The 57,756-nt window shown below is 41.0% G+C and overlaps 3 protein-coding genes, 2 long non-coding RNA genes and 2 other non-coding genes across 9 annotated transcripts; 2 read left to right on the top strand and 5 right to left on the bottom strand.

The window, feature by feature from the left end:
- Window positions 1–5,074: 5,074 nt before the first annotated feature.
- Window positions 5,075–9,792, bottom strand: LOC124312623 (protein transport protein Sec24C-like). Of its 2 annotated transcripts, none has more exons than XM_046777104.1 (9): window positions 9,682–9,792; window positions 8,885–9,406; window positions 8,356–8,818; window positions 7,681–8,275; window positions 7,163–7,612; window positions 6,836–7,078; window positions 6,593–6,771; window positions 5,971–6,490; window positions 5,075–5,897 (listed from the first exon to the last, which is right to left on the bottom strand). In XM_046777104.1, exons 2-9 carry the CDS (start codon window positions 9,396–9,398, stop codon window positions 5,706–5,708), a joined length of 3,156 nt encoding a protein of 1,051 aa, XP_046633060.1. In that variant the 5' UTR covers window positions 9,399–9,406; window positions 9,682–9,792; the 3' UTR covers window positions 5,075–5,705. The 2 variants fall into 2 exon arrangements, with proteins under 2 accessions (XP_046633060.1, XP_046633059.1); XM_046777103.1 differs by having other exon boundaries at window positions 9,551–9,692.
- Window positions 9,793–10,434: 642 nt separating this feature from the next.
- Trnaw-cca lies at window positions 10,435–10,506 on the top strand. The gene has a single exon. It is a non-coding gene; the product is annotated as a tRNA-Trp (tRNA).
- A 395-nt stretch (window positions 10,507–10,901) lies between these two features.
- Window positions 10,902–10,973, bottom strand: Trnaw-cca. The gene has a single exon. It is a non-coding gene; the product is annotated as a tRNA-Trp (tRNA).
- A 6,068-nt stretch (window positions 10,974–17,041) lies between these two features.
- Window positions 17,042–17,565, bottom strand: LOC124310713. Its single transcript, XR_006909708.1, has 3 exons — window positions 17,541–17,565; window positions 17,234–17,453; window positions 17,042–17,148 (listed from the first exon to the last, which is right to left on the bottom strand). It is a non-coding gene; the product is annotated as an uncharacterized LOC124310713 (long non-coding RNA).
- Window positions 17,566–17,592: 27 nt separating this feature from the next.
- LOC124352568 lies at window positions 17,593–19,770 on the bottom strand. 2 transcript variants are annotated; one of them, XR_006921495.1, is made up of 3 exons: window positions 19,650–19,770; window positions 17,665–17,754; window positions 17,593–17,610 (listed from the first exon to the last, which is right to left on the bottom strand). It is a non-coding gene; the product is annotated as an uncharacterized LOC124352568 (long non-coding RNA). The 2 variants fall into 2 exon arrangements; XR_006921496.1 differs by having other exon boundaries at window positions 17,593–17,605.
- Window positions 19,771–28,720: 8,950 nt separating this feature from the next.
- On the bottom strand, window positions 28,721–29,375 carry LOC124312632. Its single transcript, XM_046777117.1, has 2 exons — window positions 29,071–29,375; window positions 28,721–29,003 (listed from the first exon to the last, which is right to left on the bottom strand). Exons 1-2 carry the CDS (start codon window positions 29,168–29,170, stop codon window positions 28,777–28,779), a joined length of 327 nt encoding a protein of 108 aa, XP_046633073.1. The 5' UTR covers window positions 29,171–29,375; the 3' UTR covers window positions 28,721–28,776.
- A 931-nt stretch (window positions 29,376–30,306) lies between these two features.
- LOC124311886 lies at window positions 30,307–32,624 on the top strand. Its single transcript, XM_046776254.1, has 4 exons — window positions 30,307–31,065; window positions 31,142–31,228; window positions 31,293–32,046; window positions 32,602–32,624. Exons 1-4 carry the CDS (start codon window positions 30,808–30,810, stop codon window positions 32,622–32,624), a joined length of 1,122 nt encoding a protein of 373 aa, XP_046632210.1. The 5' UTR covers window positions 30,307–30,807.
- The last annotated feature ends 25,132 nt before the right edge of the window (window positions 32,625–57,756 follow it).

Genomic DNA, 57,756 nt, shown 5'->3' with positions numbered 1-57,756 from the left:
ACGCCATGTTGCTGCTGTTATATGCTATATGCTATATAGACTCCATACATCAGCAGAGACAAAATCAAAGTTGGGCGACTGCTGCTGGGATGCTGATGGGATATGCTTCTATTTGATATACCCCCCCCCCCCCACCCCACCCCCTTTTACTCCTCCTCCTCCTCCTCTCGGCACCCGATGAAAATCGATTAGAGCACATATGCACGGCGCATATCAGAGTGCTGCATTGACATTTGCATAAATTCACCGTCGTTGATGACGTTTGCATCTGGCAAAGTTGACTTTATATATGCATACGTACACAGACCCGGCCCAGCCCGGCCCGTCTTCTTCTTCTTCGTTCTTCTCGTCGTTGTCTGAGCTGATGCTGCTATACTGTATAGCCTGGTAATAGGAGAGAAATGAGATGTCTGCTGATGGGGCCGGGCTGACTATGAGCTGGCTGGCTGGCTGGCTAGCACTGCTGGGCCTGACTCTTGATTCTCTCTCTGTGTGTGTGTGTCTGTCGTCTGTGTATTATCCGCACAGGGGCTTTGATCATGGGAACAAACAAAAGGAGAAGACAAACTCAAAACTCAAAACTTAAAGGGAAGAGCAACGAAAAGAGCCGAGCTGGGAATTTATTGATAGAAGCGAACGAATCCAAGCAAGAAAATCTCAACTCTAAAGAAAATAGGAAATTGTTGCTGCTGCTCTGCTCTTCAATTTCGTTTTTTCTCTTTGGCATAGGAATATAGATGAATAGATGGAAAGGAATAAATCAAGGCGGGACGAGACCAGCAGGACATCAAATCCAATCTATAAATAAATTCGACTTAAACATTCAGCAACTCGTACGTCTCTGAGGGGAAAAAGTTCCAAAAGAAAAAGAAAAGAAAAGAAAGTGACGGACAAGTCCGGATAGGAATCGATGGATGTATAATCACAGCCGTCGATCCAGCAGGATCCGGAAGAGAAAAAAAAGGGAAGGAGGGGTGGGGGGAAACGATCCGTCAGATAGGAGTTTGGAGCGTGAAGATGGCGCCCATCTTTTGGCCGATATCCGTACGTGTACGTATAGCTACACATTTCCCAGGAAAAATGCAAAACCCGAAAAACCGGCCCAGCATCTTGTATAAATAACTAAATATGTAGCTAGCTACTACATCAAATCTAATTCCTTCAAAGATAAAATAAAAAATAGACTATATATCAGCAGCCGGGCCGGGCCGGGCCGGCTGGATCATTATATATACGTAGTAACATTGGAAGAGCCGGAATGCAATGTTCGCTCGGTCGCTTTTTTCCTTGACGCGGAAAATCGACCAGCTCAGCTCAGCTCTTCTTCTTCCTCTTCTAGCTAGCTTCTTTTTTTTTGACTTTTGATTTTTCTTGCTGGAACAGCGAAAAAATTCCCTTTTTTATTTTTTTGGGACGGGCGGGGAGAGACTTGAGGGCGTGAAAGATCAATGGAACTGGGCAACTTGTGCGGATGTCTTGAAAGCGCCAATGTTTCATTCATTGACCGGAATGGAATCGATCCGGGTTTTCTCGGAAATGTTTCATTGCTGCTGAGGGGCTTTCACCGCTGCGGGCCCAACAGCCGCACGTTGCATTAGCACCAGGCGCGGCTGGCCAGCTCTTGCAGCAGCAGCAGCAGCAGCGCCATCAGAATAAATAGCCACACATGCAGCAAAGGACAGGACGGACAATCGAGCGACATTAAAACTTTGATATATATTTTCCTGTCACGGAAGTCGAAGGGAAAAGTTAGTCCACTCTCTCGTTCCGCCCTTTCGGTTTTCGGCCAAGTGTCCAGCCGAGTTTGTCTAATATCAAAAGTTTTCCAGCGGCAGCGGCAGCACAACACACGGACGACGACGACGACACAAAGAAGAAAAAAAGAAAATAAAAACTTGGGTGTTCTCTCACACGCAAGGCAACGGCAAAAAGACTTAAAGAGACGGACTAGAATTTCTTTTCTTTTCCAGCTGTTTGTTCTTGTCAATTCTTAATTGCCCGTCTCTGCCAGAGAGTTTCGCTTTTAAGTCTGGCACTTTTGTCCGCACGTCTCTCTCTCTTTCTGTGTGTGTGATCCGCTTTTTTTATCACAACTTTCAGTCGGATGACGTTCAAATTTCCCGCCATTTTGGTTGTATTTCAAAAAAAGAAAAAAGAAAGAAGAAAGAAGGAAGAAAAAAGAAGCTAGACTATCTCAATTACATTGGACTTTTCAATCATCCGTGTGTAAGGGTCTACTCTGGCCGGCACTCGTGGCCGCCAAGTGGAACACAAGAAGGCAGCAGCTCCCCATACATGCACGATGCAGACCGAGCATTTCAACCCTACCATCAAAAAGGCAAAAAGGAGGGAAATAGGAAAATAGGCAAAAGAAGGAGATTAAATACAAATGTTTTCTAACTCGTTGAGCCGATCTTTTCTACCACGCATAGTACATGTCTAGCTGTCCGGCCGCCATTGAATCGGTTGGGCCGGCACATCCAGCCCGGAATAGTAATACCTGCTCTCCGCCCGACTCTCTGCAATATGCATGTTGCTGCTGCATGTACTCTATGTGCCGTGTGTAACATGTCTGGGGCCGTTGTGTTGCAAGTCGCAAGACGAGTGCAGTCACTTGAACCGACGGGCCGACTGCACTTGACTGACAAGGGCCTCTGGGCCTTTGGGCAACCCAGCAGCAGGCAGTTGCAACTCCATGGCGACGGCGTCCAATATAATATTAGATGATGTCGAATAAAGACGCGCTGCGAAAAGGGGGGCGGGGCCACAACTAACACCTACACTAAACGCCGAGCTCTTCTCTTATTTCTTGTTTTGCCCGGCGTGTAGACGTCCAAGAAGATAAGAGCCGCCGGCCACTTTTGGCTGGCTAATCATTACCCTCCCACTGCTCAGCATCCCTCAGGGTATAGGAGAATTGACTTGAAATGGCCCATTCATTTTGACATTTTCTTTTGCTTTCGATACGAACTCAACAAATTGCGTTGGAGGAGGCCTTGAGGGCGGGTGGGCGAAATTCCCCTTTTCCCTTTTCCCGGGGTGTCGGCATTCGATGCAAATTTCTGCTCCAACATGTTTCCATTCTTTTTCCATTGATTTGAGTTGTTTTGTTATAAATCAGCTATAAATCAGCAGGAATTTATGGTTTACAACTACGGGCAAGGACGTCGATTGAGGCTTTGTTTGTTGTGTCTGCTGTAGGGGGGACTGGGGGGAAAGGGGGAGAGACTGGGGGGTAAGGGGGAAATCTGGTGGCCCGGGTCGTGATCGTCAGTCGTCACGCAATCAATATGCTAATGAACGACACGTACGTGTAGGATAACCATCTTCCTCTCTTCTTTCTCTCTGTGTGTGTTTGTCGACTCTTGTTCTCTTCTCTCAACATGCGCGCAGCTTTTATGTGTAGCGCGGGGTAAGGAAGAGAAAGAAAGAAAGATTGAAGAATATCAAATCAGACAAATTTGGGACTTGGGATCGTCTTATTCGACGTCGTTGTTATTGTGCAGAGAGAGACCAGAGCAGCGCTCGCTCCCCTTTTAAATCCCGCCCACTTTCCCGCTCATTTCTTCTATCCCCCCTTCTATCCTCCACTTTAGTGACACACGACGGTCGGGAAGGGGGGCAGGAATTTCGGCAAGTAACCCGACGCTTTGATATTGGCAAATGGAATGAATCTCGTCGAGTCGAGAAAAATCAAAAGAAATCCAATCGACAGTCTCTCTCCTCTTCTTCTCTTTTTCTTCTTCTCTCGAATAAAATGTCGAGCTGACTGGGGGTGTAGACGTGGTGGTGGCGTGGCGGTGGGTGGGATGTCTGGATGAGGCGAAAATCAATAGTCGCCGGAGAGAGAAACTGCTCCCGAACTCCGTGACTCCCGCCTGACGCCTTATTCCCAAACAAACCGACCGATCAAAAAAAAAAGAAAACAAAAAAAAAAAATCTGCCCCCCCCCAACTCTTTTTCTCTTTTTTTTTTTTTTTTTTTTTTTTAATTTTGATTTTTTGATTTTTTCTGGGCTGTTGTGTAGGAATCAATTCCGGGAGATCGGCAATATCTATCTATCTATCTATCTATCTATATAATCTTCAATAGGCCTAAGTCTAAACACAACAATAGCCGAGATTTGTGCCGCAGGGCAATTCAAAATGAATTTCTCCCTCCCTCCCTCCCTGCTTGGCATGGATAAATAAAAAGCAATCGGCTTTATTCCACTGCCACATTTGAAGAGAAATCAAATTTTTCAGCGGAGGGGTAGTTCGTAGGCTAGTTGTTTCTTCGTCGTCGCCATGGCGACCCGAGTCGAATGGAAATCGTAGAGCAGCAGCTACCCAGCTTAGTAGGAGAAAAAAATGACAATCAAAATAGTGACGACCCACTTTGCTCGTCTGCAGTTCAGCGCCTCCAAATAAATATATCAACAAAGAAAAGAAGCAAAGAAAGAAGAAGCCAGAAGAGATGGCAATAATAAGAGTTCGCCCACTTCCTTCCGGCACCAGGCAAAAGAAAATCCCAAAATCAAAATAAATAAATAAATAATATTTTTCTATTTTTTTTTTCACGTTCATTTATGTTTTTTTGTTGTTGTGTCGGGAGGTCAATTTACGATTGCGGTCGAGCGGAAGATTTGCGCCGACCCAACAGGAGGAACGCCAGAGCCAACAATAACAACAACAACACTAGGCGGGCCGGGATTGTGTGGATAGGACGACCCAGCCAGGCCGCAGTCGGGATCGATAACAAGCCAAGAAGACGGGCGCACAAAGAAACGGCAATATCCCCAGTCAAAATACTTTTTCTTTCTTATTTGAGCTTTATTATGAGCTGCTGGAATTCAATCAACTCTCCGATTAACTCGTTTTCTGGTCTTTGATTTCAAAAGAGATGGATATTATATTTTATATTTGCCGTACTTTTTTTTTTATTTCATATTTGTACAGTTGGAAAATTGGAACTTGTTTTTTTCTTTTCTTTTTTCGTTTAGAACATAATCAACCCACCCATTCGTTTAAAGAGAAAAAAAAAAGCCTAAAGAAAAAGAAAATGGTAATTTGTTTTCCAAGCAATTATGATTAACTCTAGTACAAGAAAAAAAAAGGGGAAAATTGGTTCGAATCAATTGGCCGTCGTTTGGATCTCCAAAAGAGTTTACAAAAAAGAGACTGGGCTAAATATATATATGAAGATAACAACTCTATTATACCGTTTTTTCTTTCTTCCCTTCTTCTTTCTCTCTCCCTTCCCTATCCTTCAATTTCCTCCGTCCACTTAGCGTTTGATAATAAGGCAATCTCGGCCCGGCTTGTCTTTTTCTTTCTTCTATCGATGGCGGACGTCGACGACATGAATGGAATTTTGTTATTTTTGTTTTTTTTCTCTTTTTCAAACGCTCATTTATTTTTCTCTAAAGTATTTTTTAGAAGATGGGATTATTTCCTCGTTTCCTTTTTTTTTTTAGCTCTCTCCTCATTTTATGGGGGGGGGGGATAATAAACAAAATCAAAGAAAAACAACATTAGCAAATTATTCTCTTATTTTCGATGCAGATTTTTGCTCTTCCGTGTTTTTTTTTCTCTTTCTCCCTAAATCGTTCCGCGTCATCCTACTTTTTTTTCCGAAAGAAGAAAAAAAAAATACGAGAATTGTTGTGGTCGCCTGTCCCGTTACATTTTGGTTATTGTTGTTGTAGTTTTCATTAGTCTGCGTTTTCAGTTGAGAAGGTTGCGGATTTCCTTGTGCAAGTGGCACAGAAAATCGACATAACTCGAACTGGCGTCGCCGTGCTTGTCCTCCACCAGGAATTTCCTAAAGACAAATTCCAGCTTGTCTCGAGGACGGACCAGAGTCAGGCGCATGTGACGCTGTCGGGTCGAGCGCAGCTGGCCAATCACCGACCTCACCTGAGAAGAGAAACGACCAATCGATTTTTTCATTACACTTTTCCAAGGTTGGCTTTTTGGGGGGGTTGGTTACCTCCTGGGAACGTTGGTTGTCCAGCTCGAGCAATTTGGTGCGGTCAATGTCGATCTGGGCCGCCGAATTCGTGTTAAAGACGCCGTGGATCCATTCGGGGCTGACGGACAATCCGATCCAGAGGAACATATGGATTCCGTTGTCCAGGCAATAGACGCCGTCGTCTCTCAGCTTGTCCACCGTGCAGCGGACGGGCGAAGGCAACAGCAGGAGCTGCTGGTCCTCCTGCTCGGGTGCACCGGCCGCCGTGGCAGCGTCCACAATGGGCACCAATCTCGGGTAGAGGTAGGCCAAACTGGCGCCGACGTGCATCGTCTGGACGGCGAACATGTTGAACGTCCGGTCGTCGATCGACATGTCCGACCCGCCAGACAGAGCGTCGCAGTTCAACAGGCAATTGATGTAGAGCGGCAGGAGCTTCATGCACTCGGGCAGGATCAGCTGGCCGGGCGACGAAGGCGAGGCGCAATTTTTGCGATAGCAAGCCAAAATCTGGGCGCTCCGATTAATCAGTCCGTCCCTGTTTTTAAAAGGGGGGTTGAGTTTCAAATAAATGATTCAATGAAATCAATGGCCGTCTAGAAACGAGTGAATAATTGAGTAGAGTCGCGTTCATCAATACTTGATCTGCTTGGGCGACGATTCCGTCAGTTTGGTGACCGATTGTTTCATGAGCAAATTCATGACCGTGTCCAAGTCGCAGCTGCGGTACAAGTCCGCCATTTGGTTGCAGACGCTCAACGCCAAATTGTGAATCCTCAGCCGACGCTGGCCGCCCGGAGATGTGAACAACACCGCCACCTGACGTCCAAAAAATTCATCAACATTTGTCAAACCAAAATAAATCAAATTGAATTCTTCCGACCTGGATGTAAACGCCGTCCTCGTCGGTGAGTTTATCGTCGTGTTTGATTTCGATGGTCATGGCCTGGTCAGAGTCGATGCCGGCCGTCTCAACGTCCGTCGTGTTCGACATGAAAAAGTGGCCGTAAAAGTCGACGGGCCGCACACCCGTCGACGTTCGCACGCGCATGATCGAGTCAAAGGCCACCGTCTGCTCCACGTTGCGGCGCACGTCTTCCACCAGTCGCTCGCCGTCCAGGTCCGCCTGCAATCATATAAATCATTCAGCAAATCAAAACTCCCAAGAAAATGGAATGATTGAAAAGGCTCCTTATTTAACTGGACTGACCTGGAAATACGTGTACTTGTACACTTGGCCGCCAGTGAGACGGGCCACCTGGCCGATGGTGGCCAGGTCGACGAAGGCGTTGTTGGCTACGAACAAATCGACCCGGCACCCGAATCCGGCGCACTCCTGGCCCAGCTGGTTGTAAAAAGTCGTTTGCGGCGACAGAACCGTCTTCTCCTTCTCCGTGCCCAGCAGTTTACGCTCGTCTCGGCTCTTCAGACGGCCAGGCGCTTCGGCGATGGGCAGAGACGAGTGGAACACCAGCAATTTACCGACGCACTCGGCCGCCTTGAGGGCTTCCAGGCCGGCCTTGATGGCCGGGCCGAGGATCGTCTCAGTTTCTCTGGAATCGGCAAACATGGCCGGAATTTGCACCATCAGCTGGTCGATGATGTTCTCCGACTCGACGGGATCGCAAAGGAATCCGTCCAGCAACGGCATAAACATGTCCTAAATCCCACCAAATTAACAGTTGAATTACAAAATCTTTCAAACACACAAAATACAATTAAATTTACATCGACGTCACCGACGACCATCATCTGCGGCTGGGCCAGCGACGATTTGATGTTGTAGAAATGAACTTCCTTGCTGTAGGTGATAAAACCGACTCGGGCCCCGCCCTTCTGCCCGCCCACCGACTCTCTGGGCAAGTTCTGCAATATACTTTTGATGTTCTGACAGAGGAGGTGGACCAGGCCGGACTTGACGTTGTTGTACGACACGTCCAGGACGAAAATATAGGCCGGCGGTTTTGGGAAGACGTTGTTCCGGCAATAATCTTTGGTCCCGACGAATTCGTACGAGCCGAGGCAGAGCTCCGGCCGCTGGTACTTGTCCATTCTCATTCCGGTGTGGTCCAAATGCTGGAAATATTCAGACGGCACCTCGCTGGTCGCCTTGCAAAACGGACACTGGAATCGGCGGCCGCCGTCGATGAATTGCATAAACGGGCACATGTAGGCCTTGCAGCGGCCGCAGCGGACCGGACCCAGCTCGCCCATGTCCACCACGGGAGGCGGCTGCTCTCCTTCCTCCAGCTGGGCAAACGGGCTGATCACCAGGCCGAAAGGCACGGCCGTTTGCTTCATCATATCGGGTAAAGCGGGGACACTGCAAACAAACAAAAGGAAATTGGATTTACAACAATCGATTCAAACAATTAGTGAAAAAAACCATTATCCAGTTCATACCTGTACATGGATGAGCGGACAAAGCGGGGACCGGAATTGCCCTGATCCTGAGTTACGAACGGGGTAGTCACCAGAGGCGGGACGAGGCCCTTCTGGCTGGTGGCGAAAGGTCCAGATCTCGACCGTTTGTCGTCCTCCATCACTTGAATGGCGCTGGGCATTTGATCGGGGTCCAGACGTCGGGCCTGTTGTTGCGGTGGCATAGGTTGAGAATTGGGTCCAGGGATTGGGCCAGACATTCCAGGGGGATAACTAGGACTGGAAGGATAGCGGCTGCCCATACTGTCGTATCCGCCTTGCTGCTGTTGTGGTGGTTGCTGCTGCTGCATTGGAGGCTGCTGGAATGGCATCGGCGGATGGCCAGGAAATCCACCTGGTTGCCCGGCCGGGAAACCCCCGCCCATTGGAGGTCTGGGGCTGGTAAACTGCTGACCGTTTACTGCATGTCCCATGTTCTCCATACCTGCAAAACAACAAGTAAACTTTGGTTAACGGGGAAGGAAAACAATTAGGTTGAACCAGCACTGACCAGGTCCATTCTGATACTGTTGCTGTGGGGACGCAAGTCCCATCTGCTGCATAGGAGGCATCAAGCCAGGCCTTGGCAGTGCCATTCCTGGAGTTAGTGTCTGTGGAGGCATCGGGCTGGCCTGAAGGTTGGATGCCATGGGAGGCCTGGGAGGAAAGCTTCCTGGTGCTGGGGAAACATTTCCATTCATGGGAGGGTACATTGTGGGAATTGGAGATTTCAGGCTGTTGTCTGCCAAACTCATGCCACCCATTTGCTGGGCCAGTTGATGTGGGTTGGCTCCCTGCGGTGGCAGAGGAGAATGACCGTATGACTGGTCCATGGGCGGTCTGGGTGAAGGCTGCCCGTAAGGATTCATGTTGTGTGGTCCATTTGCTGGAGGAAACTGTTGAGGCTGGTTTGGCATCACAGGTGTCCTCGCTGGAGGAGCCATCATGCCTCCATAGTTTTGTCCAAGTGGAGGAGCACCATAGCCAGGCTGTTGCTGTTGGAAGTACTGATCATTGGGATTCATCTTCCCACCTATCAAGCGCAAAAGAGAAATCAAATCAAAGTTACAAATCAAAAGCCTAACAACTAGACGACGACGAACGAACGGACGACGTGTCAAACTCCACCAGTTATGTACACACAGAGATAGTACACACCGAGCCAATCAAAACTGACCCAAATAACAGATCTGCCAAGTACGGAGAATCCGATGGTTTGGCGAATCAAGAGAATTGCAAAGAATGTCGGCCGCAGAAAATGTGTGAGAAAAGAGACGCATTTAGCAGAGAGCTGCTCAATACAATTACCTAAATTTTCGTTTAAACTAGAAGCACTTCCACGTCTGCCGGGTTCTTCAGGTCGGCAATTGACAGACTACAAATCCGAATGGCCCAAAGGCACTCTGCCACGTAATCAGTTGTGCGCCTGCGCAAGAACATGGGAACAAACGAAGCCTCTTCTCGGCGAACAAACAACTCTTTCGGAAAAGAATAAAAATACAGTTTTCCTGGTTTTCTACTTTTCTGTATCCGCAGCCAGCTAACCTACAATGGAATCGGTGTCGCTGGAACGATCTGTTCTACATCCAAAACAAGTTGCGAAAACTGGTGAATGCACACGCAACGTGAACGTAATTGATACACTGTCATTTGGTGAATCTCAATCTAACTTGGGAAGATGGTAATTTGATACAGTTCATAATAACCCGACCGTACGACTACGACACATCGATGTCGAGCACTAACTTTGAAAATATCAACTCATTCCGTAAACCGCGTCGAATAATTGAAATCGCGATCGAGACTCCAAAATTTAAGTGATAATTGCAAGTTTGAGTTAAAAACTACGTCAGGAAACTGAACAATTATATGAGGGAGAAATACTGCCAAATGACAACACAGAGTTCAACAATACATTATATTGATATTGATAAAATTGAATAAAAAAAAGTGCTTGATGAGCAATGATAGAAAGCAGAATAAAACAATCGTTTATGCAGAAGTCTTAGTAAGATTTATTCTTCCACACATGTTTATATTTTTCTTGTTGAAATATTATACGACTGCGTGGCGCAACGGTAGCGCGTCTGACTCCAGATCAGAAGGTTGCGTGTTCAAATCACGTCGTGGTCATGTTCTTTTTCGATAATATTTCAGAACTAATCACATTTGTCATGAGTATTTTTATTTTGTACTGACTACTAACATATCATATTTTGGGTTTCTTATAAAAAAGGAAAGAATATTCATATTTCATACATTTATTATTTGCACTCGGAATCTGATTCTGATCCATCATTAGACATCTTCTGGAAAGTCATACACCTACAATCCTACATTTCCCATTCTACGATTGGATAAAAAAATAACGACAAGTAAAAAAAACAAAACAAAAAAAACAAAACAAAAAAAAAAACAATTCGACTACAGACAATTCACGATAAAAGCTATTTCGGAAAGTTAATAGTTCACCAGATTTGTAAGCCCTTCCAGCGTTGTAAATGTCGGTTTCTGAGAAATAAAATATGTGACCACGACGTGATTTGAACACGCAACCTTCTGATCTGGAGTCAGACGCGCTACCGTTGCGCCACGCAGTCTTATTTTTAATCAATTGACATTAATAAATTTTAAAACTTCTTGAATAAATATTTATTTTAAACATAACATAACTTGAATGATTTCATACTATTTTTAAGGGATTCTATGTTGTTTCGATAACAGACGACCAACAAAATTTGAAATGCACATTCGTTAAGATGGCACTGTTCCTTCGGGACACGATGATGGATAGCAACGTCATAGTTTTAGTTTTTTTTCTTTTTTGTTGACACCTTCTATTGAAAAATTTACAAAAAATAATACAGGAAAAAAATGTGGTTCAAACGTAAGAGGTGGAGCTACTCCGGGGACATCCTCGCTATTGTGTTTGGTGATGATGGAAAAAAAAATTGGCGTACGTTTCTGGAACCAGTTGAGCCAAATAAAATCTCAACGATCTAAGTTACACAAAGGTGCAAGCGAGACTGCCGTTCCCCAGCCTTGCAGCGACACCGACCACCGAGTGGGGAGAAACGGGGACAGAACACCTCTATTGGACCTAAACATTAAAAAAACGAAGGCCTAACCAGTTTTTCACTTCGGATTCGCCTGTTTTTGCAGAGTTTAAATATTGAATGCCATTTGGGATATATTTCACTTTAAAGCAGGGTTAAAGTTGCTTAGTATATTGGTTATAGAGTGGTTCGAGGTTGCCATCTTGGATTCTTATTAGTACCAGGTTGGTGCAACCACAACCCAAAAGCATTGACATTGTTCATAAGAAAAGGGTACGAAAAATTGGATCGTTATCCGGAAAAGAACTTTAAAAATAAGGAATACGTCTGTTCTGTTCAGAATCGCAAAGAGGATTCCAACGGAACAACGTCCGATTTTTAGTTCTTTTATTTCCCGAGATAATCGGGATTGATATTCGTGAAATAACTTTTCATCTCTCTTCCAGAATCCTAAAAAGGATTTTTTAAAAATTCGTTCAGATACCCGAGATATCACTATTTTAGTGATACCCCCATTTCGAACCTTTTTTATGCATTTTAAGCGGTGTTGCCGATTGCTGTATATGTGACTTTCGTCCTATTTCCGGTCCAATCCTTCGCTTTTCTCTGTTTCCTATAGAGTTGGCTAACGTCCGAAGTTGCCATTTGTGAAAAATCGATTGGACACGAAATAGTAAAATTTCTTACATGGCGGCTTACGGAGTTTGGCCCGTTTTAGTTTTAGTTTTTAATTTTCTCATTTAAGTCGTCTTCAGTTGCTATTCTTAATTAGATAACTACATTCCTTAGTTATCAGGTAATCTTTTAAGATTTATTTCCTCTCGATAGTCATTGTAGTTTATTTATTATGAATTTTTAAGTAAACGTCCCTACCGTGTTTACGAAAAAATATCGCCATTTCCTGCCCCAAGGGAAGAATGGAAAGAAGAGACGAAGGAAGAAACTAAGAGGGGGCAAAGGGGTGGCGCGGGGTTCTCTTTCCTCGGGGCAGGATATTGTCCTTGAAAACCAAATGCCTTTTACTTAAAAATTCATAATAAATCAACTACAATGACTGACAACGACGACTTAAATGAGAAAATTAAAAACTAAAACTAAAACGGGCCAAACTCCGTAAGCCGCCATGTAAGAAATTTTACTATTTCGTGTCCAATCGATTTTTCACAAATGGCAACTTCGGACGTTAGCCAACTCTATATGTATCGAATCATTTTTGTATCGATATACAATCCCTTGATACATACAGTAGCTACACAAAGTTTCCGCACAGCTGAGAGAAGCTTATGGGAAAACGGGTATTTTGAAAATTCGCCAAAAATCGAGTTTTCGTCGGACGAAAACGATTTTTGGACAGGGGGTTCTTAGACTTAAGGTTTATAGCATATATTTTTTGGGTATTTTTTCGTTCACGCGAACGTCCCTTTTAAATTGGAAGTAAACGTTTCCGCACAGTCGAGAGGGCCAATAGTAAATCGTACTACTTTGGCTCTCTTGTACTGGACGGAAAATAGGGCTAGGAGAGTTCTTTAGGGCTTAAAAAAAAGAGCATCGTTAGCTCTATAACCTCATCTGCAATGTTGACCCCCATGCCATTTGAGAAATCACTTTAATTTCGATGTGAAAATGAAAAGTTTTCATTTCTCAGTTATTTTCCCTTTGTTCCCCCCTCCCGTAGTTGCCGGTTTTCCAAAAACCAAGTCTAAAAAAAAGGTCCTAGAGATGGCCTGTCTTTTTTCTCCCCCTGCCCCTAATATTTAAAATCTCGGTATTTGGAAAAAGGCGCTCTTCAAGGCGGACTTCATCCGGACATCCAGCTCGGCGCTCCCCTTTGGCTCCCTCTAGAATGGAGATTTCTGCCGGCCATCTCGTACCAGCCGGAAACTTCTGCCAGCCAACTCGTACCAACCGGAAGATTATGCCAGCCACCTCGTACCAGCCGGTACTGTTCTCTACCGCCAGATGCCACCTCGTACCACCATCTCGTACTGGTACGAGATGGTTGAAAAAATGAGTACGAGAATTTTTGGGTACGAGATGTCCGGAACCCGGCTGCTACTCCTACACCTGGGAAACTAACCCTGTAACAGGTATGAAACAGAGTCTGTAGGTCACATGGGTGATTATTATGGGGATGACCCGATGACCGTCGTTTATGAAATCATCTATGAACTGAAAAAATAAATTGTGTTATGTATTAATACCGTGATGAAGGGATAAATGTTTGAAGGGAAACACAATTGATGACGCCTGGATTTTATCTGTTCTACAGGGCTTTCGGTAAAAGTATGTGATCCGATATGTTTCATCTCATAACAGAAACAGAATTCTGGTTTCAACCAGGTTCTGGTTTGAATCCAGATCTGTTTTCACCCTGTTAAATTGAACACTGAACTTGCTCTGTAATAGCCCGGCTTTAATTGTCACAAGTCGGTTTTCAACCTGAAAAAATTAATCTGTTTTGTCTCTGTTTCCAAACCTAGGTACAGTTCTGTTTCCCTCCAGTAAAACTGAATGCTAGTTTGGCTCTGTATTTGGCACAGATTTGTTTTCCCTTTTCCTCATTATGTCTTCGTTTTTAAAGAGTAAAACAGATCTGGAGCAGGTTTGAGACCAGTCTAAGCCATTTCTCACAAGTTAAATTCTTCTAATTGCGCACGATACCAATCCCTCCGACTCCCATTCGACGTCACCCTCGTGCATTCCGCTACTTAAGATGAGCACGTCGAAGAGGTGCGAGATTTATTTTCCTAGACAGATCCCCACAATGCAGCCACACGAGCGTATCCCAGCAATTATGCCATGGTATAGGATGATTATGCTTGTAATTATTCACCCTTCAATAAACTTTTTAAGAATTTTTTTATTATGTTAGCAGTGTATTTCTTATTTTTCCTCAAACTTCTTTTAATGCAGGAATTATGGTTGCTAGATGGGTTAGGTAATCGTTACGGCTTAAAGAAATCGGTTCCAACAAAGGATGGGGTATTTACCTGGCTATGCACTAGACGAGGAAGAAAAAATGAAGTTTCATGTGCCGCCTACGTAAAGCAATTAGGGGACATTTTCACAGAAGGTGCCACAGCTCATTGCCATGAACCAAATCCCAGGGTTGTAAATTGATAGTCTCCGCAATATCACCGGTTGCGATAGCGCTACTTAGTTTACCCTGTATCGCCGATACCGCTACCGATACTATCGCGAGAAAATACCGCCGCTTGCGATAGCGATATTTAAAGCGATATTGAAAAAATTCGTGTGCTTGAAAAAATTATATTAGCTTGGGAAAAAAATTTAAACAAACTTTGGTGTGAGAATCTTTCGATTAGATCACAAAACTTAAGGGATTCAAAACGAAAATTTTAAAGTCTTCAATAAGATTATAAAAATCAATAATTTGATTCTGCAATTTGATGGTGAAACTCTAAATTTAGGCAATTTCTTACAATAAAATGACGAAAAGTTTTCTGATTTTATCGCTATCGCAAAAACTATCGGCGATATCAACGCTAGTGTTTCCGATAGGCTAATTTAGAATTAACCGGCGATTTTTGAGCGCTACATTTAAGTTTATCGCCTCTAATATCGCTATCGGAAGCGCTAGCGATACTCACAAGCCTGCCAAATCCTGAACTAAATCTGAAGGTTCCCTTAGTCAAGCAAATTAAGGATGTTGCTCTTAAAAATCTCTTTGAATCAGCAGATGCTCTTGCGGAAGATCTTATTTTCCCGGTTGTAAAAGAAAACCCTTCAGCTATAATTCCACCCATAGAAAATCTTGCGCGTGCAGCAGACAGAAAAAGGGAACACGAAAGGCCCTTGCACCCAACGGATCTCTTTTTTGAATTGAAACCGGAACATCTACCAAAAGATTTTTATCGTGGTGAGGTAGTTGTGAGAGGGAAACGTCATCTTCTTTTTGCCACTGACGACCAGATCAAAGATCTTCAAAAAATGAGAAGGTGGTACGTTGATGGCACTTTTCATGTAGCTCAGCTACCTTTTTCCCAGCTTTACAGTATCCACGGTTTTATAACAAAAGACGGTAAATCAAAGCAGATTCCCCTTCTTTATATAATGATGTCCGGCAAAGAGCTGAGTGATTACGACGCCGTTTAAAAAAAATCAAAACTTTTTTCGATCCAGATTTCCCCATAGCATTAGAAGAAGTAGTTCTTGATTTTGAAACCGCAGTAAAGAGTGCATTTCTGCACAATTTTGAAGGCGTAAAAGCATTCGGTTGTTCTTTTCACTGGGTTCAAACCGTTTACCGGCACCTAAAGAGTCTTGGGCTTTCTTCCGCTTATAAACCTGATCCTAAAATCCAGGAAATAGTAAGGGAGGTTTTAAGTTTACCCCTCATCCCATGGCAACAAATTTCAAACAATTAGAAACCTGCTTCAACGATTTAAAACAGCGATCGGAAGAGTTGCGTGCTAGCCTCGTGAAGCTCAACGACAAACGGGCCGAAGAAAATAAAGCGCCATTGACCGTCATGGATTTCAGACCATTCATGGATTACGTGGAAAAGACTTGGATAAAGAACAGAACCTGGCCACCCAAAACATGGAGCGTCTACTTCCAAGAGGTCCGCACAAACAACGACGTTGAGGGGTGGCACCGGCGCCTCAATTCAAAAGCACCAAGGAAAGGTGACCTCAATTTTTATAATTTGGTGGGGCTTCTAATGAAAGAAGCGGAAAATAACCTTTTTCAACAAACAACTCATACTTCAAGGAAAGACACTAGAGGCAGAGAACAAAAGTTACAAAAGAACCAGCGAGAGAATCAAGAAAATCTGGGAGAAATATAGAGCCGAGGAACTTACGGTGCATGAAATGTTGAAGTATTGCTCCAATACTTACAAGATGCCTAATGAGTATGAATTGCAGAAATAGTAAAGTCTAAATTTTTCTTATTATATTGTTGCGATTGATTTGGTTCAAATCTAATATGTCGTAAACTGTTTTTCTCTTACCCAGAGGTGTATTTTCAGAATCTGTAACATGAACAAACATGTGTTAAACCAATAAATGTGTTTGCCTTTATATCGCAATAGTAAATTCTTTCTTAATCCATCACATGTTCCAGGCCGTGGTGAGTTACTACAAGTGTTTCACACAGACGAATGCGACACCTGAAGCTCTAACTCGTCAGTGAAGTATGACTTATGCGGTAAACTCTCGAGTTCAGGGACGTAACAAATGGAGTGCTGTATAAAACGAATTAGAAATTTAAAAGAAGCTTAAACACCAATAAGAATTTTTCGTCTTACTTGAAGATTCGTCCTAATTCTTGATCTAACTGAAATCCAGACTGATTTTCTTGCCGACAAAGTCGACTTGAAAAGGAGTAATCTGTCAATCAACAAGATAACGATGAATTATGACCAGCGCTTTAAAAAAAGGGAAATATGACATGGTTACAAACTGATCACGAAGGATAAGGAGATGGGTGTGGAATAAATGTGCGTCTAGGCTTGATTTGTTTGTCATAATCTGGCATCATTTGCCAGTGCCACACATTTCCTTTTAGCCTGCAAAGAAAATGTAAGAGTAAATCCAAAAATTACTCGATCACTTAAATTTTCAACTTTACCTGTCCCGAAAAAAGACCTTGGAATGTCGAACGATCAACAGAACTGTAACATTTGCAAAAGCACAGCAAGGCTCTCGATCTCCAAAAAGGGATTACCACATTTCGTGCAAATCGGCCGGCGAATCTGAATAGAACCAAAAGAGTAAATCATAATGAGAATCTATCTGTCAAAGTTATGCCTTAAAAAAAAAATATTTGTGGCGTCTCACTTGAATATTTTGGATCAACCTCCTCCAACAGATCACTATAGAATGGCTTCTGGCAGGAAAGTATGGTGCCAAAACTAAATTGGCAACGAGACCAAATTTTTAGACTGGAGGCAGCCAACGAGTTAATTAATGAAAACAAACAATCCAAGAAAGAGCATGTAGTACAATCGAGGGCAATAATGCCTTTTCTGCTTCTGGCTAGCATTTTCTCAGTCTTTATCTAAACAAAGTAAAAATAAAATGTTAAGAATGCCATAATAAGCTGAAAAATGAGCTTACGTACAATGATTATGTATTGGATGAATACCTCCTGGTCTGGTATATACAAGCTTTGAGACCGTATGACATGAAGCTGATGAATTGGGATGTTGCCTGCTCTGTGAAAAATGTATTGCATTAATGAAAATATTCAAATTAAGACCAATCTTTACCTGTTCTATGCAGCACACGAAATGTTTACAAAGGAAACGATCTTTTTTAGTCTGCTATCGTGTGGTTCACCAATACAGCAACCATAATTCCTTAGGCTGTTTCATTTTTTACTTTTTTTTCAAATTTTAGGGGGGACGCTCGGATTATCACCTCAGCCGTATTTCCCGGATGAAGAGATTTCTGTCGAAACATGCCCTGGCTCAACTGCTCCATGCATTCGTTCTCTCTACTCTTGACTGCAACAACTCTCTTCTGGTCGGATGTCCTGAATCAAAGCTATGTGTGCTTCAAAAGGTCCAAAATTGGGCTGCTCGACTCGCGACTGGCTGCAATAGACGTGACCACATCACTCCGTGTCTTAAATCCCTTCATTGGCTTCCCGTCCGCCAACGCATTGATTTCAAGATATCGTTGCTTATGTTTAATTGCCTAAATGGTACTGCACCAAGCTATTTGACTTCCCTTGTCGCGCGCTACGAGCCACCCAGTTCTCTTCGTCGTTTGTCCTCCCGTCCTGAGCTTGTTGTACCAAGAATCAAAACAAAGAAGTATGGCTCCACCTCCTTCTCATATGCTGGCCCAGCAATCTGGAACGCATTACCCTTTTCCGTGAGATCTTCTACAACGTTGGCACAGTTCCGCTCCTCCTTGAAAACCCATCTCTTTCGTGTTGCTTTTGAAAACTGAAATTTATATGCTTCCTCTTCCCCAAGTCATTACCGTGCCTTTGTCCATATTATTTGTAAAAGTGCACGTTAAATATGTATTACATTATTATTATTATTATTATATGTTCTTATGATATAATGAGACTATCCACCAAGTTTGAGCTAAAAAAAATAAAATTTGATATGCGCGCCTGTCGATTTTCTCCAAAAATTGGCATTTTTTCGCATTTTTTTTCGAATAACTTTTTTTCACGACGCTTGCACATAAGTTTCTAATCTTGTTATAGACCTGCACACCGAATTTCATCAAGATCAGAACAAATTATATATGCGCGCCGAGCCAAAACTCTATATTTCCTTGTTACATTTGAATAGGTAGGCAAAAAACGTTAACAGACAGATAAGCCAGATTTTTTAGTAACATAAATTTTTTTTCTGTAGTCTTCAACTACCTGCAACAGAAATTCCTGTTCTTCAACAGAAAACTTTTATCTTACACCCGTCCACGAACCTTCCCACCCGGAAAACCAAAATTCCCTGTGATTTATCTTAATACCATTGATTACCCCAAGCAATTACTTGATTTCATCGGACCAAAGAGTTGGCTTCTTTTCAATTTATTGAATTTAAAAGAGGAACGTCTCGATTGGTTACAAGCTCCAGTTTCTTTTTGGGAAAACATGTTTGGGTACCGAAGGGTAAAAATAATTGTTCGATCACTATAGAAGTAGTGAATGATTGCGCGGAAAGAGCTATAAAATTGATAACTGACTTTAAGGAAGCTACGGCTTCTGTTGAAGAACAGGAAACAGAAGAGTAGTTGAAGACTACAGAAAAAAAATTGATGTTACTAAAAAGTCTGGCTTATCTGTCTGTTAACGTTTTTTGCCTACCTATTCAAATGTAACAAGGAAATATAGAGTTTTGGCTCGGCGCGCATATATAATTTGTTCTGATCTTGATGAAATTCGGTGTGCAGGTCTATAACAAGATTAGAAACTTATGTGCAAGCGTCGTGAAAAAAATAACTAGTGGAAAAAAAGTTATTCGAAAAAAATGCGAAAAAATGCCAATTTTTGGAGAAAATCGACAGGCGCGCATATCAAATTTTATTTTTTTTAGCTCAAACTTGGTGGATAGTCTCATTTTATCATAAGAACATATAATCCGAGCGTCCACCCAAAATTTAAAAAAAAAGTCAAAAATGAAACAGCCTAATAATTCCTGCATTAAAGGAAGTTTGAGGAAAAATATGAAATACACTGCTAACATAATAAAAAAATTCTTAAAAAGTTTATTGAAGGGTGAATAATTACAAGCATAATCATCCTATACCATGGCATAATTGCTGGGATACTTAGCCGGTTGCCTTTCTATCGGCCATCTCGTACTGCCATCTCGTACTGACCACAAGGTGGCGCATGCTCGAGCCGCAGTATATAAGGTCGCCGTGGCCGTACTAAGTTATCAGTCACCGGCTAGGCGCTCTTCAAGGCGGACTTCATCCGGACATCCAGCTCGGCGCTCCCCTTTGGCTCCCTCTAGAATGGAGATTTCTGCCGGCCATCTCGTACCAGCCGGAAACTTCTGCCAGCCAACTCGTACCAGCCGAAAGATTATGCCAGCCACTTCGTACCAGCCGGTACTGTTCTCTACCGCCAGATGCCACCTCGTACCACCATCTCGTACTGGTACGAGATGGTTGAAAAAATGAGTACGAGAATTTTTGGGTACGAGATGTCCGGAACCCGTAGCAGCCATGTAACACAGAATATATTTAACATATTGGTAACATACATGCAAAACATTGTGGGTATAAACTCTGTTATAGCCTAGTTTTAAATATCTGGGAACTATATTTAATACAGAGTCTGTATTTTCATACCTGTTACAGCTGATTTAGTTTTGAAATTTTACAGTCCAGAAACAGCCTAGTTTCAGGAACCAATCCTGGATGAGTTTTCAAACAGTTTAGCATGTGGAGTGCAGACAAACTGGAGTCGAAAGATTGTTCACTCGCGAATTCTTAAAAAAAAACAGTGAACAAGGGGTCCAAAAGTGGCAAAATGGTCTGTTCAATACTTATCTGACAAAAAAAATCGCAGCTGTTACAAAAACGGACAAAAATAAGGCACGGGATGAAATCTACAAAAGTATAACAATAGAATGCCCAACTGGTGGGAGAAGTGGTGGACAAATAAAGAAGAAATGCGAAAATATGGTGAAGATGCGGAAGTGGAAATTGCAAAGTAATTTAAGTAAGTCAATGAAGGGAACAGGTAATTATGGTATAAATTGAATTTATCGGGTTTATAATCATGTTTTTGAACATAGAGGTGCTGGACCAAGTTATGTTTGAAAGAATTTAGTTTTCAAACAAATATATGAGCAAGCAATGGACATGACAACCCGTCAGTGCCTAGTCGACAGATACTTGTTAATTTAACTTCATTAATTAAGTACACTTATTCCAAGTTCACAAAAATTCCTAATGCATTTAATTTCAACACGGATGAGTCAAGTCAGAAACGAGTGAAATAGTGTTTTTAAACCCTACGACTGCCTTTGTTTCATGTAAATATCGCGCGGATGATGAGGATATACTACTGCAGATTTTGAAGATTTAGACATACGCTTGATTCAGTTAAATGAGAAATGAATCACAATTGAAAATGACTAAATTATTGTCCGAAAAGCCATAGCCAATTCTTGAATTTTGTTCCGGACAGAGCTGATGTCGCTACGCATATGCGAATTGCAGTCATAGGCCTACTACAGCCTTCAGCAAGTAGTACCTCAAAGTCCCCAGCGGAAACGTTGAAGGGGAAAACGATTCGTCAAATTATCAGTCCCACGAAGAAAACAATGTGCATGCACGCATCTTAAGTTGCGGGAAAAGAGTTTTAAAGGATCGACTGGAACTGGAACTGATGTCTGTCATTATGCAAGCATAGCGTAATTTAGGCAAACCAATGGAATCCATGGTCGATCTTTTTGAAGCAGCCAACAATGACAAGGACTACTGTTAATTATCCGCCAGTTCTTAAAATTCATAAAATACACTGAAATCAATAATAATGAGTTATCGTGTATTTTAATTTCTCATCAACGGAAGAAATGAGCATTGGTGATGTTATAATTGGAGTTTTTCTGATTAGCTAATTCGATTTTTCGAAGTTGGAACTCCAATGATCACTTTGCTGATGTGGACATAACGATTTGGAACATGTCACCTTCCAATATAATTTGCCATGCCACCTTCACATATAATGTCACACCCCATCATCTTAAAATTCAGGTTAGTACCTAGCTTTGGCGATGTTATGTAGGAAAAAACAGGCCATGATGATCTTGATTCATAAAAAAGATTAAGTTTTAACGTAATAAATATCCATATACAACACAATACGATACCTCCAGACTTTTCCCGGTTGATATCGTATCTCGTCATGGAAGCAATGGATCGACGCTTTATAACGTGCCAAATGCTCGCTCAACACTGGATCTTGTTGCCTTTTGAGCTCTGTTGAATTGTTCCAATTACAATTTGGAATTATATTTAAATATAAAATATATTTTAAAACTACACAACTAGCCTATTGATTACTTCGTCCTTGTTTGTTGGATCGTTATATGGAGTTAGTAGGAAAGGTTTGCAACTGTAGCCATTGTTGCCTAGCAGTTAGCTTTCTCCAAATTGCCAAGCAACCAATCATTTTTCGATTGCCCTGTTTTTTTTTAAACATGGTGGATTCATGAACACTTCCTAGTTTCCTGATGATATTTACGGTGAGAAACCATTTGCATCGCAAACAGCCTGTGCATTGACAGAAATGGTACGACATGCAATTTTTCATAAGTGGTTTCGTTTAGATAAGGCCAAGATGTTCTGATATATGTACCATCAACACAAAAAATGCAACCTTGCATTTTTGTGGTGTCGAAGGATTTCCATTTTATCTGTAAACCACATTGAACCAAAAACTTATATTTTCAGATACTAACTATTATGTTTCAGAAGTGTGTTTAGCCGATTTACTACAATCAAAGTTGTGCCGAAGAATATATGGTCCTTAGCAATATTTATAATCTGAAAAACAGCCAACATCACTTATTAATCTAAAGGTGTAAGTCTATCTGCGTTTAGCCACTGAATATCTTACTATGGCAGCTTATTATCAACGATCGGACCTTATAAACCAACTAAGCGCTATATACACAGTTTTAAATAAAATATTTCACTAACCTGTTATAGAAAGGATGAACTCTTTGTCGAAGCTGGACGACTCTCGAATTTGCTCGTCATTAAAAATATAACCACAAGGGACAACCATCAAAGAGGTTGGGTCATTGGAAAGCAACATATGATTTTAAAAGGGCTTTGCCAGAAGATGAGTTTAACAATTTCTTTGCTGCTTTGCGACTTTTACTGTCAAATTCTCTAAATGAAAGACAGATTTTGATGTGTTCGTGTTCGCTAACCGGTGTCTTTGTGTTTGCGTTTTTGTGTTCTTCATGGCGCTCGCCATCTTGTTTACAATTTTAACAATTTTTTATTCACTTCATCAATACCAAAAAAGCCAACTTGCTCTGTTTTCAAATTTTGTAAACAGAGGAAGTGGTTTAACTAAAGTCAGCAACAACAAAATCTTGCTCTCTGTATTTCGACCCACTTTCTGAAATAAGCTGCCTTTCTATTTCTTTTTATAACCGAAACCATCGTTGTGTTATTAGACGTTTCGCTATACCCCGTTTTTATTCTTTTTCGTTTATCTTGATGAATTGAATAAAAAACCATTTCAAATTCGGATATAACGAAACGAGAATAAAAATACGGAAACCTAGTTTTTAACAACAAGGACGTACTTTAATTTTATCAAATTCTTATACACACAACGTAGGCTGCTTGGGCTCACTTACACTAGATTAGATACAAACGTTAGCTTTCAGTAAATATTTATTTCACGAGAGAAATATTTTCGCAGCTAGTCTATCCAGACGATATTTCCTGCCAAAACAGTGCAATCTGCTATGTTAAAGTAGTTATTCTGGAGCTGCCGAAAAAGCTAATATAGCTGCCATGACTAGTGGTAGAATAGCGAGATTAGGGAACCATGCTGAATAATCTTGCCTGAGTCTGAAAAGAACTTGGATTTCATTCTTCTATCATGTCCTCGTGGTTTGGAGAACCTTCGTCTGTCTATCTTGTTTTAGAGGATCCAAAATTATGAAGAGTAACACCCATTATTTTCCTTCATGTTTCTGAAGCTACCATTCGCAACCACATTTCTATTGCTTGCCAAGAATAGCTCACGCAATATTGCAGACGTGATTTCCATTGGCGTATTTCAACTTTGCGCTTTTAGGTTTCGATTTGAGCATCAGATTTTTTTCAATAATCTTTAATAATCGTAGTTTGTAGAAGATGAACAGAATAGTAGGGTAAAATAGGGTAAAAACGACCAGAAATAGAAAAGCGCCAAAATAACCCTGCACGAGAAAATCATAAACCATTTATTAGGGAGATATTATTGCAAAAGTTCAGAACACGAAGAAGGAAAATAATTATTATAATTATAAGTACAAATATATATATATAAATTTTGTTAACACTTACACAGGCTAATTGCGCAATGAAATTTTACTGAAGAGGCATGACATTGACAGAAAAGTTTATGGATAGCGATGGTCAACAATAGCCAAGAAAAAAAATCATACTTTGGATAAATTACCTATATTCGGGACAAGCAAAAATTATTATTCGGTACGAAATAAGATTTTTTAGTTTCAAATGAAAACTAACCAAATTTTTGGAAGGGAAAGAAGCTGAAATAAAAGAAAATGAAAAGAACAGAACAGTACATTTATTATGTTAATATGCGACTATTTCCCAAAATATTCAAAAGCATATAGCCTTTTCAGAAAATAGACTTTTGAGCTGAATTTAGTAATAAAAAGAACAAAATCTCATCTTGATTACATACACAGAAGATAACCACAAAGAAATGCAAAAAAACTCAGAAATGTTCATAAAATCAATCGTAAAGCAAGCTGGCGATAAATCCCAACACAAAATCGGACCACTTCAGTATACACAAAATCTAAATGATACATGTACGCGATATGTTACTAGTTGAAGTGTTAAAATCTGTGTATTGCTTACTTTTCATTTTCGTGAAGATGAACGACAATTTTTGAAGTAGAAAGACGTAAATGCTGATGCCATGCCCACAATTTTGAATGACATTAAGGGTATAGTGACCATCTCAAAAGAGGATGTTCAACTTGGTCTTTGGTTCGAATCCCAAAACCGGCATTGCGAATATAATCAATTTGACATCGGAAATCGAATTTATTTTACAGTAAAGATACTCGTAAAATATATTCTACGGCAGCTCCTCATTCGTTTTTATCAAACATTGCAAAGTTTCGAGTAACATATTTTGTTGGCACAATGGTTTCAGTGGCTCTCTAGGAAGAAATTTATAATACTCCTTATGGTTCTAATCCCAGGAAAAAGGAAAGGCATTTTGAAAATGATTTCGAAAATGGCTCCAGGTCTTTTTCAAATGTATAACACAACCAGCAGTATACCCGTGAGATATATTCCCCTAAAAACACTGAACCATTTCCATGATATTCGTTCTATTTGTTGAATTCATTTACACCCCATGATGATATTACTATGGATTAAGTGTTCCCACGGAAAACTGGCATGAATTTTCAGCCGTTAGTTCAAATTCAACCACCCACATTATCGAAAACAATTCGAAAATGAGGCTTAATATTGGGCGATCCCTAAAAAGGAGGAAATTCGGTGTTTCAAGTTTGGCAGTTTGATTTTTTCATTTCAAAAATGAAGAAAACCAAAAAATTATTGCCTTAATGTAAAAATGACAATCGGCAAAATAAAAATTGAAATAAAATGGCAAAACTTAAAAACACTGAAATCAACTGAAATTAAATTACAACTCTATACCTTATTCAAAATATATATTCAACTGTAATGACCACCAGGAAGCTTGTAACGGTTGCTTAACCGTTCACTTAGCGACAGCCTCGACACATTCCTTAATAGGTAGTAGCTGCCAAGCCGCACGCCAGATGCACGTGATCAACACGTATCTGGATCGTCTGGAAACTGACCTCCAGTCTGTGCCCGCAAGGCACAGCCACGTCAGCAACCCACCACTACTTAAGCGGAGCCCACCTGAGACTCCGCGGAGACTATACGATGTACACTGTTACTGTAGGTAACATCTAGACCTGTGTCTCGTCAATACAAGCTGTTCTCCCTCACTTCGTTTACGTGTCTTTACTGCCTGTAACCAACTGTTACATTTGGTGAACGTGCCAGCGTGAAACTGACATCTTCAACATCTTTCAGCCCGAACCTTCCATCATCTTCAAGACAGCTCTAATTTCAGACCAGCCGGTCAGGCCTTTGGCTCGACATCGTGGACGCCTTCCTCATTGCGTCTTCAGTCTCCGCAACAACGTGAGTTAAGAACAATCTAGCTGACATCACACCACATTGTTCTGATGCTGTAGCCCTCAATTATACCACACCACTTAGCAAAAAAAAACTACCAACTAAAACCATACACCACCTATTACCCATTGATTCACCATACCCTCAACTATCGACATTCTTCCTACAACCAAACCCCAACCTATCTAATTCTCCAATAATGGCGGACGCCTTACAAGACCTTATCACAGCACTAAACCGACGTGAAGATATCCAGGCCATCTCATTCTTCGGCGGTAACGCCACAGACCAATACATATCATCATGGCTCTCCAAAGCAGAAGCAGTCGCCACCATCCATAATTGGGATGATGCAATTAAAAAACAAAATTTTGCTTCAAGACTCAAAGGTCCTGCCTTAAAATGGCACTCCCAGCGCACCCGCGCTCACCCGAACGAAGCCTACGTGGCATGGAAACAAGCTTTAAAAGACCACTTCAAACATCCAGCCGACAGAGACAAGCAAATACAAAAGCTAGAGAACCTAACACAAAAACCCAACCAACCGGTTCGAATGTTTATCGACAAGATTAATAGCTCATACAACGCTATCTACGACGACACGGGTAACAACGAATTATCAATCAAGAATGATTTACTCGTCAAAATTCTCCTAAGAGGCATCCTGAAACCAATAAAGACTCTTATGGTTTTGAACCAAATGTTACCAGAAGTCACTACTTGGGATGACGCACAAATAGCGGCATTGCGATGTGAGACCACTTTGTACAAAACGCAAACAAGCAACGGAATACTAGAACTCCCTAGTTTCACTACTTCTAATATTGATACACTAGCAGCTACGACCCTAGAACAACAACAAAAACAAATCAAGGAATTACAATCAAAACTTAACAAAATAAATTTTGTTGGAGAAGTACAAGAACCAACTGATGACACCATACCAAACACGGGACCCAATCGACGCAGACGACCCCCGGATTCTCAATTTAAATTTTAAAATCATGCAATTCTCCTTGCGTAGTATTACTTAGTAGATCCCCTCTAAAATGATCAAACTAATCTTTTAACTAAACCATCCTTATTTGTTAGTCTTTTTTGAGCACTTAAAACTACTAATTCAAATCTATTAATTAAGAAATCTGCTTCCCTCTCCTATCAAAAACCCTTTTTTTAAGTCAAGAAGAAAACATACATTACTATGGCGTTTTATCTTAACCCTTTTCAACGTATCCCTTGTGAAATAAACTGATAGTGAAGCTAAAAAATTCTCGAGTGTTACCCCAACGTGTGGCGAAACTCTCACTATCGTGTCAATTCCGACCAGACACACTCAAAACAGATTTTACCCTTAGAGAAGATTTTGTGCTTCTAGCTAAGGCAAATCTGGAAAATAGTGCATTGCCAATAAGTATCGTTTCTTAAAGGAAGAAGTGGGATATTTAGGAAATATCGTATCCTAAGGAGGAATCGAATCTATTTTATCCGTAACCAACTACAGAAGATATTTACAAATTCACCAACAAGACCCATGGTTCCCAGCTTACAAAAAGCAAAGTACCATGGACACGGGGAACTAAGGAGCAGCCGTGCTACGATGGCTACTGCGGTCACCTTAGGAAAACCAGGGCGCCCATGAGGAATCTGTTATTGATTCAAAAGAACATTCTGTTGCGTATGCCTCTATAAAAACATGACCAAGTAAACTAGAACTGAGTGGACCCCTACACAGCAACTAGATAAATTTTGCAAGGAAATCTACATGGACGGCATGGCGCAAAGAAAGGAACTTGTCGACAGTGAGCAAGACAGTAGTCCCGGTGAAACTACATAAGAGATACTTCTGTTTGGTGTCCAAGCATGTACGCATATTGCAAACTGTTAATTTATGCTGAACAAACGCCATAACAAACGTGCACAGCCCTACTGCCATCCATACCGATTGACACACATTTTTTTGACGGTTGGAAATATTTAGCAGCAGGGGCCCCGTTTTAAAACGCCTACTTGAAAATGGATGTATCTTGATGGATATAGAGTATGCGACACACTGTGTTCGCTATTCAACAAAAAAAATGTATCGGCCTAATCTTCAAACCAAAGTTCACTGACAAATAACACTGAACTAAGACGGTTTGACTGACAACACGATCAACCATCGAGATACACATTTTTTCAAACTTCAGTAATGACAGAAACGAGCTAAACCAAGCCATTACATGCCACCGCCCACTATAAGACCACCGGATTAAAATTCTTCTGATGTATGTGTACAACTAACTCTATTGTCACGGGACGGAACGTGACACTATTAATGGGGTAAACAACTAAATTACGTAGAGTCACCGTCCACAAAACTTTACATTCCAGTACAAGAATTTAACCTTTCTTTCTTCTCAAGGCTTTACGGCCTGAGAGCAAAAAAATAATGAAGGCCTCTTGTGAGGATTGTTAGTGATTGCCAACTAAACTTGTCCTAAAAAAAACCATGGTATGAGACAATTTATTAGCAAAAACAAAAAAAAAATACGCGATTGCACAAGCAAAACTGAACCACTATTACAATCGTTTACTGAAGAATTACTCTTCGAGTAACACGACGCCGTGCTTCTTAAAGTCTACATGTGCAGATCGGAAAATGAACTTGAGGTAAACGCTCATAGTAATTGAAAAATTTTCCGATCCCAAATTATTGATGCATCAAATCGACGAAGACTACGAAATGTTGCAGTACACTGCAATCTCCTCAACCAAAGGAACTTTATTTAAACCGAATCCCACTAATAGATGCCAAATTAACAAAGGAGTTCATTCATCTTTTTTCAAATAAGGGAGGAATGGGTGTAGACCTCTCCGCCATAAAAACACGCAATATTGCACATATAGATAATTTATTTGCTCAGCAGAACTGCTGATGATTTAAAATAAACATGTAAGAGTTATTTAAATAATTAAGTTGCTATTTCGTCATCTTCGTCTTCATCACCGCCAGCAGCACCATTAGGTTGTCCATCATCATCAGCGGTTAAATTATTTCTGGCAGTTTCTGATGCAACAATTTTTGATCTTTTCTTGAACGCCGATTTTTCGGTCGAGAGTTTGTTACTGATAGCACTCCTAATGTGCTTTGCTTCCAGGGTGAAGGTGTATTGCTTTCTCCAAAATTCGGTGACATAATCTAAAAAAAATGCGAAAGGGTAAATTGTTATGCATTGTTTTTTTTCTATAAAGTATAAAATGAATACTTATGATTGCCTGAACGGAATCAGTGGGTAGGGCAGGCTTCGTTGGTTTGTCAGACTTGTCATTTTTTGCTTTATTTCCACTAAGAGAATGCTCGGACATGAATTTTCTGTCTCAAAGGTCCTCCATGATAACATTTATCATCGCATTCATGTCCGTTGTTTTCTTGCCTCCATTCCCGTAACTGACAGCGTTTTTCAGGGCATTCGGATTAATGGGAGTAGCACACGTTCGGCTAAGTTTTACCTAATGTAGTAAAACCAAAACAATGATTATTGAAAGACAAGAGAACATTTAAAAATTTTAAATGTACTTTCTGAACACCACTAGCTGTCAAAGCTGTATTCCTGGTCCTGTCTTGAAGAGGAGATGATTGTTCACCAGCCGTAGAAATTATTGATTGCAGCAACTGCAAACCTTCCTTCAAGGCTAAAAAACAGATGAAATAAAAATAAAAAAGTCTAGGAATTTAGTCAATATCAAGCTGCTTTGAGTTTACTTACTATGGGAAAGAACAGATGGATTATCTAGCATATTAGATTTCGCTGCAGCCAGTTCCTCTTCCATTCTCTGCATTTCTTCTTCCTGCGTTTTAAGTTGATCTTCTTTAGAAGCCATGGTTTCTTCAAGCTTTTCAAATTTAGACCTTAACAGTTCATTTTCCTATTCAAGCCACAACAAATTCCATTTAGTCAAGTTTAAGAAAATAAAGCATAATGAAGAAACATACTTGGCCAATCGTCCGTTTCCCAGTAACTGGAGTTCCATACTGGTGACGTTCATTATTGATTCTTGAATGTAATGGAGTAGACGGTGGCGAGGAAGAAATATTTGATAACTTGGATAAGACTGCGTTGTTTTTAAGTTACACACCGTTACCTCCTGGTGAACTTGAATCAAAAAGGCTGGGTGTGACGGACTTGTTATTTGAAGTCGATATGTTTGGTCGCGAAAAAGTTGCGAATGACTTAGGTGATGGAACTGGTGACTCTTTCGGGATTGCATTTCTATTTTCATCTGCACTGCTGTCATCTTCATTATCATCTTCGTTATCACTTTCATCTTCAGACACTGTCATTGCTTCTCGTAACTCTTGAGAATTCAAGATTGATTTCTGTGCAGCCATATCATTTCTTCTCTGTATGATATCTCGTTTCTTATCTAAAAATATACAAAAGTATTCAATGAAATCTAAGACATTCTTAAATTAACCAAAACAATATACTACGTACCAGAACATGCCAGAAGAGTGGCAGCTTTCAAAGGCCACTTTCTGAAACTTGACGTATCTACAACAGGAATCTTGAAAGAAAACTGTTGATCTTTTGGCCACCTTGAAATTGTCAACGCACACCTCTGATTATTAAATTTAACAAGTATTCTAAGAAAATCAAGCTTATACAACAGCAATTTCAGTTTCATCGCGTATAAGATCTTGAACTTGGGTCCCCCTTGAGAACAAACCAACATGTAGAATGGGTTTCTTAATGAAATCTAGAGTTCCCATTCCCAATTCTCCGTTTGCGAATTTGAGAAGGATATAACAGGTTTCTTGCACCTCATTTGGTGCCATTCTGTCTCTAAAAATATCACTTCATTAAGGTTAAAATAGTTCCTATTATTTATTTTTAGCAGACGTCTCATTGTTACAAACTGTCTAATAAATTAAGAATTAGACATTTTCAGTTTTTCAAAATAAAAAAAAATTGAGTTATAAAAGAAAAGTGTAGGTATTAATCATGGGAAAGAGAAAGAAAATTTTTGACGAGGAAAATGGAACTCATCTTAGCAGATATGTTAAAAGGAGATTGGCCAAAAAGAATTCAAATGTAGACACGGGGGAGATGCAGGATAATGAAGAAATAATGAAGTCTTTGGAACTTACGACAGAATTAGGATTGTACAGTCTAAATGGTGGTCCCTCCAACCTTTTAACAACCATTGATGAAGTAGAAAATGTAGACAACAATTTTGAAATCACGTCAACTGATGAGGAAGTAAGTTGTGTTAATAGCATTTTCTTTAATCACGTATCAATAAATTTATTTATATATCTTATGTTTGAATAAATAGATAATAGAGATAAATGAATCTACGGAGGATGAACACTGTAGCTATTATTGTGAATCTACATCATCACAAACTGAAACAGAAACTGAGGTACTTTAGTGTAAATTCTTAAACGGCTGATTTTTATTGACAAACATTTACCTTGATTGTTTAGGATGAACTTTACATCCACCGTGAAAACTTTTGCCAACCATCACAATACTTGCCTCTTTTCAACTTGGGGTTTTATTTCAAGAATAACCTTTCTAAGAAGGCTTTTCATCAAAGTTTGAAATTGACGCAAATTGCTACCCAAGACAGCCAAAAGCAACTACAAAATCCTGAATCGTGTTTAAATGAGTACTCCCACTTGGCAGTCAATATTCAAAAACAATTCATTTGCCTTCAGAAAGAGTGCAGTCAGATTCTTGTAATTGACTCTAAAGGTATCCCTACAGCTAGACAACCATGTGGCCATAAATTATCTAAAGAAGACAAGACGTGTTTCATGCTGAAACTACCAATCAAACAGCAGTTGCTGCATTATCTACAAGAAGGGGACATGCTAGATAATAAAGATTTTGTGTCGGCAACTATACCAAATGAAGGGATTCGAAAAGACGTCAGTTCTGGTGATTGCTGTCGTACCCTAGTAAAGAATCGACATATCACCAATAGAACAATGACTGGGATCTTAAATATTGATGGTGCTGACTTCTTTAAGTCCAGTAAATTTGGCTTTTGGCCATGTATGGCAGTTATAAACGAAGTACCGTATAAAAAACGACGATCGAATATGGTGTTGATGGCATTGTGGTACGGAAACAAGAAACCTCCTCGCGATTCTTTCCTAGAATTTGCACTTCAAGATTTACAATCTCTGGAATCCGATCCGATTGAATTTAAAGGAATTACAGTCCCCTCCATAAGTATGGGATCACCCCGCGCCGTTCCATAAGGCGGCGTGTATTTTTCATATGGGTTTTTCGGGTGGCAAAAATCGAAAAAATGACATAAATTCACCAAACTTGGGATTTATGTCATTTTACGTCTTTTCTATTGTCTGAATTTTTTTCAGATTTTTTCCCCTATTTTTTATGCCTAGAAAAGTGGCGCACAAAGTATCGGATCACTCCGACGCCGGCCGTGTTGTCTTATGGCGCAAATGGGCTTTTCATATTGCTTTTTATATTATTAATTTTCTAGAAGGAATTTTTATTTTCAAACCGTGTATACTATACCCTTTCATAAATTTACTGTCAGTTTTTCATGATGATATGAATTATTTTCGAATTTTCCCAGATTTATTTGTTTCCCGAGTTTCTGAAATAAGAGACTGCAGAAGACTTCATTTACGGTTTACAACCTCTATCAGCTGGCGTAGGCCGGAAAATTAGTGTCGTTTCTATACACCACTGGCGCTCTGCTTCCTTTTTTACTTAAGGGGCGTATAGAAACGACACTAATTTTCCGGCCTACGGCAGGCGATAGAGGTTGCAAACCCTAAATGAACTCTTCTGTAGTCTCTTATTTCAGAAACTCGGGAAACAAATAAATCTGGGAAAATTCGAAAATAATTCATATCATCATGAAAAACTGACAGTAAATTTATGAAAGGGTATAGTATACACGGTTTGAAAATAAAAATTCCTTCTAGAAAATTAATAATATAAAAAGCAATATGAAAAGCCCATTTGCGCCATAAGACAACACGGCCGGCGTCGGAGTGATCCGATACTTTGTGCGCCACTTTTCTAGGCATAAAAAATAGGGGAAAAAATCTGAAAAAAATTCAGACAATAGAAAAGACGTAAAATGACATAAATCCCAAGTTTGGTGAATTTATGTCATTTTTTCGATTTTTGCCACCCGAAAAACCCATATGAAAAATACACGCCGCCTTATGGAACGGCGCGGGGTGATCCCATACTTATGGAGGGGACTGTAAGTATTTTTTTTGCCATTGATCGTATCAGTTGATGCTATAGCCCGACCGATAGTGCGCAATTCCACACAACTTAATGCAGAGTTTGGCTGTGATTGGTGTTTGCATCCTGGTAAGAACATATTAGCCTTATTGAAACAAAATTGTACTACAATTCCGATTTACCACATGTTCACTTGGCGTATTAGAATTTTTCTAGGGCAAACTTTTAAAAAGCTGGGGAAGAAGAGGGGCCATTTTCGTGTTTATCCAGAACCTTTTACGTTTCCTACTTTTCCCAGTTGCTGTATGGATCAACACAATACTGATCTTCAGGTATTTCACTACGGATCGCCCGCTTAGTCGTAATTATACTTTATAATTATACATTTTTAAAAATACATTAAAAACTATGTGGTACTCACTACTGGAAAGCCTTATCCTGGAATTTGCGGTACAAATTCGTTCATGAATTTCAAATACCTCGATCATGTAAAAGCAGAAATTCCCGACTACCTGCATGCTGTTTGCATGGGTATAAAATGTATATGCATCTTGTCTCTTACGGGAACGAATGTATAAAATGTGAGGCGGGACTCAACAATGAGAATGTTTATTAATATCAGTCCAGAAAGTACAATTGATAGAAAAGATATAACTAAATAGGAGAGGAAGAATAAGGAATGAGAGACAGTACCTTTACTCAGTTGTAGTTGACGAGTTGCACAACACAATTAACACACACAATTGAAAGAGAGTTGTATTACTTGAACTGAATCGGAAACACCCGATCGGTAAAACTACAGAAAGGATCTGCCTTTTGGAGAGAAGAATATCGCACCCTTTTATATGAGAAGAGTGGGGTTGCGACATAGTATAAAGAAAACGATAGCAAAAGGTATCCCATAGAAAACCCACCCCAAGTGAGTTGACAGTTCTGTCAACTCACTTAATTGAGGTTTAAAGAGTATTTAAATGGGGTAAAAGGGGCTTGAAATATGCGTGGAGGACGCGTAATTTATGCATGGAGATGCAATCTAAGAAGGGTAAAGAACCGCGGCGTCGGCAGCAAGGGAGAAGGGGTTGCACCGGAAACTGTATAGGTGTGATGCGTCATCCTAGCCGTAGGCCAATGACGCACACGCCGTTCTATTACAGTATCATAAAGTTCTTTATTGAATTGTGGACTCAAACGAAATACCACAAACAGCCATGCATCTAAATAAGAATAAGAGGGCTATTTTTGACATGCGAATGAAAAATATTAAGCCTCCTCATGAAATAACCAGAACCCCTCCTTCTTTGGCTAGCTTATCAGACTGGAAGGCATCTGAATATCGTGCATTTGTTTATATTATTTCTGCGTCTTAGAGGATTTACTTCCAAAATTTATTTTGACGACTTTTGTATGTTTTTCTATGGGCTTCAGGTTCTGCTTCAAGATGAGGTTTCCGTCGAAAAAGTTAGAGAGGTGGAATATTTGTTTTCGAATTTCGTTCGAGAAAGCGAAACCCTCAATGCACTTGAACATATTAGCTTTAACTTGTATCTTTTTGACGCATCTCTCGCAAAGTGTTCTTGATTGGGGTTGCCTTTGGGCCACTTCCACATTCATTCCCGAGTGGTTTAATGGTCAATTAAGATCGTTGGCAAATGGAACCCAAGGGGTTATAAACCAAATGGCTAGTAAGTTTTTAATACGAAATGTCGTTAGAAAAGATGCGTTGAATTTGATGACAAAGTACATCTTACCGAAAAATGTATCTCTTTTATTAGAAGAGCTTTTCCATATTCCCAATCATCTGGTTAAGAAAAAAAATTGTATTTCTGTGGAGGGGATTAGTTTTTCATTACTTGGAACACCAAGTAATTGCAAAATTAACATTCACGAGGAAATAGCTTTACGAAATTTGTTTGAAGAATCAGGAGATCCGTTATTGTCATCAGAACATTTTCCAATTGATGAAACAGCTTTAGGTTCCTATTTATCGTTTCCACGCATTCAGAATGCGAGTAAATCATCGATATTTACTACTTCAAACTATATTCGCGCAAAAAAAGGAAAAATAACTACGCTTACATGTCAGACGGTTCTTTTTTTCCGAATTGATAAAATCATGACTAGATACTCTGTGGTTGTCATGGGCCGAACTTTAGGGTCACTTTCAAAGGTAGCACTCGCTCCCCAGGGTTATTCTCAACTTGATGGCCAAACGACAAAGCTTAAAGGACTGTAGGATGATGTAGTGGCGCATTTCGTTGATGATATCATTAAAAAATGCGTAGTTGGATTTCATAATGATATAATAGATACATATGTTGTAACTGCGATGCCAAACACAGTAGAAACTGATTAGATGAAAAAACCTGTATTCGCACGACGTGTTTATTATAAAAATACATAAATATCATAAACTGCAGCACTGAACATAATTGTACTCGTATATTTATTTCCAAACAGCATACATATAAATATTTTCAAGAGACGGCGGCCAGTGTTGATCTTGAAATAAAAAATTCAATATTAAAGTATAAATATATTTTTATTCATATAAGGAATTCAAATGAAACATATATACAGTACCCACCAAACTATTAGGTACACCCCCCTATTTTCAGTGCATTCTTATGGCACTACGTGTCCTAGAAAAAATGCAATAGTTTGGTGGGTACTGTAGCCTAAATGCAACATTTATTTCATAATTATATGTTTGTTAATTTTATGCTTGCGCCAAGGTTATTCCAAGCACAGCAAACATTTCATGTTTGCTGTGCTTAGAATAGCCTCATTCTGAGCAATCAATTCGAAAAGTTAAAAAATATTGCCTTGAAATAGCCTTGCGCAAGTATAAATAAAAAGGGGAAATATTATACAGAAAATAACATGCTTGGAGCGGCTTTAGTTTAAGCATTAAAAAAAGTCTATCAAATACTTCATTGGGGTATACTTGCTGCAAGCTGTTTGCACCAGGCAGTCGCGCTATCGGCTAAGCTAAACTTTTTCTACGGGATAGCAGCCATGTAATACATAATATATTTAACATGTCGGTAACGTACATACAAAACATTGCGTGAATAAATTCTGTTACGACCTAGTTTTACATACTTGGGAACTAAGAATAAGTGTGCTTAGATAGCATTGGTTGTCAATATTCCTTATTCCTCGTTTTTAAACCCTAGATTCGCTGATATACTCATTTTCAAAGAAAATATAAAGTTTGGTTTAAATAGATTTGGAAGAGCAGAAAATCCTATTTACTTGCAAGCTACTTCACTCGCTATTCGCTGGATAGAAACGAGCAGTTTTATAACAAATCAAGATGAATTTAAGACGGCCATCGACAACTTTGAGTGAGCTTTGAAACAGATAATGACTACAATCTTACAATGAGACCTACTTAAAATAAACGACCTTAGTACCTTTGGAGCAGCCAGAACCCCAAAGCATTGGCATGTTTTTTCCGTAAGCAGGAGAAGAAAGGGGTACGAATAGAAAGACAAAGGAGAGTAAAAAAAGAGGGACCGACCTCTTTTTTCCCCAATCTTTTCTTCCCTTCCTTGACTGCTAACGAAAAAAAAAAATCAAAATTGACAATGTAATGGGCGTTTGACTAGGCCAAGATGACAACCTCGAACCACTCTATAAGCCACTGGTTAAGGCCCCATCGGTAGCCAGTGAAAAAGGTAGCCAGTGTCCAATTCTCACTAAATCACCACTTCAGAAGAAAGACGAGAGACTAAATTTTTTCGAATTTTTTACGGTCTAAACGTTGGCAATACGTTAAAAATTTGCAAATTTTCATGACGTTGCCAGATTTCGCAATGGGCATAAGATGAGACGATATGACATAAGAAATACACATACACAGAAATTATGAAACAGAAATTACTCACCATGGGGTTTCAATTACAAGATCCCATTCCATGCATAACTTGAAACAATGGACAACGGCTCACAATCCAGGATATCTTTTAATTGACACAAAGCATTAATAGGTGGTTCCTCACTATTTAGTTCAAAAGCATGAAAATGTTTGTCAAATAATGAATGGAATTGTGACATAATGAAAGCGATGATCTTTATTTTTCCAAACTCTGGGTTACCAGAAGTGGTTTTGTAACTTTTCTTTAACACTATGACTGACCTTATCTGATACATCCTAATATTCACTGATACCCAAGGAGGATGAAAAATGAACAACACTGCTGGACGTAATTACAGAATTATACCTCTCTACACGTTTGTGATATTCACAATGAGGCTACTTAATCCATGCTTTTCGAGAAGTGTTCACTGCTTGGGCTGTGGTTTTCATTAGAGTTTGCAGAGACATGATGATTAGTAACTGAAAAGGATATGGGTTTGTACACCAGTCTGCCGTGAATGCCATTACTATGGTAAATGTCATGTTGATCAATGGAAAGAAAGTCTTTATTGGCCGGTTCATTCCACAAATTCCTGAATAGCTACGATTAATATTTTCTCCTTTGAGAAATTCATGTTATGCTATTTCATTGAACCTTTTTTCAGTTCAGTTAGGCAGTTCAACAAGATCAATAGTGGTGTTTACATGTGTGTGTGTTGCTTATGTGCTTAAAAAACGTAACGTAGTAAAGCACTCCAATGCGTATGTTTAATAAAAAACATCAAAACGTTTTTTATCATGTCTCTTATCGCCACAATAACCTCTTACACACGGGTATAAAGATGGATTGTGTTAGAAGTACGATTCTAAAAAGCAAACTTAAATTAGCTTCTACAATGGTTATTAAACATACGGAGTTGTGTGCGGCGATTAGCGTGGAAGGTTGCTGTTATCATACCGAAAGGATTAATACGTTCCTTCAACATTCACCGTTCATGCAGGAATGCAATCTTCATCGCGAAATACCACCTAAAAATACCGTAAGCCATAATTTTAACCACTTTTTCATGGTAAAGTAACTTGACAGCTTGATTCTTACTGCTTAATACAGAAAATACTATCCTTGATTTAGGAACGGGCAACCCATGGCCCTGGTTGGGACGGTCGGCAAGCCAGACTTACAAGACAAACTTATTATCGATATGTTGCCGAGAGCACCAAGAAGACGCGTGGAACATCAACGAGTTCAAAACCTAGAGGCGACCCTCAGACGACAACGCAACGGAAGATGTCATCGTCTTAGGACCAAACATATGCGAAAAAATTGAATGAAAGTTGATTAGAATGTCAAAACACAACAAATTAAAAAATTCAATAACCATTAAAATTGTTTGTGACGTGCAGTTTGATGTTAAATTTCAGACTGTAATCTATATTTTCATACACTAATGCTAATGAATACGAATTTTCTTTAGAAAACTTGCATGAATTGCATATTTAACAACAACAAATTTAAGTTTGTTCAAAGGCAGATTTTTTAAATTAAAATGAGCCTTATTGTCCAAACCGAAAGATGGAATATCTAGTGGGATGCATTGAGCTAAGTTTGTTTTTGAATTAATAATTTGATCCAAAATTTCACTTAACCTTGCAGTCGCATTTTGAACTCACTGCAATTTATCGAGGTGATTAGAAGGAAGACCAACAAGAAGGGAATTTCCATAATCGTGCGTAGAAGTCACGAAAGCATGAAAAGGCTGAGCTAGGGCAGAGACAGAGATAAACTTCTTAATCCGGGAATACGGTGCAGATGGAAATAGGATTTCTTACAAATCGATCGAATTTGATCATTCATAGTCAGTTGGGAATCAAGAATTACACCGAGATTACGGACACACTCTGAAGGAACAATTTGTACATCTCCAGCAATAATAAGGAACTCGTGTGGCCTATTTTTGCCGTGGACAAGGAGCGCATCAGTCTTACTGTCATTCAATTTCACCCTGTTAGCCGTAATCCACCCTTTCATGTCCCTTATGCAGCAAGAGAGAGAACCATTTGCCTTCTGCTGACTCAATCCATGACACGTCGGTTGTCATAGTAAATAGACTGATATAACTGATATTACTAATAGACTTACATAAATTAATGGCCAAAAATTGTGTGCAACAAAGGAAAAGTTATAATTAAATTACATTCACAGTTCTTGTCGGTTGATTCGCAGATATAGATTATTCTGGTATGTCGATGACCAGGTCAAATAGGGACGCCTTCACATCGGGAAAATTAAGCGGAATGCTGATGAAATTCAGTATCTTACTGGAAAGAAGTGTATAAAAGTCTATATTTTAAAACTTTGCTAGAGTAATTTCCATTAATGAAGGTACTTTTGTTGATACCTGATCTCAACTGCAATCACAATTACTGTCTAACAATCAATTTTTGTTCCAAGAGGGACGATTTAAGCTCTTGAGCCATAATTGGAAGTTTGTTCTACGAACGTCCACTATAACGATATTACAATCAATTACTTTTACTTCAGTAACATATGTAAAATATTACAAGTACAGTTTTGAATGGATTGAATGCCAAGAAGTAATAAATATAATTTAATTACAGAAAAACACTGATTCGATTTTCTATGCTATACGCCACTAAAAAAAAGTAAAAAAGAAGGAGGTTAAGTTCCACCTCATCAAGGCCCTCAAGGAAAAAAAAAACAGTATTTTGAGATCTTAAATAATCTTTCACTACGTTCAACCCTACACAACCAGGAGCCTTCTTTTTTAATGGAGTAAGTGGCACACAGCTTTCCGTTCATGGGAAAGGAAACGTAAAGATCAAGATTAATCTTGATCATGGCACACACGATGGAATCTCTCACAATGTTTTGTACGTACGAGAAATTAGGAGGGAACCTTCCATCCCTTGGCGCAGTATCCGATCTCGTTTTTCAGATCAGCATCACAGAAACCAATGCTGAAGTTAAACTTGACGGGCGACCGTTCATGAACGGCACCCGTGATAAAATGACGAAAGCTTGTATTTTATGAATATTTCGACTATCCATGCTACTTCAAACACGCCCGTATCCTCGCATATCTTATCTACTGCAGCTGCCGTAAAGACAACTAAATCTGCGAAAGCCCGAACACTCGATCAGTGGCACAAAGACCTGGAAAATGCCAATAACCGCACAATCAAACGTATGGAACGAAACGACGATGTCATTGTGTTAAAAATTAATTCAAAAATTGGCCGGTGGCTGACAGCAAAGCGTGTGTGATCAAGGGAAATTTTCCCGTTTAACTTTATTTTGGGGTCGCCATCGTGGTACCTTTGTTGGTCATCGAATCCATTGCGATCTAGTCGGCGAGCTTCAAGTTTCCACGCCCAAAGGGGCACATTAATATCTCATACTCGAAGACTTCTCTAGGTTAGAGGAGGTTTTTTTTTCTCAAAACCAAGGACGAAGCACCAAACTTAATCAAAGGGTTCATTGCAAGAATCGAATGGGAAACTGGATACAAAGTAGTCACTTTCCGCGGTGACAACGACGGTGTATTCGTTAACAATGATCTCCGCCAGCGGTTTTTCGTACGCGGAATCCACGAACAGGAATGCACTGTACCAAATATCCCACAACTCAATGGCGTATCCGAAAGAGACAACAGGTCTACTGATAAAGCTATGCGTTTTGCATTGCATGCCAAAGAACTACCTGTAAGTTAGTGGGCGGAAGCGAGTAAACTACTTTGGCTACATCAGTAATCGTTTACTGTCCAGCACCATCGACAAGACGCCGTTTGAATGAAGAATCCCGATATCTCTTACATGCGCGAATTTAGAATAAAAGGCCGCGTCTAAATTCCAGAGATCGAACCACGAAAGTTGGACGCTAAATGTCGGCTACTGCGACAAGCAGGATGGTTATCGCATCTTGGACTCTCATGACAACAAAACCAGAATCTCTCGCGATGTCGAATTTCTTGCACATTGAACATTGAACATTGTGCGACTACACCTCCGATCACTGACAACAGTACCACTCCACCCCTACTCTGTACCCTTACAGGATACGACCCTGGAGAATCTCCACCTTGACCAGGAATTTTGACCAGGAACCTTGACCACATTGAACAGGAAGTTACTCCACTTCCTGCATTGGGTCATCGTAATGCTATGTCCAACGCTACTGTTGTCCCTATTTGAAGATCTCTAAGATAAAGAATAATACAAAAGATATGGCCACGAGATTAAGGCACCTGTTTCAGCTCGCCTGAGGAAGAAGAAGAACATCATTTCCGCAAAACGTTCATGGCCCAATCACAAATCGATGAGACTCTCGGACTGTTGAACTAGGAACCTGTACTTTTAAGGAGGCCATGTCATCGACACAAGCTTCGCAATTGATGTACTCAATGGTCAAACAAATGAGGTTCATCTGAGAAAATAACACATGGACCCTAGTCAAACTGAAAACAGGACGGTAAGCAGGTGGCACTGGTGGCACGTTTTAAAATACCTCAAAGGCACCCGCAATCACGGCCTCTGTTATTTTGGATCCACCGACCAGTTCCCGTAAATCGCCTTCAATGCTACACCGACGCCGATTATGCCGACACAGGGATAACCAGCGCTCCCGATCCGGCTATGTCTTTCTCCTCAACGGAGTAGCAACATCCTAGCACAGTAAACTATAGACCTATTTTTTCCGGTCAACTACTGCATCCGAGTACGTAGTAGAAAGTGAGTCGATGAAGGAGGCTGTATGGACTCGTTGACTCCTTGAAAACAACAGTACAACTTGTACAAAGCAAGTGGGACTGACCCTCCTTCCCTGTGACAACCTGAGCGATATAAAAATCGCCAAGAATCTGAAACTCCACGAAAGAACAAAATATGTTGATGTCAAATACCACTTCATTCTCTCCCAACAAAAGAAAAAGAAAATTGCTGTCACATATGTCGGTGTGGAAGATCAAACCGCCATCAAAATTTAAAGAATCATTCAGGAATTAAACTCATGTATTCGTGCCATGTTCAACAATCCTGTGGCCTCCTACCTGGATTTATTCTTTAATTCTTTCTCTCTTTTTTATTTGCTGTCCTAGCAATGGTATTTGGTTTGAACGAGGGTGCTGGAAACTAAACCTTAACTTCATGTTGCTGAACCCAATTCACGGGTAACGCGTGTCATTTTTTTATTGGATCTCGCCCCCCCCCCCCCCTCAGTGTGTGTTATGACGATGCTCAACGTATTTACTCGTGTTAATTGAAGTGATGTAAGTAAATACTTTTTTCTATAATACAGAGGTCAACCAATATCTATGTGTGATCTAATATGTTCACAATTTCAAGAACACCGCCCCCCCCCCCCCCCCGATAACGAAACGACGTCCCCGACGTCCCTCCTTACATAGATTAGGTTAGGTAAGGTTAAAAAAATTTAGATAAGGTTACGTGATGTTAATAAGGTGAAGTTAAATAAGATTATGTTAAGTAGGTTCCTATTGGTTATGTAATGCCCCATGAAAGCCCCCACATAGCAAAAAGATGTCTTTTCCCCCCTAAATAGGTCCACTTGTCCAAAAGTAAACTAAACTAGAGGACGTCTTATACTTGTCCGCTCTTGGACATCTTTTTGATGTCAATGTTTGGACTTTGAAGGATATCCGAATTTGTCGAACTTTAAGATTACTTCAAAACGACAACTGAAGGATCAGATGATGATACTTCTCCGCTCCAATACATTTTTTAAATTATAGAAATTATAATTCCCAAGAAAATACATTTCATTCTCTCATTAAAGGTGAAATAAAGAATGAAAGGCGATAGAGTCGGGTAATTTGACCGTTTTACACATCATATCGCTTATATCTCATGCTTTGTAAGTCGGACAGAGTTGATACTTTAAATTCATCAATGTCAGAAGAAGACACTGTATATTCAAAGCATTTTTCCGCTACCAAACATTTTTTACCAATAATCAAAGTCTTATTTCTACGTGTTTTAACAACATTTATTACTATTACGACCGAAAAATCCCAAAGGAAAATATATTTATCCAGTTTCTCACACGAAATTTCCACATACCAACTTTCTTCACTCTCTTAAAATGATTCTCAAATCTGTAATCACTATAAGAATAAAGGGGTCCAAATCTTATCACATCATTAGCAGCTACACGAAGCAGAGCATGAGTATTATAACATAACATAATAAAGTCTTTCCGATTGACATACAAAACTATCGAGAAAACGTTTGGTCTCTTTGTTATAAGTTCTACACCACTCTGCACATGACATCATCTCTATTATCGACATCCTGGATGGCTATTGGCTGGTGCTGCAGAAGTTCGACAGTGTCTTCCGAAACTGGAACGGGAACTTCCAATCTGCTACTAGCATCTCCAACGGGAGTGATAGTAAAAGTCACTAGAAAGAATTTCGATTAAATGAGATAAAATTAAACTTATTAACAACCAACCTGCCACGCGAGCTTCGACTGTGATTGTCACCGGTACAGCGTCAATCGGAGATACTCCAAATGGCAATAGTCCCGGTCCGTCGATGTTTATTTGGGAGGAAGTATCAGGCATTGAAGCTGCAGCAATTGCCAGAAAAGTTGGACGGACTTCCGGTTCGGGCAGTGTAGCAGGCAATAGGTGCTTACGCTATTTTTAAAAACAACAGTTACTTAACAGCAGGTCATCGACAAAGAAGTCGAGGACATATAAAAAAAACGTCACTATACTCATTCCCTGTTATTTGCCCTTATCCTGGCCTCTAATACCTCCCATATACCTCTGGTTCCAACATCATCCGCGAGTGGCGCCACGGGAACGAAGAAAATCAAGAAATGTACATATGTGTTGTAACTATATTGCCAGTAAACTTGTACAATACGTTCGAGCATCCCTCTCTCCTCCTTGTTACTGTTGGTAACTTGCGTTAACAATTCTTCATTTAACATTGATGACATTCCTCAAGATCCATCAACTACTAGAAGAATTTTAAAATTTTCAAAATTTAGCTTTGACGGGATTCGAACCCGGGTCGACTGGACCTAATGGTTGAACGATAACCATATAGTTAACTAGTCGACACAGATCATATAACAATATGAGACCCGTATTCACAGCAATTACTTCTTTAATATATAAAAAAAACTTACTGGGCGTCCACGTCCACGTTTAACTGGTTGATGACGCTCAGCACTCACGATAATTCCACCAACACATTTCACGCACTTGTAGTTGAACACTTCCCTGTCTTTCTTCTTTCGGACATAGTCAGTGCTGGACAAAGACGTCGGCATACACTGACGATGCAAGAATCCCCGGCATGACACACACTCAATAACTGGGGTTTACGACCAGTGATGGAAATTTCACAAATGCAGCAATCCATGATGAGAAGTAATTTGCGTGAGTTGTGAAGACAATCAATCTTAAAAAACGAATAACATTCAATTTTGAAAGTTGTGTTGATGAAGACTACTCTCTTGTTGCCAGATTGTATAATTTGTACTTGGACACAATTCACTGTTATCAAAAAATTTCTGGTTGCTAAAGGAGTCGAACTCAAGACAACTGCGTGAAAACAAAGTGCGCTAATCAACTGACCCAAGTGATGTTCAAACAAAATTTGTATTTATGTTCGATATAAAAAATACACATAAATATGAATAAAAAAACTTGGGCCCGTATGACGTTAAAAACGACGTACGGGCCTAAAAATTTACGACATACGGGCCCAGGCCCGTATGTCGTACACCCGATTCGGAACCTGTCAAAGGCATATTTTTGTTCGCAGTACTGGGAGCTGGAGCCTCAAGCTGAAGTATCTTGGAACTTGATGAGTTGCCAGAACTTTTTTCGGATGGTGTTTTGGGGTTTGCTGGCAATGCACAGTTCTCATCATCTTGATGCTCGGTTTTGTTTTTAAATACCAACCTCTTTTTTGTGCCTATGAAAAGATATGAAGTAATAAAGTAACACGACAAGAAATATCATAGGGCCTACCACTTACCTGGACAGTTTTTAAGGAAGTGGGCCCTTTTCAATTGACTCAAGGAACGACATGTAAATATTTCGTTGCAAGTATTGCATTCTCCTTTCTAGAATACAATAAAGTAATTAAATGGTCAAATACAATTTAGGGAATGAAAGTACTTACAAAATATTTATGTCCGTTGATGACGACGGTTTCAATGGGTTTCTTGAATCGTTCAAATAAAAGTATTTTTGTTAATGCTATATTAAGGTTACATGATTAAATTTTAAAGTAGAAAATTTACTGACTTTACATTGTAAAGAATGGAATCCAACTGTGAAGAAACATTTCCAATTGTGAAGAAACAAATTGTACGTAACAATAGCAGCATGAACAAGGGAACAAGTCACGTCAAACGAAACGCCCCACTTCACAGCAAGGCCCAATTTACAAAATTTTAAAGATAAATTAAGATACTAGTTAAGCTCCATCTCTGGATGTGAACTTTTAACGAGAGAAAGGAAAAACAATTCAGTTTATGCTTTTTTGATCCCTGGAACATTTTGTTCAAGAAAAAAAATTACCTAGGCTAATCTTTAAAAAACAAATTGGCACTGGTAATTCCCGAATCTTTTATAAGATGAATGGTTAACCATGATTTTTAGGAATTTGTCGTTTGGCGCTAGTAGCAGTACAAATATCATATTGCATTTTCTTTATTTTGACGAGAGTCAGTTTCAGTTAGCTGTGCAACAAATATATCAAGTGCTGAGCAATTTGCATAATTTCGAAATCAAAGAGACGCATAGGGGCAATCCTTCACCATGTTCAAATAAACGAGGTTTCCTAAAACTGATCTCTCGTGATGATGTTTCCGAAATTCTTTGTCTCTTATTGTTCCTGAGTTTTCCAACTTAAAGGCTTCCAACTTAAGATCATCAATGGCAACAAAAATGGGTAAGTGTCTGGGGATTTTTTGCTGTCAGACCCCTTTTCTGTCCACTCGTATGCTTTCCATTCTTTCCTATGAAGCCCCAAGAATGGGCCCAGAGCCCTTCGTCGCCACAGTTATTCCCAGAAGATTTTTTAGAAAGGAAATTGGATAATCAATAATAACAAAAAATTCAAGAAGGAAGTAACTGCTAGCTTGTCGCCAGAGCAATCAATCATTCGCTATAATTAAAAAAACTCGGAATGCAGCTTTTAGATAACATTATTAAAGAGGCATGTGAATCAAAAGCTCAACTCAATGCAATCTGGATAAAATTTACATTTAAATCGGAATTCTATTACTGGATTTAAAGATAAATTTTGTTGCATCTATTCAATCTATCGTGATATCTACAAATATCACGTCAACACCTGTGAACTAGTTGGTAGCCGCGTTCAAATGCAATATTTATCATGACTGCCTTTTTTTATATTATTATAAGATTATTGTTTTTCTCTATAAAAATTTCAACGAAAAAGCTTGTAATATTGCATGAATTTATCTTGATTCTTCATTTTTACTCCCCGGAGTCATGTGTTTTGTTCGGTTTCTATGTAGGTTTGACATGAAATGACATGAAGAATTCAAAATAACAAATTCGCCTCATCTTGTTCTTCCCCAACCGTAGCTCCAACATCCCTTTATGTAATGAACAACCCATAGAATCTACGTCAAGTGAACCGCAAACCGCTGCCTGCCACCCACAGGGTTGACGGGTCTGTAATTTTTGTTTGACCGAGCTCGATTTAAAAAACCTCACCACCTAACTATACCCGCCGTTTAAAGATGTATGTTTAAATGTCTGGTTTGACAAGGTTTCTATTTTAAAATGTTTTAAGTGAGTTCAGTGAGTTGCTTGTATGCAATATATAAAATCCAGATCCATCGAATACAAAGATACAAAACAGAAGAAAACAGCGTTACTTCGTCAATTCCAACAAGTTATGGACACAGGAACAAAGGTATAAAATATTTAACTGACGCTGCCAAAACCCTGTATATTCTTGCTTGACTATTTTCTCTCCCCCCCACCCCAATTTTAAAACACAAAGAATAACAAAAAAAGAATTTTGGCATGCCGCTGCAATGATATTCAGTGTCAAGAATAATTGCAGCAGGGTATCTGCTTCAACTGCTCTGCCGACAACCTCCCGGCAAAACCCAGGCTGAAGTTCTGGTCCATCTCTTGGTAGATAATTCTGGCCAACTCTTCTTTGCTTGACAACAATGGTTCGCCTGACTCACATGAGGGCGCCTTGATGATTATCCGAAAGGTTGATGTTATCCTTCACTCACAAAACGCCGGCCTCATAGCGCTGCTGGTCACTAAAAAAACGCGTCGTTTCGCAAAAACTGTCGGTTTGCCATTTGGGCACTCGTGGGCTTAATTTGGGGTAACTCGTCCTGTGGGGATGACATTGAAGTGGCGCAGCACCCCAGGCCCGTTTTTACTTTCATGGCTGGACCGATATCTCCTTGTACTGGATGGCCCAACCAAACGCCGTAAGGATTAACTTCGGAGCATTCTGCAAAAGCGGAACATTGCGATATTCAAACACGTCGTGGGGACTTCCTCCGCACCGATGCACGAAAGCGGATTTTCTGCCAGGTGATGCCACTTTCTCACAACCTTTTCATGGGAAATGGGTTTCTTGCTTAAGTTGAGAATTGGAATCAGTATAAGCGTCTTGAATTTTGAACTCGCTGAGGCCGTCCAGGGATTTAACACTGAACAACACATAACGCAGTGATTTAAATTTTGGGTCTTGTGCATGCTAAGATCCGTTTTCAACCATTTTGACCGACCCGATCTGTGGAACTGCCGGACTTCTTCACATAGCAACGTTACTTCGCTGGCGCAATCCAACAGGGCAAATGTTTTATGAATTCCTCCTTTTGGAGGCCGGATGACCACCACAGATAGGTATCAATGTCACTTTTATTCTCGGTGGGCCGACGTGCATTCCTGTGAAAGGCGGTTTCAACGAGTCAGGCTATTTAACTTCCTTTTTTTCGTCATCGTGATTGTTCTTCTTTTCCTTGGATGAAAAATATGAAAGGAGCCGTGCATGAGTTTGTGGTGGCCACTTTTGCAGCCTTCAATTCCGCACTTTTTTCACTGCCCACGTGGTGATGACGTGTCTAGGCTCCAAAAATTTGAAGCACAGTCCCTTTTCTTTCACGAGTCTTTTGTCGCAGTGGGCGAATTTCTTGTCAGCAGACGCTTTTTCGGGTGCCGTGTTCATGAATACCTTTGGCTTAAGAACCCCTCCCCCTCTCTGCTCCTGGTAGTCCTTGAAATGAGCGTTGGGAGAAGAAGCACAATAACTGCCCACTCAAACACAGTATTCTACCATGGCACAGTTGTCGAGCCAATTGTCTAAGTCAGTGAAGTCAGGAAGACGATCCATGATGGTCTAGCTGAATTTAGCCCAACGGCTACGGAGCAAATAGGAAAGTTTGTTCTCGACGTGTGCGAGATTCGCATGGGTCTGCAGTTCAATACCATAACCTCCGAAACGGAGAGACGCGACCCACGAACGCGAAGCCGCCGAGAATTTTTGTAGGGACTTGAAATCGACGTCGTGGAAAGAGGGAAGCTCCATAAGCGCTGTTGAACACGCACTAGCGATCACTCTAGGATTACCAAATTTTTGTGCAGCTCCTGCGGGCACCGTTGGTAAAGACAGTGATGTAAAAAACACTCTCAGCTGCAAATGGATGTCTGTAGAAAGGCAGCTCCACAAAAAGCTTGCCTCTCCGAATCGTCACGGCAACACTGATCAACCTGTGCGCCGAACGTTTAAATGAACATTGACCTTTTTTAACGGAACTCCTGCAAATTTCGGTTATTCAATTTTTGGTAGGCGCGACAGGGACCGGGAACCAGGCATGGCCGTTCTTCTGTTACGCTCAATTTCGTAGATCCATCCGTCTGGTCTGGACACTTCTTCTCGTGGCCCATCGCTAAATTCAACTGCGATTGACGTTGGCGGCTCCGTTGGCTCTTTCCTGGCTACTAGAGACGTAGGTGGCACCGACGGATCTAGATAAAAAATGTAGCTTTGCTTTAAGAGGATTGCCGGCTTTCGCCATTGTCGTCTTTCCAAACGGTGTCGCATACGTCGTGGTAGGGGCTGCTGTTGATTTGCAACTGTTGAGCCATCCGGTTAGCTTCCTGGTCTATTTCCCTCGCCCAGCAATTACCTGTCGCACTGAACGGCACTTCTATTTTCTTTGGACGGAAGAACTGGTTGACTGGGATGCTTGCTTCACATCTTGTCGTCGGTGGTGCAGGCAACACTTGGACTGGGTGGCACCGTGATAATTTCAGGAGTAGAACCCTGCGGCCACGACGTTCTCTTCGTTTTAGACGATGCTATCGGGACTACCGACGAACCGACGCCGACGTGGTTGAACCATTCCAGGTGGCATCAAGGCTCCTTCTCGGCTTTCTTTTCAGACGGTCTTCTTCCGACGGCCCGTGTGAAGACGGCGTCTGGGCAGGTGTGAGTGCCGAAACCCCTTAGTTTTGGCCAGCGCACCCTTGATGGGCACTGCACTACTCTCGGGCCGCTGTTGAATAGAGAAAACCGGAGTGGCAACCGTTGCTGATCTGGAGGACAAATTTCAGTGCGCATTGACAGGTGTCACTGGTCTTGCGCCGTCAACCTCAACCTTTAGCTTTTCCTTTCGCTTATCTTCTTCTAAGCGCCGGATTCTTTCCTCTTCAATTTCTCTCAGCCGTGCTTCTTCCTGGGCCTGCTTCATCATCAACTCTGTCTCAGCAAATTTATGTGCCTTCTCTTGAATTTTTTCTTCCTTCGACCGTGCTGAACTTCTTGATCCCGACGCTCTTGACACACGCGACGACCGAATTGATGACGCTGGCTTAAGATTTTCGATTGAACCTTCTCCAAAGTAAGTGTCTATATCGGCGAGCATCTTACGGCGAGCTTCCATGAATAACTCAAACCAGAAAAACTCCTTGTTGAATTCCTATTCCGTCACACACGCTGCCAGAACTTCATTGTGGCTCAGCTCCACGTTCTAATATTCCCTCCACCAAAGATGGCCGGGAGTTCCGCGCCTTGGTTTTAAATTGCCTCTCTTGATTAAAAACCATGCAATTGTTGAGAATAGTCAGCAGGCGGGTGTGACGAGCCTTCCTCTTTGTCGAACGAGCTGGCTTTTGTCCAAATTCTTTGGTTCCGCGACTGTCGACTGCTAAGTTATGGCTACGTTAACCGATTCTTTTGTAATGACTGGAGGCTGGGAAGTAGCCATGTTGTCGCAGGTGGCCATGCTGCACTTACTGCTGAGACGCTGTAAAACAATCTGCAGACTACAAGACTCGAAGACTGGCTACTTTATAAAAAGCGGAGAGAAACATGAAAACAAACAAACACGGAACAACAGGAACGCGGAACAACTTGAAAACTTAGACGGAGCGAAGCTAGCGGCTTTCCCCCTGATTTTGATAGACGGGCGACTCCGACAAATCCAAAGTGGTAGCACTCTTTGTGGCTAAAATTTTAACCAACCTCTCTACTTGGACGATCTTTTTTGGAAATTTTCTTCCTTCTGGTTGCCAAGAAAAACGACTGCTGATGGCTGCAATTCTTTGCAGCAACCAGGGCTGGCAAATGGCACAGCTGCTGACGGATAAAAACTCCAAAAACCACGTGACGAAAGTTTGGCCGCTACGCAAAATGTCGGAAAAGGGTGGGCGTCTCGCCCAAACAACCCCGGTCGATGCACGAAATGTTCAAAACGCGTGGGTGGGAAATTAAACCAATTGTATTTTTTAACAGACGAAAAATATTCAGCGATAAAAAATAGGAAAACTAGTTTAGCTGTCACGGCTAGCTGCTGGTAGGCGTGACCTAGTTTGCCCTTACTCTCAACGAAAACGTGACGTGACTCTAATCTTGCCTGACACCAGGCTGCCCCGCTCTCCGACTCTGCAACTACGCGCCAGGTGGGAACAGCCACTGCGACTTGGGAAGCCCATCTCGCTTGTTTGGAACAATTTCTTAGTTTTCTTATAGCGTTTCCTTCATTGATACCTTTCATGGATTGATTGATGGGCGTGGATACAGATCAGATTTATCTAAGTTGCAGCCATTGATTTATTGATGCATAGGTGCAGTTCTTGTTGTGGAGTGCGTTAGATGATAGCGTATGATGATCAATATATAGAGAACATATGATTCTTACGTACTAATTTTAACTTCTGTTCTTGTAAAGTCTAGCGCGCGACTCATAGTGAGTTTAATTCATACTAGATCTTTAAAAGAAGTAGGATACCTCCGCCACAACGAGCAACATACTATTAATCGAGAATAAAAGAAGCTTACAAGAGCTGATGAAATAGTCTCGCACTGGACACTAGAGACTACAACATGGTGTCAAAAGTGTAATAAGCTTAAAATTCTTAAGAATGGGTTATGATGTGCTCGGACTTAAAGTTTTGTGATTTCTTCGTTGAAGGAAGTGAAAATTACTCACTGTAAATGGTGTTATTAGTTCCACGGGACGTTGATTAGCAACTTGTTCAAACGTGGTAACTTTAGTGAACAGTGTGGTGGCACACGTGATAGGTCCTTGCCTGTATCCATGTATATCTCCAACGTCGTTGTTCCCACGTGAATAGTCTAGCGAAAGTACAGTGTATGTTCTCATTGTTAGGACAATTCAGCTTAATATTTCATCATGGCTTTATCGATGAGGGATGCTTTGCCGTTTTCGTTCAAAACTTTTTGACTTAGCCTCGGAATGACGCATTTGACGCCGTCAATTTGAGCACTTCATCCTGGCTACTCGCGAAGATGAAACCGACCAAGAAGTAATTGTCGGTGTGCTGATCACCCTACTCGGTTCGGAGGGACTCAAGATTTTCGACACGTTTGTGTTCGCCACTGCAGGCGATGAAAAGAAAATTATACCGGTGCTGGACAAATTCGGTAATCATTTTGAGCCAATAAAAATCGAGGTTTTTGAGAGGTTCATGTTTTTACGCTGCCATCAGTTACCAGGGGAATCTTTCGACTCTTTGGTTATGTGCATCCGAAGTATGGTCAAGGGTTGTTGTTATGGCGCGACAGTGGACTCGGTCCTTCGGACCAGATTGTCTTGTAGTAGTATTGGACTGACAAACGAGAGAGAAAAATCTTTTTAGAAAAAACTTTTGACTTAACCAAGGTGTGCTACATAGTCCGTTCTTGCGAAGCGTCACGACCGCAACTCTTGCAAATTTTTATCGGGTTATCAGCCGAGTGAGAAACATGCCCGAAAAGGAGTGGCTGGCGGTGGTACCCAACAAATAAGCTCTGGAAACATTGGTAGTTCGGGACAGTCATTTGTTGATTGTGCTTGATGGGGACGTGACATGTAGCGGGCCGTTGCTCGGCTGCAAACATCATGTGCTACGCGTGTGGAAAACTGTCATTACGCCAGGAGGTTTCCTAACCCTACACAACAACAGCAGGCGTCCGACGCGTGCCACCGACTATTCCAGCTCCTAGCCATCATGGAAGGCCAGCACAAAGGGGTACCGCCATGGAGCATACAGCCATCTTATGGAAGAGGAAGCTGAGGATGGGATAACCGGTTGGTCATTGGAAGAATACGTGACACATAAAATACGACATGAACGCTGTTCAGTGTCTGAAGACAAGGAGTGAACTGAAAAAATCACGGTAGATGGCGTGAAAATAAAAGTGAAAATTGGACTCCGGAGCGTCGTGCATCGTACTACCGAAGGAAGAGTCTTTTCGTATACCTGCCAGACGTCAGCGTCTTCGTGCAGGGACACGCGTGCGATGTTACGGTGCTAATAACGGGTATTTGACAGTTCTTGGCATTCACACGGCATTCACACGGCCAAAGAAGTGGCTAGTGACGTGTCGTTCACTTAAAAGATTTTGTCGTGGTCGATGAGCCCGGACAGCTGTCCATACTGGGTCTACTGTCTAGCCAACGCCTAAATCTCATTCGGAGAGCTCATTCCATGAAAGCGGAAAGTCCTTCACCCTCGGTTGCCTGCAGTCTTCAAGGAATACATGGATTTATTTACTGGACTCGGAAAGTTGCCAGTGGAACACAACATCAAGTTGGGAACGGGCCGTAATTCGGTTGATCCAGAGGTGTCGGCAGCCGGGCGAATCCCGTTCTCATAGGAAGATACGATGTATCGCAAGCTAGACTAGATGGTGGAAGATTGTTGGTTGACCGAGCCCACTTATTGGGTTAGCCGTATGGTTTTATTACATTTATTTTATCAATGAAGAATTCTCAAAGAAAACGTTAACCTAATTAACACTGGCTGAAATGAAGGTGGTCATATTATATGTTTTTTTTGTAATTAAATTGTATTGAGATAAATCAGAATCGCTGTCGTTTCGTTAACGATTCAACAGACACGTTACTACTCTCAAAAGAATCTAAAAGATTTTAATCGGTACTTGGTTCTGCAAAGACTATTTTCTTTACCATATTGTTCACTTTTTCATCATTCTTCCATTGGTCTTTTAAAATGTTCTCTACTGTGGCATTCTGCTATTTTCTTTCTATTATATTGTTATTCTCTTCCACCGTATGGGTAGTGGCCAGCAAGCCTGATGTTGATGTTCAGATGAGTCTTGAACAAGAGAGTCCAAATGAGAAGTTCAATGAGAGGACATGGACGGAGTTCACTACGGTCATTTCAAGGAAGTTAAGTGCGTAAGACGGGCAAAGTCGTCGGTGTATTGGCCGGGTTGCGACGACCAGATTAGAAACATATTGGCCAGCTGTGCAAATTTTCAAGAGAACCGACATAAAAACTCTGCGTCACCGTTATATCCGGCTCGAATTCCAGATCATCGGTTTCAGTTAGTGTCGACGGACATATTTCAGTTCGCTGGAATTCATTATTTGTTGCTAGTAGACGACTATAGCAAGTGACCATGCGTGGAAACCCTGGGCTTCTTGTCGTCGAGGGTTACGATCGAAGCTTTGGATGGATTTTTTTTCTGATTTTGGTGCCCCAGAGAAGTTGATGTCGGATAATGGGACAAAGTTTGCCAGTGTCGAGTTAAACCGTTTTTGTGGCAAACGTGGAGTCCGTCATGTCACGTCCAAACCAAAATTTTCAAAATCGAATGGGCTCGCGGCACGACATATTCAAATTGTGAATGCACTTTGTTGAAGATGTTTCAAGATGGTTGTACCCTCTGGAAGGTGTTAGCAGTACGATGAACGTGTCGGATCAACTTCCTTCGCCGTCCGTCGTCTTACAGGGTCGGAATCTGCGTGTGTCGTTACCATTTTTACCAAGAAAATTGGGCCCGCGGATTTTTCCTGCCTCTTTTGTTCAACTTCACTGGCCTGCACGCCAGGGCGAAGGTGCTTTTCACGCCACGTGACGCCATGATGTACGCACATCGGTTCCTTTAGTCGGACAGGCTGTGCGTGCCCGCATTGGGTCTCGATGGCTGCCCGGGTTGGTGGAAGCAGTCTGTAAGGAGCCCAACTCGTATTCCATCAGACTGGTGGATGGACGTGTTTTTCGTAGTACACGGTGGGCCATCAATTTAGTGCAGGGGCCAAAACATCAGCTGCAACGTCAACGCGCATGCGGTCCCTTCGATTTCCGGCGCGAACAAGAGCATACCGGAGTCGAACTCATGACACTGGCTCCACCGTGGACACCACGGTCGAGGAGTAGCCTGACGATTGTGGCTCCTGCCGGGAGCACTGGAGTGGAAGAGACGTATGGTCTATTGACTCAACAGTTTGAGATTCCGAATACTATTGGCGGTCCAGTTAGCAATTCAGTGAGCCGTTGCACGTTGGAACCGATGCGTACTCGTTCTGGACGCCAGTACTCCCGCCCAGCAGCCGAATAGTCTGTTATAAAGATAAGTGTGTGTCTAAGACTGCTGTATTAGGGCTCTGCATAGCGGGGATATGCCACTCCAGGTGGCACGAAATCTCCCCCTCGCACACTGATTACACAAATGAATGAATGACTAGAACTTTTGCTGAACAAGAGAATAAACACAATGAGAGAAGAACACTCTATGACATGAACAATGTGACGAGAACAAGCTATAAGATATACTTGCTAACGAATGAGAAACAGACGACGAATTGAGAAAAAAACGAACCCACAAATGAGAGAAAGTAGTTCAAACGGCCACAAGTGTCCCTAATCAAAGTAGCTAGGGCAACCGAAACGGAACCACAGACCGACCTTTAACACGGCTTGAGGTAAGGGCAACCAGAGAGAGTCAAGCCAGGACGATGAGGCGCTACGGCCAGCGGAATTGACGCAGTCAGGGGCGACTGGGCCGGGGACAGCTGGACGGCAGCACGCTGGCCGGCTGAGACGGGCGCCGCACGTGGCCTCGCTGGAGCTGCCGGGCCGGACGAAGGGTTAACAACTACTGATGGAAGTTGCATCATCATTGATGGACGACCCAATGCTACCGGAAACGACTGGGAAACTTGACCGTTCACAGCGCGGGCAGGCGGACCAGGCGGAGACCAAGACAGGGAAGGAAGCAGATGATTAGTAGAGGCGGGGCGATAACCGGGAACAGCAGACGAGATTTCAGCAGCGCCACCACTCTGTTGACCAATGGGCAACCCTGTCGAAGGCAAGTTGTCAAGATTGATGACACGGCGCGTCCGACGAAAAACTCTCCAATCTACCAACTTAACGACATAGGAGTCCGGTTCGCTGCAAACAGCTTCGACGGCATCTGGAAACCACGAGTCAGAGATGAAGGAGCCGTTGTCAGACATTATTACTTCTGGAACGCCGAAGTCACTAAAATTTTCAACATCTCGGCGATGACGGATGAAGACGACAAAGTGCAAAACTGAACGCGAGCTGGCCACTTACTATAGGCCTTGACCACCAGAATGTAGGCCAAGTTGACTTCATCATGAAGAGAAATTTCAGCTGTACCCTTTAAAACGTATGAGCCGGCAGAGGCACTTGACGAAGGGGCGTGGCTGGATTGCGATGACGATGAGCCTGGCAGGTTGAGCAGCTGGCCAACATATTACGAATTTGATCGTCACATCCGGGCCAATAAACGGCTGATTTGGTTCTAAAAACGCACTTTACTTCTCCAAAAGGGCCGTCATGGATTCCGGCCAACACCTCCTGTCGCAGAGAGACTGGGACAACCAAACGGCTGCCATTGAATAGTAGATTATCAATTTCAGATAAGTGGTGGCGTACTGGCCAGAACGGTTTTACGGCCACCGGACACTGGGCCTTATGATAAGGCCATCCACGAAGAAGGACCCAAAAAGTGATACCAAAGACCCCCCAGATTGTCAAAATTTAAAAAACCCAAACTTTAACATTAATATTAAATATCTCCCGAACGGCTGGGAATATTTGAATTCTGCAAAAATAGGTGAATCCGGAGTAGAAAACTGGATATACCTGAATTATTACAGACTTTTAGGTCCCAAAGCGGAATGGGAAAAAGGGAGGTCCATGAATTTGGTGCGCTTGAGTGGTGGACTGCTTGTTAATAAGACTAACGGTTAGGGAATAAAATGAAAAAGAACGGGGAAAAAATTTACGAATTTTGTGGGCTTTTTTTAATTTAAAAAATCTATGAAAAATAATTTTTAATTTTTCTAATAGACGTTAAATCAAATTCTACACAAGATGTATGTGTTTAAATATATTTAAATACATCTAATAGGTATTTTTTTGCTGTCTAACTTGGTACGGCGTCCAAGGTGGGTCCGCTCTCCCCTATGAACAGTATATTCCACTTTTAGTTTGTTACCGAATCCAAATTATCAGTTTCAGTTGAGTGTTGATTCAAACCCGTTTCTTACTACCAGTTCCTAAGGTGATGTCTAATGAGATGCTCAACCGAATGAGATGTCAATCTTGCCAAACCGTTTAGTCGAAAGTGACATCGCCGTTGAATCGCCGTGAATCAGTCCATAGTCAAGAAGCCACTTTCATATGAAGCTAGCACCATAGGAAGCCACTCTGGATTCAGGATAGATTACCGAGATAAAAAAGGGAGCCATTATTTTTTTTTAATTGTAAAAAATGGAAATAATAGCACCATTACCTTGAAACCTTGACTAAATAGCTAAAATTTTGTTCTACAGCGATCCAAAGAACATTCTTCTAAATTTTCAATGCATTTTTACGGCTTTCTTACATGATAGGATTCTTCCGTATAAATGATAAAGAACCCAACCCTCAGAAGGGATTAAAAACTTGCCTTATAAAATAAAATTCAGATTGCCGCCGCCCGAGAAGAATTTTAGCGTCTGGGGACTATTCCGTTTCAGCCCACTCTAAGTCAACGCATAAAAATAGAGTTGTATTAGAGTTTTTTCTGAATTTCATGTTTTCCAGCCGAAGTTTGGGAATTTGAGTTTTTTATTTTCAAAATAAATGCAAAATATATGGAAATGATGAATGCAGTCAAGAATCGTTAGCTTTCTTCATTATAAATTGATTTTTTTAAAGTTAATTCTCCGATTTAAAATTTTCATCAGAAATATTTTCATAAATTTTCTTTCACATATATTTGAATATACGAACAATAAAGATTTGTCTTATCCGGGACTTGATCCTTTGACATTTTTATTCATAATCCAACTCTTTAACCGATAGACCTTCAGATGACAGAAGACCTGGCTGATTACAAAATAAAAGTACCGCTGACATTTCGATGGCAATTTTCAAAGTTGTATTTAGTTGAAATTATCAGATGTATGCAACAGAGGAACTAAATACCAACGTAATTCCTCATTTTCAAAAGATATTGGTGGAGTTGGATTAAGAGGAAGAGCCATCATTTTACAAAATACTTGTGAAGGAT

The sequence above is a fragment of the Daphnia pulicaria genome, chromosome 8 (genome assembly GCF_021234035.1).
Source record: "Daphnia pulicaria isolate SC F1-1A chromosome 8, SC_F0-13Bv2, whole genome shotgun sequence".
NCBI classification, from domain to species: Eukaryota; Metazoa; Arthropoda; class Branchiopoda; order Diplostraca; family Daphniidae; genus Daphnia; species Daphnia pulicaria.
The sequence above is the reverse complement of the archived record's forward strand: the minus strand, read 5'-3'. Positions and strand labels throughout refer to the sequence as shown.

Excerpts from the sequence above, each read along its gene's own strand:
- LOC124312623 (XM_046777103.1), bottom strand. The coding sequence starts at position 9,653 with ATGCGTCTCTTTTCTCACACATTTTCTGCGGCCGACATTCTTTGCAAT. Across the intron at positions 7,613-7,680 it reads TGGTCGTCGGTGACGTCGAT|GACATGTTTATGCCGTTGCT; the intron begins GTAAATTTAATT and ends GGTGGGATTTAG. Across the intron at positions 6,491-6,592 it reads TCGTCGCCCAAGCAGATCAA|GGACGGACTGATTAATCGGA; the intron begins GTATTGATGAAC and ends TTTTAAAAACAG.
- LOC124312632 (XM_046777117.1), bottom strand. The coding sequence starts at position 29,170 with ATGTCCGAGCATTCTCTTAGTGGAAATAAAGCAAAAAATGACAAGTCT. Across the intron at positions 29,004-29,070 it reads TTCCGTTCAGGCAATCATAA|ATTATGTCACCGAATTTTGG; the intron begins GTATTCATTTTA and ends CATTTTTTTTAG.
- LOC124311886 (XM_046776254.1), top strand. The coding sequence starts at position 30,808 with ATGGGAAAGAGAAAGAAAATTTTTGACGAGGAAAATGGAACTCATCTT. Across the intron at positions 31,229-31,292 it reads AAACTGAAACAGAAACTGAG|GATGAACTTTACATCCACCG; the intron begins GTACTTTAGTGT and ends TTGATTGTTTAG. Across the intron at positions 32,047-32,601 it reads AATTACAGTCCCCTCCATAA|GCGATAGAGGTTGCAAACCC; the intron begins GTATGGGATCAC and ends GGCCTACGGCAG.